This window comes from Electrophorus electricus, chromosome 24 (genome assembly GCF_041902795.1).
Source record: "Electrophorus electricus isolate QZ-2024a chromosome 24, ASM4190279v1, whole genome shotgun sequence".
Classification (NCBI taxonomy): Eukaryota; Metazoa; Chordata; class Actinopteri; order Gymnotiformes; family Gymnotidae; genus Electrophorus; species Electrophorus electricus.
This window is the reverse complement of record NC_137520.1, coordinates 4762091-4834179: the sequence shown is the minus strand read 5'-3', so window position 1 is coordinate 4834179 and position 72089 is coordinate 4762091.

Genomic DNA, 72089 nt, shown 5'->3' with positions numbered 1-72089 from the left:
ACAGAGTTTCAAAGTAAAGATTCTTCTTATAATGCATTCCCTTTTAGTCTAAAACACAATCTCTTGCCCTGAAACAGTGTTTAAGTTGAATACAAAGCTGTTTCATAGTGTGAAAAAGGTAAAGAACAGAGTTTCAAAGTAAAGATTCTTCTTATAATGCATTCCCTTTTAGTCTAAAACACAATCTCTTGCCCTGAAACAGTGTTTAAGTTGAATACAAAGCTGTTTCATAGTGTGAAAAAGGTAAAGAACAGAGTTTCAAAGTAAAGATTCTTCTTATAATGCATTCCCTTTTAGTGTAAAACACAATCTCTTGCCCTGAAACAGTGTTTAAGTTGAATACAAAGCTGTTTCATAGTGTGAAAAAGGAAAAGAACAGTTTCAAAGTAAAGATTCTTCTTATAATGCATTCCCTTTTAGTCTAAAACACAATCTCTTGCCCTGAAACAGTGTTTAAGTTGAATACAAAGCTGTTTCATAGTGTGAAAAAGGTAAAGAACACAGTTTCAAAGTAAAGATTCTTCTTATAATGCATTCCCTTTTAGTCTAAAACACAATCTCTTGCCCTGAAACAGTGTTTAAGTTGAATACAAAGCTGTTTCATAGTGTGAAAAAGGTAAAGAACAGAGTTTCAAAGTAAAGATTCTTCTTATAATGCATTCCCTTTTAGTCTAAAACACAATCTCTTGCCCTGAAACAGTGTTTAAGTTGAATACAAAGCTGTTTCATAGTGTGAAAAAGGTAAAGAACAGAGTTTCAAAGTAAAGATTCCTCTTATAATGCATTCCCTTTTAGTCTAAAACACAATCTCTTGCCCTGAAACAGTGTTTAAGTTGAATACAAAGCTGTTTCATAGTGTGAAAAAGGTAAAGAACAGAGTTTCAAAGTAAAGATTCTTCTTATAATGCATTCCCTTTTAGTGTAAAACACAATCTCTTGCCCTGAAACAGTGTTTAAGTTGAATACAAAGCTGTTTCATAGTGTGAAAAAGGTAAAGAACAGTTTCAAAGTAAAGATTCTTCTTATAATGCATTCCCTTTTAGTCTAAAACACAATCTCTTGCCCTGAAACAGTGTTTAAGTTGAATACAAAGCTGTTTCATAGTGTGAAAAAGGTAAAGAACAGAGTTTCAAAGTAAAGATTCTTCTTATAATGCATTCCCTTTTAGTGTAAAACACAATCTCTTGCCCTGAAACAGTGTTTAAGTTGAATACAAAGCTGTTTCATAGTGTGAAAAAGGTAAAGAACAGTTTCAAAGTAAAGATTCTTCTTATAATGCATTCCCTTTTAGTCTAAAACACAATCTCTTGCTCTGAAACAGTGTATAAGCTGATTAGAATGCATAGAAGCCCTGTTTCTTTGTGGTTAGAGGTGTACAAACAGAGTTGCAATTACTTTAAATTGTCATATAACAAACACCTTGTTTCTCCCCTGTATAAACTCTTTTCACTTGAAATATGTGTTTTCTTAGGATATTGTAAGTTATTCAGTTTAGTCGAATACAATATGTCTTGCTCTGAAACGGTGTATAAGCTGATTACAATGCATAGAAGCCCTGTTTCTTTGTGGTTAGAGGTGTACAAACAGAGTTGCAATTACTTTAAATGGTTAAGTTGTTCAGTTTGGTTAAAAACAATATTTCTTGCTATGAAACTATGTATAAGCCAATTATAGTGCGTGGAAACGTTGCCTCCTTGTGGTTAGAGGTGTAAAAACAGAGTTGCAATTACTTTCGTCTCATTAGAACCATGTTAAAACAACTTGTTTCTCCCCTGTATAAACTCTTTTCACTTGAAATATGTGTTTTCTTAGGATATTGTAAGTTGTTCAGTTTGGTTAAAAACAATATTTCTTGCTCTGAAACGCTGTATAAGCCGATTACAATGCATAGAAACCCTGTTTCGTTGTGGAGAGACGTGTTCAAACAGAGTTGCAATTACTTTAAATTGTCATATTACAAACACCTTGTTTCTCCCCTGTATAAACTCTTTTGACTTGAAATATGTGTTTTCTTAACACATTGTAAGTGTTTCAATTTGGTTAAAAACAAGATGTCTTGCTCTGAAACAGTGTTTAAGGTGAATACAAAGCTGTTTCATAGTGTGAAAAAGGTAAAGAACAGTTTCAAAGTAAAGATTCTTCTTATAATGCATTCCCTTTTAGTCTAAAACACAATCTCTTGCCCTGAAACAGTGTTTAAGTTGAATACAAAGCTGTTTCATAGTGTGAAAAAGGTAAAGATCAGTTTCAAAGTAAAGATTCTTCTTATAATGCATTCCCTTTTAGTCTAAAACACAATCTCTTGCCCTGAAACAGTGTTTAAGTTGAATACAAAGCTGTTTCATAGTGTGAAAAAGGTAAAGAACAGAGTTTCAAAGTAAAGATTCTTCTTATAATGCATTCCCTTTTAGTCTAAAACACAATCTTTTGCCCTGAAACAGTGTTTAAGGTGAATACAAAGCTGTTTCATAGTGTGAAAAAGGTAAAGAACAGAGTTTCAAAGTAAAGATTCTTCTTATAATGCATTCCCTTTTAGTCTAAAACACAATCTCTTGCCCTGAAACAGTGTTTAAGGTGAATACAAAGCTGTTTCATAGTGTGAAAAAGGTAAAGAACAGAGTTTCAAAGTAAAGATTCTTCTTATAATGCATTCCCTTTTAGTTTAAAACACAATCTCTTGCCCTGAAACAGTGTTTAAGGTGAATACAAAGCTGTTTCATAGTGTGAAAAAGGTAAAGAACAGAGTTTCAAAGTAAAGATTCTTCTTATAATGCATTCCCTTTTAGTCTAAAACACAATCTCTTGCCCTGAAACAGTGTTTAAGGTGAATACAAAGCTGTTTCATATTGTGAAAAAGGTAAAGAACAGAGTTTCAAAGTAAAGATTCTTCTTATAATGCATTCCCTTTTAGTCTAAAACACAATCTCTTGCCCTGAAACAGTGTTTAAGGTGAATACAAAGCTGTTTCATAGTGTGAAAAAGGTAAAGAACAGAGTTTCAAAGTAAAGATTCTTCTTATAATGCATTCCCTTTTAGTCTAAAACACAATCTCTTGCCCTGAAACAGTGTATAAGCTGATTAGAATGCATAGAAGCCCTGTTTCTTTGTGGTTAGAGGTGTACAAACAGAGTTGCAATTACTTTAAATTGTCATATAACAAACACCTTGTTTCTCCCCTGTATAAACTCTTTTCACTTGAAATATGTGTTTTCTTAGGATATTGTAAGTTATTCAGTTTAGTCGAATACAATATGTCTTGCTCTGAAACGGTGTATAAGCTGATTACAATGCATAGAAGCCCTGTTTCTTTGTGGTTAGAGGTGTACAAACAGAGTTGCAATTACTTTAAATGGTTAAGTTGTTCAGTTTGGTTAAAAACAATATTTCTTGCTCTGAAACTATGTATAAGCCAATTATAGTGCGTGGAAACGTTGCCTCCTTGTGGTTAGAGGTGTAAAAACAGAGTTGCAATTACTTTCGTCTCATTAGAACCATGTTAAAACAACTTGTTTCTCCCCTGTATAAACTCTTTTCACTTGAAATATGTGTTTTCTTAGGATATTGTAAGTTGTTCAGTTTGGTTAAAAACAATATTTCTTGCTCTGAAACGCTGTATAAGCCGATGACAATGCATAGAAACCCTGTTTCGTTGTGGAGAGACGTGTTCAAACAGAGTTGCAATTACTTTAAATTGTCATATTACAAACACCTTGTTTCTCCCCTGTATAAACTCTTTTGACTTGAAATATGTGTTTTCTTAACACATTGTAAGTGTTTCAATTTGGTTAAAAACAAGATGTCTTGCTCTGAAACAGTGTTTAAGGTGAATACAAAGCTGTTTCATAGTGTGAAAAAGGTAAAGAACAGAGTTTCAAAGTAAAGATTCTTCTTATAATGCATTCCCTTTTAGTCTAAAACACAATCTCTTGCCCTGAAACAGTGTTTAAGGTGAATACAAAGCTGTTTCATAGTGTGAAAAAGGTAAAGAACAGAGTTTCAAAGTAAAGATTCTTCTTATAATGCATTCCCTTTTAGTCTAAAACACAATCTCTTGCCCTGAAACAGTGTTTAAGTTGAATACAAAGCTGTTTCATAGTGTGAAAAAGGTAAAGAACAGAGTTTCAAAGTAAAGATTCTTCTTATAATGCATTCCCTTTTAGTCTAAAACACAATCTCTTGCCCTGAAACAGTGTTTAAGTTGAATACAAAGCTGTTTCATAGTGTGAAAAAGGTAAAGAACAGAGTTTCAAAGTAAAGATTCTTCTTATAATGCATTCCCTTTTAGTGTAAAACACAATCTCTTGCCCTGAAACAGTGTTTAAGTTGAATACAAAGCTGTTTCATAGTGTGAAAAAGGAAAAGAACAGTTTCAAAGTAAAGATTCTTCTTATAATGCATTCCCTTTTAGTCTAAAACACAATCTCTTGCCCTGAAACAGTGTTTAAGTTGAATACAAAGCTGTTTCATAGTGTGAAAAAGGTAAAGAACACAGTTTCAAAGTAAAGATTCTTCTTATAATGCATTCCCTTTTAGTCTAAAACACAATCTCTTGCCCTGAAACAGTGTTTAAGTTGAATACAAAGCTGTTTCATAGTGTGAAAAAGGTAAAGAACAGAGTTTCAAAGTAAAGATTCTTCTTATAATGCATTCCCTTTTAGTCTAAAACACAATCTCTTGCCCTGAAACAGTGTTTAAGTTGAATACAAAGCTGTTTCATAGTGTGAAAAAGGTAAAGAACAGAGTTTCAAAGTAAAGATTCCTCTTATAATGCATTCCCTTTTAGTCTAAAACACAATCTCTTGCCCTGAAACAGTGTTTAAGTTGAATACAAAGCTGTTTCATAGTGTGAAAAAGGTAAAGAACAGAGTTTCAAAGTAAAGATTCTTCTTATAATGCATTCCCTTTTAGTGTAAAACACAATCTCTTGCCCTGAAACAGTGTTTAAGTTGAATACAAAGCTGTTTCATAGTGTGAAAAAGGTAAAGAACAGTTTCAAAGTAAAGATTCTTCTTATAATGCATTCCCTTTTAGTCTAAAACACAATCTCTTGCCCTGAAACAGTGTTTAAGTTGAATACAAAGCTGTTTCATAGTATGAAAAAGGTAAAGAACAGAGTTTCAAAGTAAAGATTCTTCTTATAATGCATTCCCTTTTAGTGTAAAACACAATCTCTTGCCCTGAAACAGTGTTTAAGTTGAATACAAAGCTGTTTCATAGTGTGAAAAAGGTAAAGAACAGTTTCAAAGTAAAGATTCTTCTTATAATGCATTCCCTTTTAGTCTAAAACACAATCTCTTGCTCTGAAACAGTGTATAAGCTGATTAGAATGCATAGAAGCCCTGTTTCTTTGTGGTTAGAGGTGTACAAACAGAGTTGCAATTACTTTAAATTGTCATATAACAAACACCTTGTTTCTCCCCTGTATAAACTCTTTTCACTTGAAATATGTGTTTTCTTAGGATATTGTAAGTTATTCAGTTTAGTCGAATACAATATGTCTTGCTCTGAAACGGTGTATAAGCTGATTACAATGCATAGAAGCCCTGTTTCTTTGTGGTTAGAGGTGTACAAACAGAGTTGCAATTACTTTAAATGGTTAAGTTGTTCAGTTTGGTTAAAAACAATATTTCTTGCTCTGAAACTATGTATAAGCCAATTATAGTGCGTGGAAACGTTGCCTCCTTGTGGTTAGAGGTGTAAAAACAGAGTTGCAATTACTTTCGTCTCATTAGAACCATGTTAAAACAACTTGTTTCTCCCCTGTATAAACTCTTTTCACTTGAAATATGTGTTTTCTTAGGATATTGTAAGTTGTTCAGTTTGGTTAAAAACAATATTTCTTGCTCTGAAACGCTGTATAAGCCGATTACAATGCATAGAAACCCTGTTTCGTTGTGGAGAGACGTGTTCAAACAGAGTTGCAATTACTTTAAATTGTCATATTACAAACACCTTGTTTCTCCCCTGTATAAACTCTTTTGACTTGAAATATGTGTTTTCTTAACACATTGTAAGTGTTTCAATTTGGTTAAAAACAAGATGTCTTGCTCTGAAACAGTGTTTAAGGTGAATACAAAGCTGTTTCATAGTGTGAAAAAGGTAAAGAACAGTTTCAAAGTAAAGATTCTTCTTATAATGCATTCCCTTTTAGTCTAAAACACAATCTCTTGCCCTGAAACAGTGTTTAAGTTGAATACAAAGCTGTTTCATAGTGTGAAAAAGGTAAAGAACAGTTTCAAAGTAAAGATTCTTCTTATAATGCATTCCCTTTTAGTCTAAAACACAATCTCTTGCCCTGAAACAGTGTTTAAGTTGAATACAAAGCTGTTTCATAGTGTGAAAAAGGTAAAGAACAGAGTTTCAAAGTAAAGATTCTTCTTATAATGCATTCCCTTTTAGTCTAAAACACAATCTCTTGCCCTGAAACAGTGTTTAAGTTGAATACAAAGCTGTTTCATAGTGTGAAAAAGGTAAAGAACAGAGTTTCAAAGTAAAGATTCTTCTTATAATGCATTCCCTTTTAGTCTAAAACACAATCTCTTGCCCTGAAACAGTGTTTAAGTTGAATACAAAGCTGTTTCATAGTGTGAAAACGGTAAAGAACAGTTTCAAAGTAAAGATTCTTCTTATAATGCATTCCCTTTTAGTCTAAAACACAATCTCTTGCCCTGAAACAGTGTTTAAGTTGAATACAAAGCTGTTTCATAGTGTGAAAAAGGTAAAGAACAGAGTTTCAAAGTAAAGATTCTTCTTATAATGCATTCCCTTTTAGTCTAAAACACAATCTTTTGCCCTGAAACAGTGTTTAAGGTGAATACAAAGCTGTTTCATAGTGTGAAAAAGGTAAAGAACAGAGTTTCAAAGTAAAGATTCTTCTTATAATGCATTCCCTTTTAGTCTAAAACACAATCTCTTGCCCTGAAACAGCGTTTAAGGTGAATACAAAGCTGTTTCATAGTGTGAAAAAGGTAAAGAACAGAGTTTCAAAGTAAAGATTCTTCTTATAATGCATTCCCTTTTAGTCTAAACCACAATCTCTTGCCCTGAAACAGTGTTTAAGGTGAATACAAAGCTGTTTCATAGTGTGAAAAAGGTAAAGAACAGAGTTTCAAAGTAAAGATTCTTCTTATAATGCATTCCCTTTTAGTGTAAAACACAATCTCTTGCCCTGAAACAGTGTTTAAGTTGAATACAAAGCTGTTTCATAGTGTGAAAAAGGTAAAGAAGAGTTTCAAAGTAAAGATTCTTCTTATAATGCATTCCCTTTTAGTCTAAAACACAATCTCTTGCCCTGAAACAGTGTTTAAGTTGAATACAAAGCTGTTTCATAGTGTGAAAAAGGTAAAGAACAGAGTTTCAAAGTAAAGATTCTTCTTATAATGCATTCCCTTTTAGTCTAAAACACAATCTCTTGCCCTGAAACAGTGTTTAAGGTGAATACAAAGCTGTTTCATAGTGTGAAAAAGGTAAAGAACAGAGTTTCAAAGTAAAGATTCTTCTTATAATGCATTCCCTTTTAGTCTAAAACACAATCTCTTGCCCTGAAACAGTGTTTAAGTTGAATACAAAGCTGTTTCATAGTGTGAAAAAGGTAAAGAACAGAGTTTCAAAGTAAAGATTCTTCTTATAATGCATTCCCTTTTAGTCTAAAACACAATCTCTTGCCCTGAAACAGTGTTTAAGTTGAATACAAAGCTGTTTCATAGTGTGAAAAAGGTAAAGAACAGAGTTTCAAAGTAAAGATTCTTCTTATAATGCATTCCCTTTTAGTGTAAAACACAATCTCTTGCCCTGAAACAGTGTTTAAGTTGAATACAAAGCTGTTTCATAGTGTGAAAAAGGAAAAGAACAGTTTCAAAGTAAAGATTCTTCTTATAATGCATTCCCTTTTAGTCTAAAACACAATCTCTTGCCCTGAAACAGTGTTTAAGTTGAATACAAAGCTGTTTCATAGTGTGAAAAAGGTAAAGAACACAGTTTCAAAGTAAAGATTCTTCTTATAATGCATTCCCTTTTAGTCTAAAACACAATCTCTTGCCCTGAAACAGTGTTTAAGTTGAATACAAAGCTGTTTCATAGTGTGAAAAAGGTAAAGAACAGAGTTTCAAAGTAAAGATTCTTCTTATAATGCATTCCCTTTTAGTCTAAAACACAATCTCTTGCCCTGAAACAGTGTTTAAGTTGAATACAAAGCTGTTTCATAGTGTGAAAAAGGTAAAGAACAGAGTTTCAAAGTAAAGATTCCTCTTATAATGCATTCCCTTTTAGTCTAAAACACAATCTCTTGCCCTGAAACAGTGTTTAAGTTGAATACAAAGCTGTTTCATAGTGTGAAAAAGGTAAAGAACAGAGTTTCAAAGTAAAGATTCTTCTTATAATGCATTCCCTTTTAGTGTAAAACACAATCTCTTGCCCTGAAACAGTGTTTAAGTTGAATACAAAGCTGTTTCATAGTGTGAAAAAGGTAAAGAACAGTTTCAAAGTAAAGATTCTTCTTATAATGCATTCCCTTTTAGTCTAAAACACAATCTCTTGCCCTGAAACAGTGTTTAAGTTGAATACAAAGCTGTTTCATAGTGTGAAAAAGGTAAAGAACAGAGTTTCAAAGTAAAGATTCTTCTTATAATGCATTCCCTTTTAGTGTAAAACACAATCTCTTGCCCTGAAACAGTGTTTAAGTTGAATACAAAGCTGTTTCATAGTGTGAAAAAGGTAAAGAACAGTTTCAAAGTAAAGATTCTTCTTATAATGCATTCCCTTTTAGTCTAAAACACAATCTCTTGCTCTGAAACAGTGTATAAGCTGATTAGAATGCATAGAAGCCCTGTTTCTTTGTGGTTAGAGGTGTACAAACAGAGTTGCAATTACTTTAAATTGTCATATAACAAACACCTTGTTTCTCCCCTGTATAAACTCTTTTCACTTGAAATATGTGTTTTCTTAGGATATTGTAAGTTATTCAGTTTAGTCGAATACAATATGTCTTGCTCTGAAACGGTGTATAAGCTGATTACAATGCATAGAAGCCCTGTTTCTTTGTGGTTAGAGGTGTACAAACAGAGTTGCAATTACTTTAAATGGTTAAGTTGTTCAGTTTGGTTAAAAACAATATTTCTTGCTCTGAAACTATGTATAAGCCAATTATAGTGCGTGGAAACGTTGCCTCCTTGTGGTTAGACGTGTAAAAACAGAGTTGCAATTACTTTCGTCTCATTAGAACCATGTTAAAACAACTTGTTTCTCCCCTGTATAAACTCTTTTCACTTGAAATATGTGTTTTCTTAGGATATTGTAAGTTGTTCAGTTTGGTTAAAAACAATATTTCTTGCTCTGAAACGCTGTATAAGCCGATGACAATGCATAGAAACCCTGTTTCGTTGTGGAGAGACGTGTTCAAACAGAGTTGCAATTACTTTAAATTGTCATATTACAAACACCTTGTTTCTCCCCTGTATAAACTCTTTTGACTTGAAATATGTGTTTTCTTAACACATTGTAAGTGTTTCAATTTGGTTAAAAACAAGATGTCTTGCTCTGAAACAGTGTTTAAGGTGAATACAAAGCTGTTTCATAGTGTGAAAAAGGTAAAGAACAGAGTTTCAAAGTAAAGATTCTTCTTATAATGCATTCCCTTTTAGTCTAAAACACAATCTCTTGCCCTGAAACAGTGTTTAAGGTGAATACAAAGCTGTTTCATAGTGTGAAAACGGTAAAGAACAGAGTTTCAAAGTAAAGATTCTTCTTATAATGCATTCCCTTTTAGTCTAAAACACAATCTCTTGCCCTGAAACAGTGTTTAAGTTGAATACAAAGCTGTTTCATAGTGTGAAAAAGGTAAAGAACAGAGTTTCAAAGTAAAGATTCTTCTTATAATGCATTCCCTTTTAGTCTAAAACACAATCTCTTGCCCTGAAACAGTGTTTAAGTTGAATACAAAGCTGTTTCATAGTGTGAAAAAGGTAAAGAACAGTTTCAAAGTAAAGATTCTTCTTATAATGCATTCCCTTTTAGTCTAAAACACAATCTCTTGCCCTGAAACAGTGTTTAAGTTGAATACAAAGCTGTTTCATAGTGTGAAAAAGGTAAAGAACAGAGTTTCAAAGTAAAGATTCTTCTTATAATGCATTCCCTTTTAGTGTAAAACACAATCTCTTGCCCTGAAACAGTGTTTAAGTTGAATACAAAGCTGTTTCATAGTGTGAAAAAGGTAAAGAACAGTTTCAAAGTAAAGATTCTTCTTATAATGCATTCCCTTTTAGTCTAAAACACAATCTCTTGCCCTGAAACAGTGTTTAAGTTGAATACAAAGCTGTTTCATAGTGTGAAAAAGGTAAAGAACAGAGTTTCAAAGTAAAGATTCTTCTTATAATGCATTCCCTTTTAGTCTAAAACACAATCTTTTGCCCTGAAACAGTGTTTAAGGTGAATACAAAGCTGTTTCATAGTGTGAAAAAGGTAAAGAACAGAGTTTCAAAGTAAAGATTCTTCTTATAATGCATTCCCTTTTAGTCTAAAACACAATCTCTTGCCCTGAAACAGTGTTTAAGGTGAATACAAAGCTGTTTCATAGTGTGAAAAAGGTAAAGAACAGAGTTTCAAAGTAAAGATTCTTCTTATAATGCATTCCCTTTTAGTCTAAACCACAATCTCTTGCCCTGAAACAGTGTTTAAGGTGAATACAAAGCTGTTTCATAGTGTGAAAAAGGTAAAGAACAGAGTTTCAAAGTAAAGATTCTTCTTATAATGCATTCCCTTTTAGTCTAAACCACAATCTCTTGCCCTGAAACAGTGTTTAAGGTGAATACAAAGCTGTTTCATAGTGTGAAAAAGGTAAAGAACAGAGTTTCAAAGTAAAGATTCTTCTTATAATGCATTCCCTTTTAGTCTAAAACACAATCTCTTGCTCTGAAACAGTGTATAAGCTGATTAGAATGCATAGAAGCCCTGTTTCTTTGTGGTTAGAGGTGTACAAACAGAGTTGCAATTACTTTAAATTGTCATATAACAAACACCTTGTTTCTCCCCTGTATAAACTCTTTTCACTTGAAATATGTGTTTTCTTAGGATATTGTAAGTTATTCAGTTTAGTCGAATACAATATGTCTTGCTCTGAAACGGTGTATAAGCTGATTACAATGCATAGAAGCCCTGTTTCTTTGTGGTTAGAGGTGTACAAACAGAGTTGCAATTACTTTAAATGGTTAAGTTGTTCAGTTTGGTTAAAAACAATATTTCTTGCTCTGAAACTATGTATAAGCCAATTATAGTGCGTGGAAACGTTGCCTCCTTGTGGTTAGAGGTGTAAAAACAGAGTTGCAATTACTTTCGTCTCATTAGAACCATGTTAAAACAACTTGTTTCTCCCCTGTATAAACTCTTTTCACTTGAAATATGTGTTTTCTTAGGATATTGTAAGTTGTTCAGTTTGGTTAAAAACAATATTTCTTGCTCTGAAACGCTGTATAAGCCGATGACAATGCATAGAAACCCTGTTTCGTTGTGGAGAGACGTGTTCAAACAGAGTTGCAATTACTTTAAATTGTCATATTACAAACACCTTGTTTCTCCCCTGTATAAACTCTTTTGACTTGAAATATGTGTTTTCTTAACACATTGTAAGTGTTTCAATTTGGTTAAAAACAAGATGTCTTGCTCTGAAACAGTGTTTAAGGTGAATACAAAGCTGTTTCATAGTGTGAAAAAGGTAAAGAACAGAGTTTCAAAGTAAAGATTCTTCTTATAATGCATTCCCTTTTAGTCTAAAACACAATCTCTTGCCCTGAAACAGTGTTTAAGGTGAATACAAAGCTGTTTCATAGTGTGAAAACGGTAAAGAACAGAGTTTCAAAGTAAAGATTCTTCTTATAATGCATTCCCTTTTAGTCTAAAACACAATCTCTTGCCCTGAAACAGTGTTTAAGTTGAATACAAAGCTGTTTCATAGTGTGAAAAAGGTAAAGAACAGAGTTTCAAAGTAAAGATTCTTCTTATAATGCATTCCCTTTTAGTCTAAAACACAATCTCTTGCCCTGAAACAGTGTTTAAGTTGAATACAAAGCTGTTTCATAGTGTGAAAAAGGTAAAGAACAGTTTCAAAGTAAAGATTCTTCTTATAATGCATTCCCTTTTAGTCTAAAACACAATCTCTTGCCCTGAAACAGTGTTTAAGTTGAATACAAAGCTGTTTCATAGTGTGAAAAAGGTAAAGAACAGAGTTTCAAAGTAAAGATTCTTCTTATAATGCATTCCCTTTTAGTCTAAAACACAATCTCTTGCCCTGAAACAGTGTTTAAGTTGAATACAAAGCTGTTTCATAGTGTGAAAAAGGTAAAGAACAGAGTTTCAAAGTAAAGATTCTTCTTATAATGCATTCCCTTTTAGTCTAAAACACAATCTCTTGCCCTGAAACAGTGTTTAAGTTGAATACAAAGCTGTTTCATAGTGTGAAAAAGGTAAAGAACAGTTTCAAAGTAAAGATTCTTCTTATAATGCATTCCCTTTTAGTCTAAAACACAATCTCTTGCCCTGAAACAGTGTTTAAGTTGAATACAAAGCTGTTTCATAGTGTGAAAAAGGTAAAGAACAGAGTTTCAAAGTAAAGATTCTTCTTATAATGCATTCCCTTTTAGTGTAAAACACAATCTCTTGCCCTGAAACAGTGTTTAAGTTGAATACAAAGCTGTTTCATAGTGTGAAAAAGGTAAAGAACAGTTTCAAAGTAAAGATTCTTCTTATAATGCATTCCCTTTTAGTCTAAAACACAATCTCTTGCCCTGAAACAGTGTTTAAGTTGAATACAAAGCTGTTTCATAGTGTGAAAAAGGTAAAGAACAGAGTTTCAAAGTAAAGATTCTTCTTATAATGCATTCCCTTTTAGTCTAAAACACAATCTTTTGCCCTGAAACAGTGTTTAAGGTGAATACAAAGCTGTTTCATAGTGTGAAAAAGGTAAAGACAGAGTTTCAAAGTAAAGATTCTTCTTATAATGCATTCCCTTTTAGTCTAAAACACAATCTCTTGCCCTGAAACAGTGTTTAAGGTGAATACAAAGCTGTTTCATAGTGTGAAAAAGGTAAAGAACAGAGTTTCAAAGTAAAGATTCTTCTTATAATGCATTCCCTTTTAGTCTAAACCACAATCTCTTGCCCTGAAACAGTGTTTAAGGTGAATACAAAGCTGTTTCATAGTGTGAAAAAGGTAAAGAACAGAGTTTCAAAGTAAAGATTCTTCTTATAATGCATTCCCTTTTAATCTAAACCACAATCTCTTGCCCTGAAACAGTGTTTAAGGTGAATACAAAGCTGTTTCATAGTGTGAAAAAGGTAAAGAACAGAGTTTCAAAGTAAAGATTCTTCTTATAATGCATTCCCTTTTAGTCTAAAACACAATCTCTTGCTCTGAAACAGTGTATAAGCTGATTAGAATGCATAGAAGCCCTGTTTCTTTGTGGTTAGAGGTGTACAAACAGAGTTGCAATTACTTTAAATTGTCATATAACAAACACCTTGTTTCTCCCCTGTATAAACTCTTTTCACTTGAAATATGTGTTTTCTTAGGATATTGTAAGTTATTCAGTTTAGTCGAATACAATATGTCTTGCTCTGAAACGGTGTATAAGCTGATTACAATGCATAGAAGCCCTGTTTCTTTGTGGTTAGAGGTGTACAAACAGAGTTGCAATTACTTTAAATGGTTAAGTTGTTCAGTTTGGTTAAAAACAATATTTCTTGCTCTGAAACTATGTATAAGCCAATTATAGTGCGTGGAAACGTTGCCTCCTTGTGGTTAGAGGTGTAAAAACAGAGTTGCAATTACTTTCGTCTCATTAGAACCATGTTAAAACAACTTGTTTCTCCCCTGTATAAACTCTTTTCACTTGAAATATGTGTTTTCTTAGGATATTGTAAGTTGTTCAGTTTGGTTAAAAACAATATTTCTTGCTCTGAAACGCTGTATAAGCCGATGACAATGCATAGAAACCCTGTTTCGTTGTGGAGAGACGTGTTCAAACAGAGTTGCAATTACTTTAAATTGTCATATTACAAACACCTTGTTTCTCCCCTGTATAAACTCTTTTGACTTGAAATATGTGTTTTCTTAACACATTGTAAGTGTTTCAATTTGGTTAAAAACAAGATGTCTTGCTCTGAAACAGTGTTTAAGGTGAATACAAAGCTGTTTCATAGTGTGAAAAAGGTAAAGAACAGAGTTTCAAAGTAAAGATTCTTCTTATAATGCATTCCCTTTTAGTCTAAAACACAATCTCTTGCCCTGAAACAGTGTTTAAGGTGAATACAAAGCTGTTTCATAGTGTGAAAAAGGTAAAGAACAGAGTTTCAAAGTAAAGATTCTTCTTATAATGCATTCCCTTTTAGTCTAAAACACAATCTCTTGCCCTGAAACAGTGTTTAAGTTGAATACAAAGCTGTTTCATAGTGTGAAAAAGGTAAAGAACAGAGTTTCAAAGTAAAGATTCTTCTTATAATGCATTCCCTTTTAGTCTAAAACACAATCTCTTGCCCTGAAACAGTGTTTAAGTTGAATACAAAGCTGTTTCATAGTGTGAAAAAGGTAAAGAACAGTTTCAAAGTAAAGATTCTTCTTATAATGCATTCCCTTTTAGTCTAAAACACAATCTTTTGCCCTGAAACAGTGTTTAAGGTGAATACAAAGCTGTTTCATAGTGTGAAAAAGGTGAAGAACAGAGTTTCAAAGTAAAGATTCTTCTTATAATGCATTCCCTTTTAGTCTAAAACACAATCTCTTGCCCTGAAACAGCGTTTAAGGTGAATACAAAGCTGTTTCATAGTGTGAAAAAGGTAAAGAACAGAGTTTCAAAGTAAAGATTCTTCTTATAATGCATTCCCTTTTAGTCTAAAACACAATCTCTTGCCCTGAAACAGTGTTTAAGGTGAATACAAAGCTGTTTCATAGTGTGAAAAAGGTAAAGAACAGAGTTTCAAAGTAAAGATTCTTCTTATAATGCATTCCCTTTTAGTCTAAAACACAATCTCTTGCCCTGAAACAGTGTTTAAGTTGAATACAAAGCTGTTTCATAGTGTGAAAAAGGTAAAGAACAGAGTTTCAAAGTAAAGATTCTTCTTATAATGCATTCCCTTTTAGTGTAAAACACAATCTCTTGCCCTGAAACAGTGTTTAAGTTGAATACAAAGCTGTTTCATAGTGTGAAAAAGGAAAAGAACAGTTTCAAAGTAAAGATTCTTCTTATAATGCATTCCCTTTTAGTCTAAAACACAATCTCTTGCCCTGAAACAGTGTTTAAGTTGAATACAAAGCTGTTTCATAGTGTGAAAAAGGTAAAGAACACAGTTTCAAAGTAAAGATTCTTCTTATAATGCATTCCCTTTTAGTCTAAAACACAATCTCTTGCCCTGAAACAGTGTTTAAGTTGAATACAAAGCTGTTTCATAGTGTGAAAATGTAAAGAACAGAGTTTCAAAGTAAAGATTCTTCTTATAATGCATTCCCTTTTAGTCTAAAACACAATCTCTTGCCCTGAAACAGTGTTTAAGTTGAATACAAAGCTGTTTCATAGTGTGAAAAAGGTAAAGAACAGAGTTTCAAAGTAAAGATTCCTCTTATAATGCATTCCCTTTTAGTCTAAAACACAATCTCTTGCCCTGAAACAGTGTTTAAGTTGAATACAAAGCTGTTTCATAGTGTGAAAAAGGTAAAGAACAGAGTTTCAAAGTAAAGATTCTTCTTATAATGCATTCCCTTTTAGTGTAAAACACAATCTCTTGCCCTGAAACAGTGTTTAAGTTGAATACAAAGCTGTTTCATAGTGTGAAAAAGGTAAAGAACAGTTTCAAAGTAAAGATTCTTCTTATAATGCATTCCCTTTTAGTCTAAAACACAATCTCTTGCCCTGAAACAGTGTTTAAGTTGAATACAAAGCTGTTTCATAGTGTGAAAAAGGTAAAGAACAGAGTTTCAAAGTAAAGATTCTTCTTATAATGCATTCCCTTTTAGTGTAAAACACAATCTCTTGCCCTGAAACAGTGTTTAAGTTGAATACAAAGCTGTTTCATAGTGTGAAAAAGGTAAAGAACAGTTTCAAAGTAAAGATTCTTCTTATAATGCATTCCCTTTTAGTCTAAAACACAATCTCTTGCTCTGAAACAGTGTATAAGCTGATTAGAATGCATAGAAGCCCTGTTTCTTTGTGGTTAGAGGTGTACAAACAGAGTTGCAATTACTTTAAATTGTCATATAACAAACACCTTGTTTCTCCCCTGTATAAACTCTTTTCACTTGAAATATGTGTTTTCTTAGGATATTGTAAGTTATTCAGTTTAGTCGAATACAATATGTCTTGCTCTGAAACGGTGTATAAGCTGATTACAATGCATAGAAGCCCTGTTTCTTTGTGGTTAGAGGTGTACAAACAGAGTTGCAATTACTTTAAATGGTTAAGTTGTTCAGTTTGGTTAAAAACAATATTTCTTGCTCTGAAACTATGTATAAGCCAATTATAGTGCGTGGAAACGTTGCCTCCTTGTGGTTAGAGGTGTAAAAACAGAGTTGCAATTACTTTCGTCTCATTAGAACCATGTTAAAACAACTTGTTTCTCCCCTGTATAAACTCTTTTCACTTGAAATATGTGTTTTCTTAGGATATTGTAAGTTGTTCAGTTTGGTTAAAAACAATATTTCTTGCTCTGAAACGCTGTATAAGCCGATGACAATGCATAGAAACCCTGTTTCGTTGTGGAGAGACGTGTTCAAACAGAGTTGCAATTACTTTAAATTGTCATATTACAAACACCTTGTTTCTCCCCTGTATAAACTCTTTTGACTTGAAATATGTGTTTTCTTAACACATTGTAAGTGTTTCAATTTGGTTAAAAACAAGATGTCTTGCTCTGAAACAGTGTTTAAGGTGAATACAAAGCTGTTTCATAGTGTGAAAAAGGTAAAGAACAGAGTTTCAAAGTAAAGATTCTTCTTATAATGCATTCCCTTTTAGTCTAAACCACAATCTCTTGCCCTGAAACAGTGTTTAAGGTGAATACAAAGCTGTTTCATAGTGTGAAAAAGGTAAAGAACAGAGTTTCAAAGTAAAGATTCTTCTTATAATGCATTCCCTTTTAGTCTAAACCACAATCTCTTGCCCTGAAACAGTGTTTAAGGTGAATACAAAGCTGTTTCATAGTGTGAAAAAGGTAAAGAACAGAGTTTCAAAGTAAAGATTCTTCTTATAATGCATTCCCTTTTAGTCTAAAACACAATCTCTTGCTCTGAAACAGTGTATAAGCTGATTAGAATGCATAGAAGCCCTGTTTCTTTGTGGTTAGAGGTGTACAAACAGAGTTGCAATTACTTTAAATTGTCATATAACAAACACCTTGTTTCTCCCCTGTATAAACTCTTTTCACTTGAAATATGTGTTTTCTTAGGATATTGTAAGTTATTCAGTTTAGTCGAATACAATATGTCTTGCTCTGAAACGGTGTATAAGCTGATTACAATGCATAGAAGCCCTGTTTCTTTGTGGTTAGAGGTGTACAAACAGAGTTGCAATTACTTTAAATGGTTAAGTTGTTCAGTTTGGTTAAAAACAATATTTCTTGCTCTGAAACTATGTATAAGCCAATTATAGTGCGTGGAAACGTTGCCTCCTTGTGGTTAGAGGTGTAAAAACAGAGTTGCAATTACTTTCGTCTCATTAGAACCATGTTAAAACAACTTGTTTCTCCCCTGTATAAACTCTTTTCACTTGAAATATGTGTTTTCTTAGGATATTGTAAGTTGTTCAGTTTGGTTAAAAACAATATTTCTTGCTCTGAAACGCTGTATAAGCCGATGACAATGCATAGAAACCCTGTTTCGTTGTGGAGAGACGTGTTCAAACAGAGTTGCAATTACTTTAAATTGTCATATTACAAACACCTTGTTTCTCCCCTGTATAAACTCTTTTAACTTGAAATATGTGTTTTCTTAACACATTGTAAGTGTTTCAATTTGGTTAAAAACAAGATGTCTTGCTCTGAAACAGTGTTTAAGGTGAATACAAAGCTGTTTCATAGTGTGAAAAAGGTAAAGAACAGAGTTTCAAAGTAAAGATTCTTCTTATAATGCATTCCCTTTTAGTCTAAAACACAATCTCTTGCCCTGAAACAGTGTTTAAGTTGAATACAAAGCTGTTTCATAGTGTGAAAAAGGTAAAGAACAGAGTTTCAAAGTAAAGATTCTTCTTATAATGCATTCCCTTTTAGTCTAAAACACAATCTCTTGCCCTGAAACAGTGTTTAAGGTGAATACAAAGCTGTTTCATAGTGTGAAAAAGGTAAAGAACAGAGTTTCAAAGTAAAGATTCTTCTTATAATGCATTCCCTTTTAGTCTAAAACACAATCTCTTGCCCTGAAACAGTGTTTAAGTTGAATACAAAGCTGTTTCATAGTGTGAAAAAGGTAAAGAACAGAGTTTCAAAGTAAAGATTCTTCTTATAATGCATTCCCTTTTAGTCTAAAACACAATCTCTTGCCCTGAAACAGTGTTTAAGTTGAATACAAAGCTGTTTCATAGTGTGAAAAAGGTAAAGAACAGTTTCAAAGTAAAGATTCTTCTTATAATGCATTCCCTTTTAGTCTAAAACACAATCTTTTGCCCTGAAACAGTGTTTAAGGTGAATACAAAGCTGTTTCATAGTGTGAAAAAGGTGAAGAACAGAGTTTCAAAGTAAAGATTCTTCTTATAATGCATTCCCTTTTAGTCTAAAACACAATCTCTTGCCCTGAAACAGCGTTTAAGGTGAATACAAAGCTGTTTCATAGTGTGAAAAAGGTAAAGAAAAGAGTTTCAAAGTAAAGATTCTTCTTATAATGCATTCCCTTTTAGTCTAAAACACAATCTCTTGCCCTGAAACAGTGTTTAAGGTGAATACAAAGCTGTTTCATAGTGTGAAAAAGGTAAAGAACAGAGTTTCAAAGTAAAGATTCTTCTTATAATGCATTCCCTTTTAGTCTAAAACACAATCTCTTGCCCTGAAACAGTGTTTAAGTTGAATACAAAGCTGTTTCATAGTGTGAAAAAGGTAAAGAACAGAGTTTCAAAGTAAAGATTCTTCTTATAATGCATTCCCTTTTAGTGTAAAACACAATCTCTTGCCCTGAAACAGTGTTTAAGTTGAATACAAAGCTGTTTCATAGTGTGAAAAAGGAAAAGAACAGTTTCAAAGTAAAGATTCTTCTTATAATGCATTCCCTTTTAGTCTAAAACACAATCTCTTGCCCTGAAACAGTGTTTAAGTTGAATACAAAGCTGTTTCATAGTGTGAAAAAGGTAAAGAACACAGTTTCAAAGTAAAGATTCTTCTTATAATGCATTCCCTTTTAGTCTAAAACACAATCTCTTGCCCTGAAACAGTGTTTAAGTTGAATACAAAGCTGTTTCATAGTGTGAAAAAGGTAAAGAACAGAGTTTCAAAGTAAAGATTCTTCTTATAATGCATTCCCTTTTAGTCTAAAACACAATCTCTTCCCTGAAACAGTGTTTAATTTGAATACAAAGCTGTTTCATAGTGTGAAAAAGGTAAAGAACAGAGTTTCAAAGTAAAGATTCCTCTTATAATGCATTCCCTTTTAGTCTAAAACACAATCTCTTGCCCTGAAACAGTGTTTAAGTTGAATACAAAGCTGTTTCATAGTGTGAAAAAGGTAAAGAACAGAGTTTCAAAGTAAAGATTCTTCTTATAATGCATTCCCTTTTAGTGTAAAACACAATCTCTTGCCCTGAAACAGTGTTTAAGTTGAATACAAAGCTGTTTCATAGTGTGAAAAAGGTAAAGAACAGTTTCAAAGTAAAGATTCTTCTTATAATGCATTCCCTTTTAGTCTAAAACACAATCTCTTGCCCTGAAACAGTGTTTAAGTTGAATACAAAGCTGTTTCATAGTGTGAAAAAGGTAAAGAACAGAGTTTCAAAGTAAAGATTCCTCTTATAATGCATTCCCTTTTAGTCTAAAACACAATCTCTTGCCCTGAAACAGTGTTTAAGTTGAATACAAAGCTGTTTCATAGTGTGAAAAAGGTAAAGAACAGAGTTTCAAAGTAAAGATTCTTCTTATAATGCATTCCCTTTTAGTGTAAAACACAATCTCTTGCCCTGAAACAGTGTTTAAGTTGAATACAAAGCTGTTTCATAGTGTGAAAAAGGTAAAGAACAGTTTCAAAGTAAAGATTCTTCTTATAATGCATTCCCTTTTAGTCTAAACCACAATCTCTTGCCCTGAAACAGTGTTTAAGGTGAATACAAAGCTGTTTCATAGTGTGAAAAAGGTAAAGAACAGAGTTTCAAAGTAAAGATTCTTCTTATAATGCATTCCCTTTTAGTCTAAACCACAATCTCTTGCCCTGAAACAGTGTTTAAGGTGAATACAAAGCTGTTTCATAGTGTGAAAAAGGTAAAGAACAGAGTTTCAAAGTAAAGATTCTTCTTATAATGCATTCCCTTTTAGTCTAAAACACAATCTCTTGCTCTGAAACAGTGTATAAGCTGATTAGAATGCATAGAAGCCCTGTTTCTTTGTGGTTAGAGGTGTACAAACAGAGTTGCAATTACTTTAAATTGTCATATAACAAACACCTTGTTTCTCCCCTGTATAAACTCTTTTCACTTGAAATATGTGTTTTCTTAGGATATTGTAAGTTATTCAGTTTAGTCGAATACAATATGTCTTGCTCTGAAACGGTGTATAAGCTGATTACAATGCATAGAAGCCCTGTTTCTTTGTGGTTAGAGGTGTACAAACAGAGTTGCAATTACTTTAAATGGTTAAGTTGTTCAGTTTGGTTAAAAACAATATTTCTTGCTCTGAAACTATGTATAAGCCAATTATAGTGCGTGGAAACGTTGCCTCCTTGTGGTTAGAGGTGTAAAAACAGAGTTGCAATTACTTTCGTCTCATTAGAACCATGTTAAAACAACTTGTTTCTCCCCTGTATAAACTCTTTTCACTTGAAATATGTGTTTTCTTAGGATATTGTAAGTTGTTCAGTTTGGTTAAAAACAATATTTCTTGCTCTGAAACGCTGTATAAGCCGATGACAATGCATAGAAACCCTGTTTCGTTGTGGAGAGACGTGTTCAAACAGAGTTGCAATTACTTTAAATTGTCATATTACAAACACCTTGTTTCTCCCCTGTATAAACTCTTTTGACTTGAAATATGTGTTTTCTTAACACATTGTAAGTGTTTCAATTTGGTTAAAAACAAGATGTCTTGCTCTGAAACAGTGTTTAAGGTGAATACAAAGCTGTTTCATAGTGTGAAAAAGGTAAAGAACAGAGTTTCAAAGTAAAGATTCTTCTTATAATGCATTCCCTTTTAGTCTAAAACACAATCTCTTGCCCTGAAACAGTGTTTAAGTTGAATACAAAGCTGTTTCATAGTGTGAAAAAGGTAAAGAACAGAGTTTCAAAGTAAAGATTCTTCTTATAATGCATTCCCTTTTAGTCTAAAACACAATCTCTTGCCCTGAAACAGTGTTTAAGGTGAATACAAAGCTGTTTCATAGTGTGAAAAAGGTAAAGAACAGAGTTTCAAAGTAAAGATTCTTCTTATAATGCATTCCCTTTTAGTCTAAAACACAATCTCTTGCCCTGAAACAGTGTTTAAGTTGAATACAAAGCTGTTTCATAGTGTGAAAAAGGTAAAGAACAGAGTTTCAAAGTAAAGATTCTTCTTATAATGCATTCCCTTTTAGTCTAAAACACAATCTCTTGCCCTGAAACAGTGTTTAAGTTGAATACAAAGCTGTTTCATAGTGTGAAAAAGGTAAAGAACAGTTTCAAAGTAAAGATTCTTCTTATAATGCATTCCCTTTTAGTCTAAAACACAATCTTTTGCCCTGAAACAGTGTTTAAGGTGAATACAAAGCTGTTTCATAGTGTGAAAAAGGTGAAGAACAGAGTTTCAAAGTAAAGATTCTTCTTATAATGCATTCCCTTTTAGTCTAAAACACAATCTCTTGCCCTGAAACAGCGTTTAAGGTGAATACAAAGCTGTTTCATAGTGTGAAAAAGGTAAAGAAAAGAGTTTCAAAGTAAAGATTCTTCTTATAATGCATTCCCTTTTAGTCTAAAACACAATCTCTTGCCCTGAAACAGTGTTTAAGGTGAATACAAAGCTGTTTCATAGTGTGAAAAAGGTAAAGAACAGAGTTTCAAAGTAAAGATTCTTCTTATAATGCATTCCCTTTTAGTCTAAAACACAATCTCTTGCCCTGAAACAGTGTTTAAGTTGAATACAAAGCTGTTTCATAGTGTGAAAAAGGTAAAGAACAGAGTTTCAAAGTAAAGATTCTTCTTATAATGCATTCCCTTTTAGTGTAAAACACAATCTCTTGCCCTGAAACAGTGTTTAAGTTGAATACAAAGCTGTTTCATAGTGTGAAAAAGGAAAAGAACAGTTTCAAAGTAAAGATTCTTCTTATAATGCATTCCCTTTTAGTCTAAAACACAATCTCTTGCCCTGAAACAGTGTTTAAGTTGAATACAAAGCTGTTTCATAGTGTGAAAAAGGTAAAGAACACAGTTTCAAAGTAAAGATTCTTCTTATAATGCATTCCCTTTTAGTCTAAAACACAATCTCTTGCCCTGAAACAGTGTTTAAGTTGAATACAAAGCTGTTTCATAGTGTGAAAAAGGTAAAGAACAGAGTTTCAAAGTAAAGATTCTTCTTATAATGCATTCCCTTTTAGTCTAAAACACAATCTCTTCCCTGAAACAGTGTTTAATTTGAATACAAAGCTGTTTCATAGTGTGAAAAAGGTAAAGAACAGAGTTTCAAAGTAAAGATTCCTCTTATAATGCATTCCCTTTTAGTCTAAAACACAATCTCTTGCCCTGAAACAGTGTTTAAGTTGAATACAAAGCTGTTTCATAGTGTGAAAAAGGTAAAGAACAGAGTTTCAAAGTAAAGATTCTTCTTATAATGCATTCCCTTTTAGTGTAAAACACAATCTCTTGCCCTGAAACAGTGTTTAAGTTGAATACAAAGCTGTTTCATAGTGTGAAAAAGGTAAAGAACAGTTTCAAAGTAAAGATTCTTCTTATAATGCATTCCCTTTTAGTCTAAAACACAATCTCTTGCCCTGAAACAGTGTTTAAGTTGAATACAAAGCTGTTTCATAGTGTGAAAAAGGTAAAGAACAGAGTTTCAAAGTAAAGATTCCTCTTATAATGCATTCCCTTTTAGTCTAAAACACAATCTCTTGCCCTGAAACAGTGTTTAAGTTGAATACAAAGCTGTTTCATAGTGTGAAAAAGGTAAAGAACAGAGTTTCAAAGTAAAGATTCTTCTTATAATGCATTCCCTTTTAGTGTAAAACACAATCTCTTGCCCTGAAACAGTGTTTAAGTTGAATACAAAGCTGTTTCATAGTGTGAAAAAGGTAAAGAACAGTTTCAAAGTAAAGATTCTTCTTATAATGCATTCCCTTTTAGTCTAAAACACAATCTCTTGCCCTGAAACAGTGTTTAAGTTGAATACAAAGCTGTTTCATAGTGTGAAAAAGGTAAAGAACAGAGTTTCAAAGTAAAGATTCTTCTTATAATGCATTCCCTTTTAGTGTAAAACACAATCTCTTGCCCTGAAACAGTGTTTAAGTTGAATACAAAGCTGTTTCATAGTGTGAAAAAGGTAAAGAACAGTTTCAAAGTAAAGATTCTTCTTATAATGCATTCCCTTTTAGTCTAAAACACAATCTCTTGCTCTGAAACAGTGTATAAGCTGATTAGAATGCATAGAAGCCCTGTTTCTTTGTGGTTAGAGGTGTACAAACAGAGTTGCAATTACTTTAAATTGTCATATAACAAACACCTTGTTTCTCCCCTGTATAAACTCTTTTCACTTGAAATATGTGTTTTCTTAGGATATTGTAAGTTATTCAGTTTAGTCGAATACAATATGTCTTGCTCTGAAACGGTGTATAAGCTGATTACAATGCATAGAAGCCCTGTTTCTTTGTGGTTAGAGGTGTACAAACAGAGTTGCAATTACTTTAAATGGTTAAGTTGTTCAGTTTGGTTAAAAACAATATTTCTTGCTCTGAAACTATGTATAAGCCAATTATAGTGCGTGGAAACGTTGCCTCCTTGTGGTTAGAGGTGTAAAAACAGAGTTGCAATTACTTTCGTCTCATTAGAACCATGTTAAAACAACTTGTTTCTCCCCTGTATAAACTCTTTTCACTTGAAATATGTGTTTTCTTAGGATATTGTAAGTTGTTCAGTTTGGTTAAAAACAATATTTCTTGCTCTGAAACGCTGTATAAGCCGATGACAATGCATAGAAACCCTGTTTCGTTGTGGAGAGACGTGTTCAAACAGAGTTGCAATTACTTTAAATTGTCATATTACAAACACCTTGTTTCTCCCCTGTATAAACTCTTTTGACTTGAAATATGTGTTTTCTTAACACATTGTAAGTGTTTCAATTTGGTTAAAAACAAGATGTCTTGCTCTGAAACAGTGTTTAAGGTGAATACAAAGCTGTTTCATAGTGTGAAAAAGGTAAAGAACAGAGTTTCAAAGTAAAGATTCTTCTTATAATGCATTCCCTTTTAGTCTAAACCACAATCTCTTGCCCTGAAACAGTGTTTAAGGTGAATACAAAGCTGTTTCATAGTGTGAAAAAGGTAAAGAACAGAGTTTCAAAGTAAAGATTCTTCTTATAATGCATTCCCTTTTAGTCTAAACCACAATCTCTTGCCCTGAAACAGTGTTTAAGGTGAATACAAAGCTGTTTCATAGTGTGAAAAAGGTAAAGAACAGAGTTTCAAAGTAAAGATTCTTCTTATAATGCATTCCCTTTTAGTCTAAAACACAATCTCTTGCTCTGAAACAGTGTATAAGCTGATTAGAATGCATAGAAGCCCTGTTTCTTTGTGGTTAGAGGTGTACAAACAGAGTTGCAATTACTTTAAATTGTCATATAACAAACACCTTGTTTCTCCCCTGTATAAACTCTTTTCACTTGAAATATGTGTTTTCTTAGGATATTGTAAGTTATTCAGTTTAGTCGAATACAATATGTCTTGCTCTGAAACGGTGTATAAGCTGATTACAATGCATAGAAGCCCTGTTTCTTTGTGGTTAGAGGTGTACAAACAGAGTTGCAATTACTTTAAATGGTTAAGTTGTTCAGTTTGGTTAAAAACAATATTTCTTGCTCTGAAACTATGTATAAGCCAATTATAGTGCGTGGAAACGTTGCCTCCTTGTGGTTAGAGGTGTAAAAACAGAGTTGCAATTACTTTCGTCTCATTAGAACCATGTTAAAACAACTTGTTTCTCCCCTGTATAAACTCTTTTCACTTGAAATATGTGTTTTCTTAGGATATTGTAAGTTGTTCAGTTTGGTTAAAAACAATATTTCTTGCTCTGAAACGCTGTATAAGCCGATGACAATGCATAGAAACCCTGTTTCGTTGTGGAGAGACGTGTTCAAACAGAGTTGCAATTACTTTAAATTGTCATATTACAAACACCTTGTTTCTCCCCTGTATAAACTCTTTTGACTTGAAATATGTGTTTTCTTAACACATTGTAAGTGTTTCAATTTGGTTAAAAACAAGATGTCTTGCTCTGAAACAGTGTTTAAGGTGAATACAAAGCTGTTTCATAGTGTGAAAAAGGTAAAGAACAGAGTTTCAAAGTAAAGATTCTTCTTATAATGCATTCCCTTTTAGTCTAAAACACAATCTCTTGCCCTGAAACAGTGTTTAAGTTGAATACAAAGCTGTTTCATAGTGTGAAAAAGGTAAAGAACAGAGTTTCAAAGTAAAGATTCTTCTTATAATGCATTCCCTTTTAGTCTAAAACACAATCTCTTGCCCTGAAACAGTGTTTAAGGTGAATACAAAGCTGTTTCATAGTGTGAAAAAGGTAAAGAACAGAGTTTCAAAGTAAAGATTCTTCTTATAATGCATTCCCTTTTAGTCTAAAACACAATCTCTTGCCCTGAAACAGTGTTTAAGTTGAATACAAAGCTGTTTCATAGTGTGAAAAAGGTAAAGAACAGAGTTTCAAAGTAAAGATTCTTCTTATAATGCATTCCCTTTTAGTCTAAAACACAATCTCTTGCCCTGAAACAGTGTTTAAGTTGAATACAAAGCTGTTTCATAGTGTGAAAAAGGTAAAGAACAGTTTCAAAGTAAAGATTCTTCTTATAATGCATTCCCTTTTAGTCTAAAACACAATCTTTTGCCCTGAAACAGTGTTTAAGGTGAATACAAAGCTGTTTCATAGTGTGAAAAAGGTGAAGAACAGAGTTTCAAAGTAAAGATTCTTCTTATAATGCATTCCCTTTTAGTCTAAAACACAATCTCTTGCCCTGAAACAGCGTTTAAGGTGAATACAAAGCTGTTTCATAGTGTGAAAAAGGTAAAGAAAAGAGTTTCAAAGTAAAGATTCTTCTTATAATGCATTCCCTTTTAGTCTAAAACACAATCTCTTGCCCTGAAACAGTGTTTAAGGTGAATACAAAGCTGTTTCATAGTGTGAAAAAGGTAAAGAACAGAGTTTCAAAGTAAAGATTCTTCTTATAATGCATTCCCTTTTAGTCTAAAACACAATCTCTTGCCCTGAAACAGTGTTTAAGTTGAATACAAAGCTGTTTCATAGTGTGAAAAAGGTAAAGAACAGAGTTTCAAAGTAAAGATTCTTCTTATAATGCATTCCCTTTTAGTGTAAAACACAATCTCTTGCCCTGAAACAGTGTTTAAGTTGAATACAAAGCTGTTTCATAGTGTGAAAAAGGAAAAGAACAGTTTCAAAGTAAAGATTCTTCTTATAATGCATTCCCTTTTAGTCTAAAACACAATCTCTTGCCCTGAAACAGTGTTTAAGTTGAATACAAAGCTGTTTCATAGTGTGAAAAAGGTAAAGAACACAGTTTCAAAGTAAAGATTCTTCTTATAATGCATTCCCTTTTAGTCTAAAACACAATCTCTTGCCCTGAAACAGTGTTTAAGTTGAATACAAAGCTGTTTCATAGTGTGAAAAAGGTAAAGAACAGAGTTTCAAAGTAAAGATTCTTCTTATAATGCATTCCCTTTTAGTCTAAAACACAATCTCTTCCCTGAAACAGTGTTTAATTTGAATACAAAGCTGTTTCATAGTGTGAAAAAGGTAAAGAACAGAGTTTCAAAGTAAAGATTCCTCTTATAATGCATTCCCTTTTAGTCTAAAACACAATCTCTTGCCCTGAAACAGTGTTTAAGTTGAATACAAAGCTGTTTCATAGTGTGAAAAAGGTAAAGAACAGAGTTTCAAAGTAAAGATTCTTCTTATAATGCATTCCCTTTTAGTGTAAAACACAATCTCTTGCCCTGAAACAGTGTTTAAGTTGAATACAAAGCTGTTTCATAGTGTGAAAAAGGTAAAGAACAGTTTCAAAGTAAAGATTCTTCTTATAATGCATTCCCTTTTAGTCTAAAACACAATCTCTTGCCCTGAAACAGTGTTTAAGTTGAATACAAAGCTGTTTCATAGTGTGAAAAAGGTAAAGAACAGAGTTTCAAAGTAAAGATTCTTCTTATAATGCATTCCCTTTTAGTGTAAAACACAATCTCTTGCCCTGAAACAGTGTTTAAGTTGAATACAAAGCTGTTTCATAGTGTGAAAAAGGTAAAGAACAGTTTCAAAGTAAAGATTCTTCTTATAATGCATTCCCTTTTAGTCTAAAACACAATCTCTTGCTCTGAAACAGTGTATAAGCTGATTAGAATGCATAGAAGCCCTGTTTCTTTGTGGTTAGAGGTGTACAAACAGAGTTGCAATTACTTTAAATTGTCATATAACAAACACCTTGTTTCTCCCCTGTATAAACTCTTTTCACTTGAAATATGTGTTTTCTTAGGATATTGTAAGTTATTCAGTTTAGTCGAATACAATATGTCTTGCTCTGAAACGGTGTATAAGCTGATTACAATGCATAGAAGCCCTGTTTCTTTGTGGTTAGAGGTGTACAAACAGAGTTGCAATTACTTTAAATGGTTAAGTTGTTCAGTTTGGTTAAAAACAATATTTCTTGCTCTGAAACTATGTATAAGCCAATTATAGTGCGTGGAAACGTTGCCTCCTTGTGGTTAGAGGTGTAAAAACAGAGTTGCAATTACTTTCGTCTCATTAGAACCATGTTAAAACAACTTGTTTCTCCCCTGTATAAACTCTTTTCACTTGAAATATGTGTTTTCTTAGGATATTGTAAGTTGTTCAGTTTGGTTAAAAACAATATTTCTTGCTCTGAAACGCTGTATAAGCCGATGACAATGCATAGAAACCCTGTTTCGTTGTGGAGAGACGTGTTCAAACAGAGTTGCAATTACTTTAAATTGTCATATTACAAACACCTTGTTTCTCCCCTGTATAAACTCTTTTGACTTGAAATATGTGTTTTCTTAACACATTGTAAGTGTTTCAATTTGGTTAAAAACAAGATGTCTTGCTCTGAAACAGTGTTTAAGGTGAATACAAAGCTGTTTCATAGTGTGAAAAAGGTAAAGAACAGAGTTTCAAAGTAAAGATTCTTCTTATAATGCATTCCCTTTTAGTCTAAAACACAATCTCTTGCCCTGAAACAGTGTTTAAGGTGAATACAAAGCTGTTTCATAGTGTGAAAACGGTAAAGAACAGAGTTTCAAAGTAAAGATTCTTCTTATAATGCATTCCCTTTTAGTCTAAAACACAATCTCTTGCCCTGAAACAGTGTTTAAGTTGAATACAAAGCTGTTTCATAGTGTGAAAAAGGTAAAGAACAGAGTTTCAAAGTAAAGATTCTTCTTATAATGCATTCCCTTTTAGTCTAAAACACAATCTCTTGCCCTGAAACAGTGTTTAAGTTGAATACAAAGCTGTTTCATAGTGTGAAAAAGGTAAAGAACAGTTTCAAAGTAAAGATTCTTCTTATAATGCATTCCCTTTTAGTCTAAAACACAATCTCTTGCCCTGAAACAGTGTTTAAGTTGAATACAAAGCTGTTTCATAGTGTGAAAAAGGTAAAGAACAGAGTTTCAAAGTAAAGATTCTTCTTATAATGCATTCCCTTTTAGTGTAAAACACAATCTCTTGCCCTGAAACAGTGTTTAAGTTGAATACAAAGCTGTTTCATAGTGTGAAAAAGGTAAAGAACAGTTTCAAAGTAAAGATTCTTCTTATAATGCATTCCCTTTTAGTCTAAAACACAATCTCTTGCCCTGAAACAGTGTTTAAGTTGAATACAAAGCTGTTTCATAGTGTGAAAAAGGTAAAGAACAGAGTTTCAAAGTAAAGATTCTTCTTATAATGCATTCCCTTTTAGTCTAAAACACAATCTTTTGCCCTGAAACAGTGTTTAAGGTGAATACAAAGCTGTTTCATAGTGTGAAAAAGGTAAAGAACAGAGTTTCAAAGTAAAGATTCTTCTTATAATGCATTCCCTTTTAGTCTAAAACACAATCTCTTGCCCTGAAACAGTGTTTAAGGTGAATACAAAGCTGTTTCATAGTGTGAAAAAGGTAAAGAACAGAGTTTCAAAGTAAAGATTCTTCTTATAATGCATTCCCTTTTAGTCTAAACCACAATCTCTTGCCCTGAAACAGTGTTTAAGGTGAATACAAAGCTGTTTCATAGTGTGAAAAAGGTAAAGAACAGAGTTTCAAAGTAAAGATTCTTCTTATAATGCATTCCCTTTTAATCTAAACCACAATCTCTTGCCCTGAAACAGTGTTTAAGGTGAATACAAAGCTGTTTCATAGTGTGAAAAAGGTAAAGAACAGAGTTTCAAAGTAAAGATTCTTCTTATAATGCATTCCCTTTTAGTCTAAAACACAATCTCTTGCTCTGAAACAGTGTATAAGCTGATTAGAATGCATAGAAGCCCTGTTTCTTTGTGGTTAGAGGTGTACAAACAGAGTTGCAATTACTTTAAATTGTCATATAACAAACACCTTGTTTCTCCCCTGTATAAACTCTTTTCACTTGAAATATGTGTTTTCTTAGGATATTGTAAGTTATTCAGTTTAGTCGAATACAATATGTCTTGCTCTGAAACGGTGTATAAGCTGATTACAATGCATAGAAGCCCTGTTTCTTTGTGGTTAGAGGTGTACAAACAGAGTTGCAATTACTTTAAATGGTTAAGTTGTTCAGTTTGGTTAAAAACAATATTTCTTGCTCTGAAACTATGTATAAGCCAATTATAGTGCGTGGAAACGTTGCCTCCTTGTGGTTAGAGGTGTAAAAACAGAGTTGCAATTACTTTCGTCTCATTAGAACCATGTTAAAACAACTTGTTTCTCCCCTGTATAAACTCTTTTCACTTGAAATATGTGTTTTCTTAGGATATTGTAAGTTGTTCAGTTTGGTTAAAAACAATATTTCTTGCTCTGAAACGCTGTATAAGCCGATGACAATGCATAGAAACCCTGTTTCGTTGTGGAGAGACGTGTTCAAACAGAGTTGCAATTACTTTAAATTGTCATATTACAAAGACCTTGTTTCTCCCCTGTATAAACTCTTTTGACTTGAAATATGTGTTTTCTTAACACATTGTAAGTGTTTCAATTTGGTTAAAAACAAGATGTCTTGCTCTGAAACAGTGTTTAAGGTGAATACAAAGCTGTTTCATAGTGTGAAAAAGGTAAAGAACAGCGTTTCAAAGTAAAGATTCTTCTTATAATGCATTCCCTTTTAGTCTAAAACACAATCTCTTGCCCTGAAACAGTGTTTAAGGTGAATACAAAGCTGTTTCATAGTGTGAAAAAGGTAAAGAACAGAGTTTCAAAGTAAAGATTCTTCTTATAATGCATTCCCTTTTAGTCTAAAACACAATCTCTTGCCCTGAAACAGTGTTTAAGTTGAATACAAAGCTGTTTCATAGTGTGAAAAAGGTAAAGAACAGAGTTTCAAAGTAAAGATTCTTCTTATAATGCATTCCCTTTTAGTCTAAAACACAATCTCTTGCCCTGAAACAGTGTTTAAGTTGAATACAAAGCTGTTTCATAGTGTGAAAAAGGTAAAGAACAGTTTCAAAGTAAAGATTCTTCTTATAATGCATTCCCTTTTAGTCTAAAACACAATCTCTTGCCCTGAAACAGTGTTTAAGTTGAATACAAAGCTGTTTCATAGTGTGAAAAAGGTAAAGAACAGAGTTTCAAAGTAAAGATTCTTCTTATAATGCATTCCCTTTTAGTGTAAAACACAATCTCTTGCCCTGAAACAGTGTTTAAGTTGAATACAAAGCTGTTTCATAGTGTGAAAAAGGTAAAGAACAGTTTCAAAGTAAAGATTCTTCTTATAATGCATTCCCTTTTAGTCTAAAACACAATCTCTTGCCCTGAAACAGTGTTTAAGTTGAATACAAAGCTGTTTCATAGTGTGAAAAAGGTAAAGAACAGAGTTTCAAAGTAAAGATTCTTCTTATAATGCATTCCCTTTTAGTCTAAAACACAATCTTTTGCCCTGAAACAGTGTTTAAGGTGAATACAAAGCTGTTTCATAGTGTGAAAAAGGTAAAGAACAGAGTTTCAAAGTAAAGATTCTTCTTATAATGCATTCCCTTTTAGTCTAAAACACAATCTCTTGCCCTGAAACAGTGTTTAAGGTGAATACAAAGCTGTTTCATAGTGTGAAAAAGGTAAAGAACAGAGTTTCAAAGTAAAGATTCTTCTTATAATGCATTCCCTTTTAGTCTAAACCACATTCTCTTGCCCTGAAACAGTGTTTAAGGTGAATACAAAGCTGTTTCATAGTGTGAAAAAGGTAAAGAACAGAGTTTCAAAGTAAAGATTCTTCTTATAATACATTCCCTTTTAGTCTAAACCACAATCTCTTGCCCTGAAACAGTGTTTAAGGTGAATACAAAGCTGTTTCATAGTGTGAAAAAGGTAAAGAACAGAGTTTCAAAGTAAAGATTCTTCGTATAATGCATTCCCTTTTAGTCTAAAACACAATCTCTTGCTCTGAAACAGTGTATAAGCTGATTACAATGCATAGAAGCCCTGTTTCTTTGTGGTTAGAGGTGTACAAACAGAGTTGCAATTACTTTAAATTGTCATATAACAAACACCTTGTTTCTCCCCTGTATAAACTCTTTTCACTTGAAATATGTGTTTTCTTAGGATATTGTAAGTTATTCAGTTTAGTCGAATACAATATGTCTTGCTCTGAAACGGTGTATAAGCTGATTACAATGCATAGAAGCCCTGTTTCTTTGTGGTTAGAGGTGTACAAACAGAGTTGCAATTACTTTAAATGGTTAAGTTGTTCAGTTTGGTTAAAAACAATATTTCTTGCTCTGAAACTATGTATAAGCCAATTATAGTGCGTGGAAACGTTGCCTCCTTGTGGTTAGAGGTGTAAAAACAGAGTTGCAATTACTTTCGTCTCATTAGAACCATGTTAAAACAACTTGTTTCTCCCCTGTATAAACTCTTTTCACTTGAAATATGTGTTTTCTTAGGATATTGTAAGTTGTTCAGTTTGGTTAAAAACAATATTTCTTGCTCTGAAACGCTGTATAAGCCGATTACAATGCATAGAAACCCTGTTTCATTGTGGAGAGACGTGTTCAAACAGAGTTGCAATTACTTTAAATTGTCATATTACAAACACCTTGTTTCTCCCCTGTATAAACTCTTTTGACTTGAAATATGTGTTTTCTTAACACATTGTAAGTGTTTCAATTTGGTTAAAAACAAGATGTCTTGCTCTGAAACAGTGTTTAAGGTGAATACAAAGCTGTTTCATAGTGTGAAAAAGGTAAAGAACAGAGTTTCAAAGTAAAGATTCTTCTTATAATGCATTCCCTTTTAGTCTAAAACACAATCTCTTGCCCTGAAACAGTGTTTAAGGTGAATACAAAGCTGTTTCATAGTGTGAAAAAGGTAAAGAACAGAGTTTCAAAGTAAAGATTCTTCTTATAATGCATTCCCTTTTAGTCTAAAACACAATCTCTTGCCCTGAAACAGTGTTTAAGTTGAATACAAAGCTGTTTCATAGTGTGAAAAAGGTAAAGAAGAGAGTTTCAAAGTAAAGATTCTTCTTATAATGCATTCCCTTTTAGTCTAAAACACAATCTCTTGCCCTGAAACAGTGTTTAAGTTGAATACAAAGCTGTTTCATAGTGTGTAAAAGGTAAAGAACAGAGTTTCAAAGTAAAGATTCTTCTTATAATGCATTCCCTTTTAGTCTAAAACACAATCTCTTGCTCTGAAACAGTGTATAAGCTGATTACAATGCATAGAAGCCCTGTTTCTTTGTGGTTAGAGGTGTACAAACAGAGTTGCAATTACTTTAAATTGTCATATAACAAACACCTTGTTTCTCCCCTGTATAAACTCTTTTCACTTGAAATATGTGTTTTCTTAGGATATTGTAAGTTATTCAGTTTAGTCGAATACAATATGTCTTGCTCTGAAACGGTGTATAAGCTGATTACAATGCATAGAAGCCCTGTTTCTTTGTGGTTAGAGGTGTACAAACAGAGTTGCAATTACTTTAAATGGTTAAGTTGTTCAGTTTGGTTAAAAACAATATTTCTTGCTCTGAAACTATGTATAAGCCAATTATAGTGCGTGGAAACGTTGCCTCCTTGTGGTTAGAGGTGTAAAAACAGAGTTGCAATTACTTTCGTCTCATTAGAACCATGTTAAAACAACTTGTTTCTCCCCTGTATAAACTCTTTTCACTTGAAATATGTGTTTTCTTAGGATATTGTAAGTTGTTCAGTTTGGTTAAAAACAATATTTCTTGCTCTGAAACGCTGTATAAGCCGATGACAATGCATAGAAACCCTGTTTCGTTGTGGAGAGACGTGTTCAAACAGAGTTGCAATTACTTTAAATTGTCATATTACAAACACCTTGTTTCTCCCCTGTATAAACTCTTTTGACTTGAAATATGTGTTTTCTTAACACATTGTAAGTGTTTCAATTTGGTTAAAAACAAGATGTCTTGCTCTGAAACAGTGTTTAAGGTGAATACAAAGCTGTTTCATAGTGTGAAAAAAGGTAAAGAACAGAGTTTCAAAGTAAAGATTCTTCTTATAATGCATTCCCTTTTAGTCTAAAACACAATCTCTTGCCCTGAAACAGTGTTTAAGGTGAATACAAAGCTGTTTCATAGTGTGAAAAAGGTAAAGAACAGAGTTTCAAAGTAAAGATTCTTCTTATAATGCATTCCCTTTTAGTCTAAAACACAATCTCTTGCCCTGAAACAGTGTTTAAGTTGAATACAAAGCTGTTTCATAGTGTGAAAAAGGTAAAGAACAGAGTTTCAAAGTAAAGATTCTTCTTATAATGCATTCCCTTTTAGTCTAAAACACAATCTCTTGCCCTGAAACAGTGTTTAAGGTGAATACAAAGCTGTTTCATAGTGTGAAAAAGGTAAAGAACAGAGTTTCAAAGTAAAGATTCTTCTTATAATGCATTCCCTTTTAGTCTAAAACACAATCTCTTGCCCTGAAACAGTGTTTAAGTTGAATACAAAGCTGTTTCATAGTGTGAAAAAGGTAAAGAACAGAGTTTCAAAGTAAAGATTCTTCTTATAATGCATTCCCTTTTAGTCTAAAACACAATCTCTTGCCCTGAAACAGTGTTTAAGTTGAATACAAAGCTGTTTCATAGTGTGAAAAAGGTAAAGAACAGAGTTTCAAAGTAAAGATTCTTCTTATAATGCATTCCCTTTTAGTCTAAAACAAAATCTCTTGCCCTGAAACAGTGTTTAAGTTGAATACAAAGCTGTTTCATAGTGTGAAAAAGGTAAAGAACAGAGTTTCAAAGTAAAGATTCTTCTTATAATGCATTCCCTTTTAGTCTAAAACACAATCTCTTGCCCTGAAACAGTGTTTAAGTTGAATACAAAGCTGTTTCATAGTGTGAAAAAGGTAAAGAATAGAGTTTCAAAGTAAAGATTCTTCTTATAATGCATTCCCTTTTAGTCTAAAACACAATCTCTTGCCCTGAAACAGTGTTTAAGTTGAATACAAAGCTGTTTCATAGTGTGAAAAAGGTAAAGAACAGAGTTTCAAAGTAAAGATTCTTCTTATAATGCATTCCCTTTTAGTCTAAAACACAATCTCTTGCCCTGAAACAGTGTTTAAGTTGAATACAAAGCTGTTTCATAGTGTGAAAAAGGTAAAGAACAGAGTTTCAAAGTAAAGATTCTTCTTATAATGCATTCCCTTTTAGTCTAAAACACAATCTCTTGCCCTGAAACAGTGTTTAAGGTGAATACAAAGCTGTTTCATAGTGTGAAAAAGGTAAAGAACAGAGTTTCAAAGTAAAGATTCTTCTTATAATGCATTCCCTTTTAGTCTAAAACACAATCTCTTGCTCTGAAACAGTGTATAAGCTGATTAGAATGCATAGAAGCCCTGTTTCTTTGTGGTTAGAGGTGTACAAACAGAGTTGCAATTACTTTAAATTATCATATAACAAACACCTTGTTTCTCCCCTGTATAAACTCTTTTCACTTGAAATATGTGTTTTCTTAGGATATTGTAAGTTATTCAGTTTAGTCGAATACAATATGTCTTGCTCTGAAACGGTGTATAAGCTGATTACAATGCATAGAAGCCCTGTTTCTTTGTGGTTAGAGGTGTACAAACAGAGTTGCAATTACTTTAAATGGTTAAGTTGTTCAGTTTGGTTAAAAACAATATTTCTTGCTCTGAAACTATGTATAAGCCAATTATAGTGCGTGGAAACGTTGCCTCCTTGTAGTTAGAGGTGTAAAAACAGAGTTGCAATTACTTTCGTCTCATTAGAACCATGTTAAAACAACTTGTTTCTCCCCTGTATAAACTCTTTTCACTTGAAATATGTGTTTTCTTAGGATATTGTAAGTTGTTCAGTTTGGTTAAAAACAATATTTCTTGCTCTGAAACGCTGTATAAGCCGATTACAATGCATAGAAACCCTGTTTCGTTGTGGAGAGACGTGTTCAAACAGAGTTGCAATTACTTTAAATTGTCATATTACAAACACCTTGTTTCTCCCCTGTATAAACTCTTTTGACTTGAAATATGTGTTTTCTTAACACATTGTAAGTGTTTCAATTTGGTTAAAAACAAGATGTCTTGCTCTGAAACAGTGTTTAAGGTGAATACAAAGCTGTTTCATAGTGTGAAAAAGGTAAAGAACAGAGTTTCAAAGTAAAGATTCTTCTTATAATGCATTCCCTTTTAGTCTAAAACACAATCTCTTGCCCTGAAACAGTGTTTAAGGTGAATACAAAGCTGTTTCATAGTGTGAAAAAGGTAAAGAACAGAGTTTCAAAGTAAAGATTCTTCTTATAATGCATTCCCTTTTAGTCTAAAACACAATCTCTTGCCCTGAAACAGTGTTTAAGTTGAATACAAAACTGTTTCATAGTGTGAAAAAGGTAAAGAACAGAGTTTCAAAGTAAAGATTCTTCTTATAATGCATTCCCTTTTAGTCTAAAACACAATCTCTTGCCCTGAAACAGTGTTTAAGTTGAATACAAAGCTGTTTCATAGTGTGTAAAAGGTAAAGAACAGAGTTTCAAAGTAAAGATTCTTCTTATAATGCATTCCCTTTTAGTCTAAAACACAATCTCTTGCTCTGAAACAGTGTATAAGCTGATTACAATGCATAGAAGCCCTGTTTCTTTGTCGTTAGAGGTGTACAAACAGAGTTGCAATTACTTTAAATTGTCATATAACAAACACCTTGTTTCTCCCCTGTATAAACTCTTTTCACTTGAAATATGTGTTTTCTTAGGATATTGTAAGTTATTCAGTTTAGTCGAATACATTATGTCTTGCTCTGAAACGGTGTATAAGCTGATTACAATGCATAGAAGCCCTGTTTCTTTGTGGTTAGAGGTGTACAAACAGAGTTGCAATTACTTTAAATGGTTAAGTTGTTCAGTTTGGTTAAAAACAATATTTCTTGCTCTGAAACTATGTATAAGCCAATTATAGTGCGTGGAAACGTTGCCTCCTTGTGGTTAGAGGTGTAAAAACAGAGTTGCAATTACTTTCGTCTCATTAGAACCATGTTAAAACAACATGTTTCTCCCCTGTATAAACTCTTTTCACTTGAAATATGTGTTTTCTTAGGATATTGTAAGTTGTTCAGTTTGGTTAAAAACAATATTTCTTGCTCTGAAACGCTGTATAAGCCTATTACAATGCATAGAAACCCTGTTTCGTTGTGGAGAGACGTGTTCAAACAGAGTTGCAATTACTTTAAATTGTCATATTACAAACACCTTGTTTCTCCCCTGTATAAACTCTTTTGACTTGAAATATGTGTTTTCTTAACACATTGTAAGTGTTTCAATTTGGTTAAAAACAAGATGTCTTGCTCTGAAACAGTGTTTAAGGTGAATACAAAGCTGTTTCATAGTGTGAAAAAGGTAAAGAACAGAGTTTCAAAGTAAAGATTCTTCTTATAATGCATTCCCTTTTAGTGTAAAACACAATCTCTTGCCCTGAAACAGTGTTTAAGTTGAATACAAAGCTGTTTCATAGTGTGAAAAAGGTAAAGAACAGAGTTTCAAAGTAAAGATTCTTCTTATAATGCATTCCCTTTTAGTCTAAAACACAATCTCTTGCCCTGAAACAGTGTTTAAGTTGAATACAAAGCTGTTTCATAGTGTGAAAAAGGTAAAGAACAGAGTTTCAAAGTAAAGATTCTTCTTATAATGCATTCCCTTTTAGTCTAAAACACAATCTCTTGCCCTGAAACAGTGTTTAAGTTGAATACAAAGCTGTTTCATAGTGTGAAAAAGGTAAAGAACAGAGTTTCAAAGTAAAGATTCTTCTTATAATGCATTCCCTTTTAGTCTAAAACACAATCTCTTGCCCTGAAACAGTGTTTAAGTTGAATACAAAGCTGTTTCATAGTGTGAAAAAGGTAAAGAACAGAGTTTCAAAGTAAAGATTCTTCTTATAATGCATTCCCTTTTAGTCTAAAACACAATCTCTTGCCCTGAAACAGTGTTTAAGTTGAATACAAAGCTGTTTCATAGTGTGTAAAAGGTAAAGAACAGAGTTTCAAAGTAAAGATTCTTCTTATAATGCATTCCCTTTTAGTCTAAAACACAAGCTCTTGCCCTGAAACAGTGTTTAAGGTGAATACAAAGCTGTTTCATAGGTGAAAAAGGTAAAGAACAGAGTTTCAAAGTAAAGATTCTTCTTATAATGCATTCCCTTTTAGTCTAAAACACAATCTCTTGCCCTGAAACAGTGTTTAAGTTGAATACAAAGCTGTTTCATAGTGTGAAAAAGGTAAAGAACAGAGTTTCAAAGTAAAGATTCTTCTTATAATGCATTCCCTTTTAGTCTAAAACACAATCTCTTGCCCTGAAACAGTGTTTATGTTGAATGCAAAGCTGTTTCATAGTGTGAAAAAGGTAAAGAACAGAGTTTCAAAGTAAAGATTCTTCTTATAATGCATTCCCTTTTAGTCTAAAACACAATCTCTTGCCCTGAAACAGTGTTTACGGTGAATACAAAGCTGTTTCATAGTGTGAAAAAGGTAAAGAACAGAGTTTCAAAGTAAAGATTCTTCTTATAATGCATTCCCTTTTAGTCTAAAACACAATCTCTTGCCCTGAAACAGTGTTTAAGGTGAATACAAAGCTGTTTCATAGTGTGAAAAAGGTAAAGAACAGAGTTTCAAAGTAAAGATTCTTCTTATAATGCATTCCCTTTTAGTCTAAAACACAATCTCTTGCCCTGAAACAGTGTTTAAGTTGAATACAAAGCTGTTTCATAGTGTGAAAAAGGTAAAGAACAGAGTTTCAAAGTAAAGATTCTTCTTATAATGCATTCCCTTTTATTGTAAAACACAATCTCTTGCCCTGAAACAGTGTTTAAGTTGAATACAAAGCTGTTTCATAGTGTGAAAAAGGTAAAGAACAGAGTTTCAAAGTAAAGATTCTTCTTATAATGCATTCCCTTTTAGTCTAAAACACAATCTCTTGCCCTGAAACAGTGTTTAAGGTGAATACAAAGCTGTTTCATAGTGTGAAAAAGGTAAAGAACAGAGTTTCAAAGTAAAGATTCTTCTTATAATGCATTCCCTTTTAGTCTAAAACACAATCTCTTGCCCTGAAACAGTGTTTAAGTTGAATACAAAGCTGTTTCATAGTGTGAAAAAGGTAAAGAAGAGAGTTTCAAAGTAAAGATTCTTCTTATAATGCATTCCCTTTTAGTCTAAAACACAATCTCTTGCCCTGAAACAGTGTTTAAGTTGAATACAAAGCTGTTTCATAGTGTGTAAAAGGTAAAGAACAGAGTTTCAAAGTAAAGATTCTTCTTATAATGCATTCCCTTTTAGTCTAAAACACAATCTCTTGCTCTGAAACAGTGTATAAGCTGATTACAATGCATAGAAGCCCTGTTTCTTTGTGGTTAGAGGTGTACAAACAGACTTGCAATTACTTTAAATTGTCATATAACAAACACCTTGTTTCTCCCCTGTATAAACTCTTTTCACTTGAAATATGTGTTTTCTTAGGATATTGTAAGTTATTCAGTTTAGTCGAATACAATATGTCTTGCTCTGAAACGGTGTATAAGCTGATTACAATGCATAGAAGCCCTGTTTCTTTGTGGTTAGAGGTGTACAAACAGAGTTGCAATTACTTTAAATGGTTAAGTTGTTCAGTTTGGTTAAAAACAATATTTCTTGCTCTGAAACTATGTATAAGCCAATTATAGTGCGTGGAAACGTTGCCTCCTTGTGGTTAGAGGTGTAAAAACAGAGTTGCAATTACTTTCGTCTCATTAGAACCATGTTAAAACAACTTGTTTCTCCCCTGTATAAACTCTTTTCACTTGAAATATGTGTTTTCTTAGGATATTGTAAGTTGTTCAGTTTGGTTAAAAACAATATTTCTTGCTCTGAAACGCTGTATAAGCCGATGACAATGCATAGAAACCCTGTTTCGTTGTGGAGAGACGTGTTCAAACAGAGTTGCAATTACTTTAAATTGTCATATTACAAACACCTTGTTTCTCCCCTGTATAAACTCTTTTGACTTGAAATATGTGTTTTCTTAACACATTGTAAGTGTTTCAATTTGGTTAAAAACAAGATGTCTTGCTCTGAAACAGTGTTTAAGGTGAATACAAAGCTGTTTCATAGTGTGAAAAAAGGTAAAGAACAGAGTTTCAAAGTAAAGATTCTTCTTATAATGCATTCCCTTTTAGTCTAAAACACAATCTCTTGCCCTGAAACAGTGTTTAAGGTGAATACAAAGCTGTTTCATAGTGTGAAAAAGGTAAAGAACAGAGTTTCAAAGTAAAGATTCTTCTTATAATGCATTCCCTTTTAGTCTAAAACACAATCTCTTGCCCTGAAACAGTGTTTAAGTTGAATACAAAGCTGTTTCATAGTGTGAAAAAGGTAAAGAACAGAGTTTCAAAGTAAAGATTCTTCTTATAATGCATTCCCTTTTAGTCTAAAACACAATCTCTTGCCCTGAAACAGTGTTTAAGTTGAATACAAAGCTGTTTCATAGTGTGAAAAAGGTAAAGAACAGAGTTTCAAAGTAAAGATTCTTCTTATAATGCATTCCCTTTTAGTCTAAAACACAATCTCTTGCCCTGAAACAGTGTTTAAGTTGAATACAAAGCTGTTTCATAGTGTGAAAAAGGTAAAGAACAGAGTTTCAAAGTAAAGATTCTTCTTACAATGCATTCCCTTTTAGTCTAAAACACAATCTCTTGCCCTGAAACAGTGTTTAAGTTGAATACAAAGCTGTTTCATAGTGTGAAAAAGGTAAAGAATAGAGTTTCAAAGTAAAGATTCTTCTTATAATGCATTCCCTTTTAGTCTAAAACACAATCTCTTGCCCTGAAACAGTGTTTAAGTTGAATACAAAGCTGTTTCATAGTGTGAAAAAGGTAAAGAACAGAGTTTCAAAGTAAAGATTCTTCTTATAATGCATTCCCTTTTAGTCTAAAACACAATCTCTTGCCCTGAAACAGTGTTTAAGGTGAATACAAAGCTGTTTCATAGTGTGAAAAAGGTAAAGAACAGAGTTTCAAAGTAAAGATTCTTCTTATAATGCATTCCCTTTTAGTGTAAAACACAATCTCTTGCCCTGAAACAGTGTTTAAGTTGAATACAAAGCTGTTTCATAGTGTGAAAAAGGTAAAGAACAGAGTTTCAAAGTAAAGATTCTTCTTATAATGCATTCCCTTTTAGTCTAAAACACAAGCTCTTGCCCTGAAACAGTGTTTAAGGTGAATACAAAGCTGTTTCATAGGTGAAAAAGGTAAAGAACAGAGTTTCAAAGTAAAGATTCTTCTTATAATGCATTCCCTTTTAGTCTAAAACACAATCTCTTGCCCTGAAACAGTGTTTAAGTTGAATACAAAGCTGTTTCATAGTGTGAAAAAGGTAAAGAACAGAGTTTCAAAGTAAAGATTCTTCTTATAATGCATTCCCTTTTAGTCTAAAACACAATCTCTTGCCCTGAAACAGTGTTTATGTTGAATGCAAAGCTGTTTCATAGTGTGAAAAAGGTAAAGAACAGAGTTTCAAAGTAAAGATTCTTCTTATAATGCATTCCCTTTTAGTCTAAAACACAATCTCTTGCTCTGAAACAGTGTTTACGGTGAATACAAAGCTGTTTCATAGTGTGAAAAAGGTAAAGAACAGAGTTTCAAAGTAAAGATTCTTCTTATAATGCATTCCCTTTTAGTCTAAAACACAATCTCTTGCCCTGAAACAGTGTTTAAGTTGAATACAAAGCTGTTTCATAGTGTGAAAAAGGTAAAGAACAGAGTTTCAAAGTAAAGATTCTTCTTATAATGCATTCCCTTTTAGTCTAAAACACAATCTCTTGCTCTGAAACAGTGTATAAGCTGATTACAATGCATAGAAGCCCTGTTTCTTTGTGGTTAGAGGTGTACAAACAGAGTTGCAATTACTTTAAATTGTCATATAACAAACACCTTCTTTCTCCCCTGTATAAACTCTTTTCACTTGAAATATGTGTTTTCTTAGGATATTGTAAGTTATTCAGTTTAGTCGAATACAATATGTCTTGCTCTGAAACGGTGTATAAGCTGATTACAATGCATAGAAGCCCTGTTTCTTTGTGGTTAGAGGTGTACAAACAGAGTTGCAATTACTTTAAATGGTTAAGTTGTTCAGTTTGGTTAAAAACAATATTTCTTGCTCTGAAACTATGTATAAGCCAATTATAGTGCGTGGAAACGTTGCCTCCTTGTGGTTAGAGGTGTAAAAACAGAGTTGCAATTACTTTCGTCTCATTAGAACCATGTTAAAACAACTTGTTTCTCCCCTGTATAAACTCTTTTCACTTGAAATATGTGTTTTCTTAGGATATTGTAAGTTGTTCAGTTTGGTTAAAAACAATATTTCTTGCTCTGAAACGCTGTATAAGCCGATTACAATGCATAGAAACCCTGTTTCGTTGTGGAGAGACGTGTTCAAACAGAGTTGCAATTACTTTAAATTGTCATATTACAAACACCTTGTTTCTCCCCTGTATAAACTCTTTTGACTTGAAATATGTGTTTTCTTAACACATTGTAAGTGTTTCAATTTGGTTAAAAACAAGATGTCTTGCTCTGAAACAGTGTTTAAGGTGAATACAAAGCTGTTTCATAGTGTGAAAAAGGTAAAGAACAGAGTTTCAAAGTAAAGATTCTTCTTATAATGCATTCCCTTTTAGTCTAAAACACAATCTCTTGCCCTGAAACAGTGTTTAAGGTGAATACAAAGCTGTTTCATAGTGTGAAAAAGGTAAAGAACAGAGTTTCAAAGTAAAGATTCTTCTTATAATGCATTCCCTTTTAGTCTAAAACACAATCTCTTGCCCTGAAACAGTGTTTAAGTTGAATACAAAACTGTTTCATAGTGTGAAAAAGGTAAAGAACAGAGTTTCAAAGTAAAGATTCTTCTTATAATGCATTCCCTTTTAGTCTAAAACACAATCTCTTGCCCTGAAACAGTGTTTAAGTTGAATACAAAGCTGTTTCATAGTGTGTAAAAGGTAAAGAACAGAGTTTCAAAGTAAAGATTCTTCTTATAATGCATTCCCTTTTAGTCTAAAACACAATCTCTTGCTCTGAAACAGTGTATAAGCTGATTACAATGCATAGAAGCCCTGTTTCTTTGTCGTTAGAGGTGTACAAACAGAGTTGCAATTACTTTAAATTGTCATATAACAAACACCTTGTTTCTCCCCTGTATAAACTCTTTTCACTTGAAATATGTGTTTTCTTAGGATATTGTAAGTTATTCAGTTTAGTCGAATACATTATGTCTTGCTCTGAAACGGTGTATAAGCTGATTACAATGCATAGAAGCCCTGTTTCTTTGTGGTTAGAGGTGTACAAACAGAGTTGCAATTACTTTAAATGGTTAAGTTGTTCAGTTTGGTTAAAAACAATATTTCTTGCTCTGAAACTATGTATAAGCCAATTATAGTGCGTGGAAACGTTGCCTCCTTGTGGTTAGAGGTGTAAAAACAGAGTTGCAATTACTTTCGTCTCATTAGAACCATGTTAAAACAACATGTTTCTCCCCTGTATAAACTCTTTTCACTTGAAATATGTGTTTTCTTAGGATATTGTAAGTTGTTCAGTTTGGTTAAAAACAATATTTCTTGCTCTGAAACGCTGTATAAGCCGATTACAATGCATAGAAACCCTGTTTCGTTGTGGAGAGACGTGTTCAAACAGAGTTGCAATTACTTTAAATTGTCATATTACAAACACCTTGTTTCTCCCCTGTATAAACTCTTTTGACTTGAAATATGTGTTTTCTTAACACATTGTAAGTGTTTCAATTTGGTTAAAAACAAGATGTCTTGCTCTGAAACAGTGTTTAAGGTGAATACAAAGCTGTTTCATAGTGTGAAAAAGGTAAAGAACAGAGTTTCAAAGTAAAGATTCTTCTTATAATGCATTCCCTTTTAGTGTAAAACACAATCTCTTGCCCTGAAACAGTGTTTAAGTTGAATACAAAGCTGTTTCATAGTGTGAAAAAGGTAAAGAACAGAGTTTCAAAGTAAAGATTCTTCTTATAATGCATTCCCTTTTAGTCTAAAACACAATCTCTTGCCCTGAAACAGTGTTTAAGTTGAATACAAAGCTGTTTCATAGTGTGAAAAAGGTAAAGAACAGAGTTTCAAAGTAAAGATTCTTCTTATAATGCATTCCCTTTTAGTCTAAAACACAATCTCTTGCCCTGAAACAGTGTTTAAGTTGAATACAAAGCTGTTTCATAGTGTGAAAAAGGTAAAGAACAGAGTTTCAAAGTAAAGATTCTTCTTATAATGCATTCCCTTTTAGTCTAAAACAAAATCTCTTGCCCTGAAACAGTGTTTAAGTTGAATACAAAGCTGTTTCATAGTGTGAAAAAGGTAAAGAACAGAGTTTCAAAGTAAAGATTCTTCTTATAATGCATTCCCTTTTAGTCTAAAACACAATCTCTTGCCCTGAAACAGTGTTTAAGTTGAATACAAAGCTGTTTCATAGTGTGTAAAAGGTAAAGAACAGAGTTTCAAAGTAAAGATTCTTCTTATAATGCATTCCCTTTTAGTCTAAAACACAAGCTCTTGCCCTGAAACAGTGTTTAAGGTGAATACAAAGCTGTTTCATAGTGTGAAAAAGGTAAAGAACAGAGTTTCAAAGTAAAGATTCTTCTTATAATGCATTCCCTTTTAGTCTAAAACACAATCTCTTGCCCTGAAACAGTGTTTAAGTTGAATACAAAGCTGTTTCATAGTGTGAAAAAGGTAAAGAACAGAGTTTCAAAGTAAAGATTCTTCTTATAATGCATTCCCTTTTAGTCTAAAACACAATCTCTTGCCCTGAAACAGTGTTTATGTTGAATGCAAAGCTGTTTCATAGTGTGAAAAAGGTAAAGAACAGAGTTTCAAAGTAAAGATTCTTCTTATAATGCATTCCCTTTTAATCTAAAACACAATCTCTTGCCCTGAAACAGTGTTTACGGTGAATACAAAGCTGTTTCATAGTGTGAAAAAGGTAAAGAACAGAGTTTCAAAGTAAAGATTCTTCTTATAATGCATTCCCTTTTAGTGTAAAACACAATCTCTTGCCCTGAAACAGTGTTTAAGTTGAATACAAAGCTGTTTCATAGTGTGAAAAAGGTAAAGAACAGAGTTTCAAAGTAAAGATTCTTCTTATAATGCATTCCCTTTTAGTCTAAAACACAAGCTCTTGCCCTGAAACAGTGTTTAAGGTGAATACAAAGCTGTTTCATAGGTGAAAAAGGTAAAGAACAGAGTTTCAAAGTAAAGATTCTTCTTATAATGCATTCCCTTTTAGTCTAAAACACAATCTCTTGCCCTGAAACAGTGTTTATGTTGAATGCAAAGCTGTTTCATAGTGTGAAAAAGGTAAAGAACAGAGTTTCAAAGTAAAGATTCTTCTTATAATGCATTCCCTTTTAGTCTAAAACACAATCTCTTGCTCTGAAACAGTGTTTACGGTGAATACAAAGCTGTTTCATAGTGTGAAAAAGGTAAAGAACAGAGTTTCAAAGTAAAGATTCTTCTTATAATGCATTCCCTTTTAGTCTAAAACACAATCTCTTGCCCTGAAACAGTGTTTAAGTTGAATACAAAGCTGTTTCATAGTGTGAAAAAGGTAAAGAACAGAGTTTCAAAGTAAAGATTCTTCTTATAATGCATTCCCTTTTAGTCTAAAACACAATCTCTTGCTCTGAAACAGTGTATAAGCTGATTACAATGCATAGAAGCCCTGTTTCTTTGTGGTTAGAGGTGTACAAACAGAGTTGCAATTACTTTAAATTGTCATATAACAAACACCTTCTTTCTCCCCTGTATAAACTCTTTTCACTTGAAATATGTGTTTTCTTAGGATATTGTAAGTTATTCAGTTTAGTCGAATACAATATGTCTTGCTCTGAAACGGTGTATAAGCTGATTACAATGCATAGAAGCCCTGTTTCTTTGTGGTTAGAGGTGTACAAACAGAGTTGCAATTACTTTAAATGGTTAAGTTGTTCAGTTTGGTTAAAAACAATATTTCTTGCTCTGAAACTATGTATAAGCCAATTATAGTGCGTGGAAACGTTGCCTCCTTGTGGTTAGAGGTGTAAAAACAGAGTTGCAATTACTTTCGTCTCATTAGAACCATGTTAAAACAACTTGTTTCTCCCCTGTATAAACTCTTTTCACTTGAAATATGTGTTTTCTTAGGATATTGTAAGTTGTTCAGTTTGGTTAAAAACAATATTTCTTGCTCTGAAACGCTGTATAAGCCGATTACAATGCATAGAAACCCTGTTTCGTTGTGGAGAGACGTGTTCAAACAGAGTTGCAATTACTTTAAATTGTCATATTACAAACACCTTGTTTCTCCCCTGTATAAACTCTTTTGACTTGAAATATGTGTTTTCTTAACACATTGTAAGTGTTTCAATTTGGTTAAAAACAAGATGTCTTGCTCTGAAACAGTGTTTAAGGTGAATACAAAGCTGTTTCATAGTGTGAAAAAGGTAAAGAACAGAGTTTCAAAGTAAAGATTCTTCTTATAATGCATTCCCTTTTAGTCTAAAACACAATCTCTTGCCCTGAAACAGTGTTTAAGGTGAATACAAAGCTGTTTCATAGTGTGAAAAAGGTAAAGAACAGAGTTTCAAAGTAAAGATTCTTCTTATAATGCATTCCCTTTTAGTCTAAAACACAATCTCTTGCCCTGAAACAGTGTTTAAGTTGAATACAAAACTGTTTCATAGTGTGAAAAAGGTAAAGAACAGAGTTTCAAAGTAAAGATTCTTCTTATAATGCATTCCCTTTTAGTCTAAAACACAATCTCTTGCTCTGAAACAGTGTATAAGCTGATTACAATGCATAGAAGCCCTGTTTCTTTGTCGTTAGAGGTGTACAAACAGAGTTGCAATTACTTTAAATTGTCATATAACAAACACCTTGTTTCTCCCCTGTATAAACTCTTTTCACTTGAAATATGTGTTTTCTTAGGATATTGTAAGTTATTCAGTTTAGTCGAATACATTATGTCTTGCTCTGAAACGGTGTATAAGCTGATTACAATGCATAGAAGCCCTGTTTCTTTGTGGTTAGAGGTGTACAAACAGAGTTGCAATTACTTTAAATGGTTAAGTTGTTCAGTTTGGTTAAAAACAATATTTCTTGCTCTGAAACTATGTATAAGCCAATTATAGTGCGTGGAAACGTTGCCTCCTTGTGGTTAGAGGTGTAAAAACAGAGTTGCAATTACTTTCGTCTCATTAGAACCATGTTAAAACAACATGTTTCTCCCCTGTATAAACTCTTTTCACTTGAAATATGTGTTTTCTTAGGATATTGTAAGTTGTTCAGTTTGGTTAAAAACAATATTTCTTGCTCTGAAACGCTGTATAAGCCGATTACAATGCATAGAAACCCTGTTTCGTTGTGGAGAGATGTGTTCAAACAGAGTTGCAATTACTTTAAATTGTCATATTACAAACACCTTGTTTCTCCCCTGTATAAACTCTTTTGACTTGAAATATGTGTTTTCTTAACACATTGTAAGTGTTTCAATTTGGTTAAAAACAAGATGTCTTGCTCTGAAACAGTGTTTAAGGTGAATACAAAGCTGTTTCATAGTGTGAAAAAGGTAAAGAACAGAGTTTCAAAGTAAAGATTCTTCTTATAATGCATTCCCTTTTAGTGTAAAACACAATCTCTTGCCCTGAAACAGTGTTTAAGTTGAATACAAAGCTGTTTCATAGTGTGAAAAAGGTAAAGAACAGAGTTTCAAAGTAAAGATTCTTCTTATAATGCATTCCCTTTTAGTCTAAAACACAATCTCTTGCCCTGAAACAGTGTTTAAGTTGAATACAAAGCTGTTTCATAGTGTGAAAAAGGTAAAGAACAGAGTTTCAAAGTAAAGATTCTTCTTATAATGCATTCCCTTTTAGTCTAAAACACAATCTATTGCCCTGAAACAGTGTTTAAGTTGAATACAAAGCTGTTTCATAGTGTGAAAAAGGTAAAGAACAGAGTTTCAAAGTAAAGATTCTTCTTATAATGCATTCCCTTTTAGTCTAAAACAAAATCTCTTGCCCTGAAACAGTGTTTAAGTTGAATACAAAGCTGTTTCATAGTGTGAAAAAGGTAAAGAACAGAGTTTCAAAGTAAAGATTCTTCTTATAATGCATTCCCTTTTAGTCTAAAACACAATCTCTTGCCCTGAAACAGTGTTTAAGTTGAATACAAAGCTGTTTCATAGTGTGTAAAAGGTAAAGAACAGAGTTTCAAAGTAAAGATTCTTCTTATAATGCATTCCCTTTTAGTCTAAAACACAAGCTCTTGCCCTGAAACAGTGTTTAAGGTGAATACAAAGCTGTTTCATAGGTGAAAAAGGTAAAGAACAGAGTTTCAAAGTAAAGATTCTTCTTATAATGCATTCCCTTTTAGTCTAAAACACAATCTCTTGCCCTGAAACAGTGTTTAAGTTGAATACAAAGCTGTTTCATAGTGTGAAAAAGGTAAAGAACAGAGTTTCAAAGTAAAGATTCTTCTTATAATGCATTCCCTTTTAGTCTAAAACACAATCTCTTGCCCTGAAACAGTGTTTATGTTGAATGCAAAGCTGTTTCATAGTGTGAAAAAGGTAAAGAACAGAGTTTCAAAGTAAAGATTCTTCTTATAATGCATTCCCTTTTAGTCTAAAACACAATCTCTTGCCCTGAAACAGTGTTTACGGTGAATACAAAGCTGTTTCATAGTGTGAAAAAGGTAAAGAACAGAGTTTCAAAGTAAAGATTCTTCTTATAATGCATTCCCTTTTAGTGTAAAACACAATCTCTTGCCCTGAAACAGTGTTTAAGTTGAATACAAAGCTGTTTCATAGTGTGAAAAAGGTAAAGAACAGAGTTTCAAAGTAAAGATTCTTCTTATAATGCATTCCCTTTTAGTCTAAAACACAAGCTCTTGCCCTGAAACAGTGTTTAAGGTGAATACAAAGCTGTTTCATAGGTGAAAAAGGTAAAGAACAGAGTTTCAAAGTAAAGATTCTTCTTATAATGCATTCCCTTTTAGTCTAAAACACAATCTCTTGCCCTGAAACAGTGTTTATGTTGAATGCAAAGCTGTTTCATAGTGTGAAAAAGGTAAAGAACAGAGTTTCAAAGTAAAGATTCTTCTTATAATGCATTCCCTTTTAGTCTAAAACACAATCTCTTGCTCTGAAACAGTGTTTACGGTGAATACAAAGCTGTTTCATAGTGTGAAAAAGGTAAAGAACAGAGTTTCAAAGTAAAGATTCTTCTTATAATGCATTCCCTTTTAGTCTAAAACACAATCTCTTGCCCTGAAACAGTGTTTAAGTTGAATACAAAGCTGTTTCATAGTGTGAAAAAGGTAAAGAACAGAGTTTCAAAGTAAAGATTCTTCTTATAATGCATTCCCTTTTAGTCTAAAACACAATCTCTTGCTCTGAAACAGTGTATAAGCTGATTACAATGCATAGAAGCCCTGTTTCTTTGTGGTTAGAGGTGTACAAACAGAGTTGCAATTACTTTAAATTGTCATATAACAAACACCTTCTTTCTCCCCTGTATAAACTCTTTTCACTTGAAATATGTGTTTTCTTAGGATATTGTAAGTTATTCAGTTTAGTCGAATACAATATGTCTTGCTCTGAAACGGTGTATAAGCTGATTACAATGCATAGAAGCCCTGTTTCTTTGTGGTTAGAGGTGTACAAACAGAGTTGCAATTACTTTAAATGGTTAAGTTGTTCAGTTTGGTTAAAAACAATATTTCTTGCTCTGAAACTATGTATAAGCCAATTATAGTGCGTGGAAACGTTGCCTCCTTGTGGTTAGAGGTGTAAAAACAGAGTTGCAATTACTTTCGTCTCATTAGAACCATGTTAAAACAACTTGTTTCTCCCCTGTATAAACTCTTTTCACTTGAAATATGTGTTTTCTTAGGATATTGTAAGTTGTTCAGTTTGGTTAAAAACAATATTTCTTGCTCTGAAACGCTGTATAAGCCGATTACAATGCATAGAAACCCTGTTTCGTTGTGGAGAGACGTGTTCAAACAGAGTTGCAATTACTTTAAATTGTCATATTACAAACACCTTGTTTCTCCCCTGTATAAACTCTTTTGACTTGAAATATGTGTTTTCTTAACACATTGTAAGTGTTTCAATTTGGTTAAAAACAAGATGTCTTGCTCTGAAACAGTGTTTAAGGTGAATACAAAGCTGTTTCATAGTGTGAAAAAGGTAAAGAACAGAGTTTCAAAGTAAAGATTCTTCTTATAATGCATTCCCTTTTAGTCTAAAACACAATCTCTTGCCCTGAAACAGTGTTTAAGGTGAATACAAAGCTGTTTCATAGTGTGAAAAAGGTAAAGAACAGAGTTTCAAAGTAAAGATTCTTCTTATAATGCATTCCCTTTTAGTCTAAAACACAATCTCTTGCCCTGAAACAGTGTTTAAGTTGAATACAAAACTGTTTCATAGTGTGAAAAAGGTAAAGAACAGAGTTTCAAAGTAAAGATTCTTCTTATAATGCATTCCCTTTTAGTCTAAAACACAATCTCTTGCCCTGAAACAGTGTTTAAGTTGAATACAAAGCTGTTTCATAGTGTGTAAAAGGTAAAGAACAGAGTTTCAAAGTAAAGATTCTTCTTATAATGCATTCCCTTTTAGTCTAAAACACAATCTCTTGCTCTGAAACAGTGTATAAGCTGATTACAATGCATAGAAGCCCTGTTTCTTTGTCGTTAGAGGTGTACAAACAGAGTTGCAATTACTTTAAATTGTCATATAACAAACACCTTGTTTCTCCCCTGTATAAACTCTTTTCACTTGAAATATGTGTTTTCTTAGGATATTGTAAGTTATTCAGTTTAGTCGAATACATTATGTCTTGCTCTGAAACGGTGTATAAGCTGATTACAATGCATAGAAGCCCTGTTTCTTTGTGGTTAGAGGTGTACAAACAGAGTTGCAATTACTTTAAATGGTTAAGTTGTTCAGTTTGGTTAAAAACAATATTTCTTGCTCTGAAACTATGTATAAGCCAATTATAGTGCGTGGAAACGTTGCCTCCTTGTGGTTAGAGGTGTAAAAACAGAGTTGCAATTACTTTCGTCTCATTAGAACCATGTTAAAACAACATGTTTCTCCCCTGTATAAACTCTTTTCACTTGAAATATGTGTTTTCTTAGGATATTGTAAGTTGTTCAGTTTGGTTAAAAACAATATTTCTTGCTCTGAAACGCTGTATAAGCCGATTACAATGCATAGAAACCCTGTTTCGTTGTGGAGAGACGTGTTCAAACAGAGTTGCAATTACTTTAAATTGTCATATTACAAACACCTTGTTTCTCCCCTGTATAAACTCTTTTGACTTGAAATATGTGTTTTCTTAACACATTGTAAGTGTTTCAATTTGGTTAAAAACAAGATGTCTTGCTCTGAAACAGTGTTTAAGGTGAATACAAAGCTGTTTCATAGTGTGAAAAAGGTAAAGAACAGAGTTTCAAAGTAAAGATTCTTCTTATAATGCATTCCCTTTTAGTGTAAAACACAATCTCTTGCCCTGAAACAGTGTTTAAGTTGAATACAAAGCTGTTTCATAGTGTGAAAAAGGTAAAGAACAGAGTTTCAAAGTAAAGATTCTTCTTATAATGCATTCCCTTTTAGTCTAAAACACAATCTCTTGCCCTGAAACAGTGTTTAAGTTGAATACAAAGCTGTTTCATAGTGTGAAAAAGGTAAAGAACAGAGTTTCAAAGTAAAGATTCTTCTTATAATGCATTCCCTTTTAGTCTAAAACACAATCTCTTGCCCTGAAACAGTGTTTAAGTTGAATACAAAGCTGTTTCATAGTGTGAAAAAGGTAAAGAACAGAGTTTCAAAGTAAAGATTCTTCTTATAATGCAATCCCTTTTAGTCTAAAACAAAATCTCTTGCCCTGAAACAGTGTTTAAGTTGAATACAAAGCTGTTTCATAGTGTGAAAAAGGTAAAGAACAGAGTTTCAAAGTAAAGATTCTTCTTATAATGCATTCCCTTTTAGTCTAAAACACAATCTCTTGCCCTGAAACAGTGTTTAAGTTGAATACAAAGCTGTTTCATAGTGTGTAAAAGGTAAAGAACAGAGTTTCAAAGTAAAGATTCTTCTTATAATGCATTCCCTTTTAGTCTAAAACACAAGCTCTTGCCCTGAAACAGTGTTTAAGGTGAATACAAAGCTGTTTCATAGGTGAAAAAGGTAAAGAACAGAGTTTCAAAGTAAAGATTCTTCTTATAATGCATTCCCTTTTAGTCTAAAACACAATCTCTTGCCCTGAAACAGTGTTTAAGTTGAATACAAAGCTGTTTCATAGTGTGAAAAAGGTAAAGAACAGAGTTTCAAAGTAAAGATTCTTCTTATAATGCATTCCCTTTTAGTCTAAAACACAATCTCTTGCCCTGAAACAGTGTTTATGTTGAATGCAAAGCTGTTTCATAGTGTGAAAAAGGTAAAGAACAGAGTTTCAAAGTAAAGATTCTTCTTATAATGCATTCCCTTTTAGTCTAAAACACAATCTCTTGCCCTGAAACAGTGTTTACGGTGAATACAAAGCTGTTTCATAGTGTGAAAAGGTAAAGAACAGAGTTTCAAAGTAAAGATTCTTCTTATAATGCATTCCCTTTTAGTCTAAAACACACTCTCTTGCCCTGAAACAGTGTTTAAGGTGAATACAAAGCTGTTTCATAGTGTGAAAAAGGTAAAGAACAGAGTTTCAAAGTAAAGATTCTTCTTATAATGCATTCCCTTTTAGTCTAAAACACAATCTCTTGCCCTGAAACAGTGTTTAAGGTGAATACAAAGCTGTTTCATAGTGTGAAAAAGGTAAAGAACAGAGTTTCAAAGTAAAGATTCTTCTTATAATGCATTCCCTTTTAGTGTAAAACACAATCTCTTGCCCTGAAACAGTGTTTAAGTTGAATACAAAGCTGTTTCATAGTGTGAAAAAGGTAAAGAACAGAGTTTCAAAGTAAAGATTCTTCTTATAATGCATTCCCTTTTAGTCTAAAACACAATCTCTTGCCCTGAAACAGTGTTTAAGGTGAATACAAAGCTGTTTCATAGTGTGAAAAAGGTAAAGAACAGAGTTTCAAAGTAAAGATTCTTCTTATAATGCATTCCCTTTTAGTCTAAAACACAATCTCTTGCCCTGAAACAGTGTTTAAGTTGAATACAAAGCTGTTTCATAGTGTGAAAAAGGTAAAGAAGAGAGTTTCAAAGTAAAGATTCTTCTTATAATGCATTCCCTTTTAGTCTAAAACACAATCTCTTGCCCTGAAACAGTGTTTAAGTTGAATACAAAGCTGTTTCATAGTGTGTAAAAGGTAAAGAACAGAGTTTCAAAGTAAAGATTCTTCTTATAATGCATTCCCTTTTAGTCTAAAACACAATCTCTTGCTCTGAAACAGTGTATAAGCTGATTACAATGCATAGAAGCCCTGTTTCTTTGTGGTTAGAGGTGTACAAACAGAGTTGCAATTACTTTAAATTGTCATATAACAAACACCTTGTTTCTCCCCTGTATAAACTCTTTTCACTTGAAATATTTGTTTTCTTAGGATATTGTAAGTTATTCAGTTTAGTCGAATACAATATGTCTTGCTCTGAAACGGTGTATAAGCTGATTACAATGCATAGAAGCCCTGTTTCTTTGTGGTTAGAGGTGTACAAACAGAGTTGCAATTACTTTAAATGGTTAAGTTGTTCAGTTTGGTTAAAAACAATATTTCTTGCTCTGAAACTATGTATAAGCCAATTATAGTGCGTGGAAACGTTGCCTCCTTGTGGTTAGAGGTGTAAAAACAGAGTTGCAATTACTTTCGTCTCATTAGAACCATGTTAAAACAACTTGTTTCTCCCCTGTATAAACTCTTTTCACTTGAAATATGTGTTTTCTTAGGATATTGTAAGTTGTTCAGTTTGGTTAAAAACAATATTTCTTGCTCTGAAACGCTGTATAAGCCGATGACAATGCATAGAAACCCTGTTTCGTTGTGGAGAGACGTGTTCAAACAGAGTTGCAATTACTTTAAATTGTCATATTACAAACACCTTGTTTCTCCCCTGTATAAACTCTTTTGACTTGAAATATGTGTTTTCTTAACACATTGTAAGTGTTTCAATTTGGTTAAAAACAAGATGTCTTGCTCTGAAACAGTGTTTAAGGTGAATACAAAGCTGTTTCATAGTGTGAAAAAAGGTAAAGAACAGAGTTTCAAAGTAAAGATTCTTCTTATAATGCATTCCCTTTTAGTCTAAAACACAATCTCTTGCCCTGAAACAGTGTTTAAGGTGAATACAAAGCTGTTTCATAGTGTGAAAAAGGTAAAGAACAGAGTTTCAAAGTAAAGATTCTTCTTATAATGCATTCCCTTTTAGTCTAAAACACAATCTCTTGCCCTGAAACAGTGTTTAAGGTGAATACAAAGCTGTTTCATAGTGTGAAAAAGGTAAAGAACAGAGTTTCAAAGTAAAGATTCTTCTTATAATGCATTCCCTTTTAGTGTAAAACACAATCTCTTGCCCTGAAACAGTGTTTAAGTTGAATACAAAGCTGTTTCATAGTGTGAAAAAGGTAAAGAACAGAGTTTCAAAGTAAAGATTCTTCTTATAATGCATTCCCTTTTAGTCTAAAACACAATCTCTTGCCCTGAAACAGTGTTTAAGGTGAATACAAAGCTGTTTCATAGTGTGAAAAAGGTAAAGAACAGAGTTTCAAAGTAAAGATTCTTCTTATAATGCATTCCCTTTTAGTCTAAAACACAATCTCTTGCCCTGAAACAGTGTTTAAGTTGAATACAAAGCTGTTTCATAGTGTGAAAAAGGTAAAGAAGAGAGTTTCAAAGTAAAGATTCTTCTTATAATGCATTCCCTTTTAGTCTAAAACACAATCTCTTGCCCTGAAACAGTGTTTAAGTTGAATACAAAGCTGTTTCATAGTGTGTAAAAGGTAAAGAACAGAGTTTCAAAGTAAAGATTCTTCTTATAATGCATTCCCTTTTAGTCTAAAACACAATCTCTTGCTCTGAAACAGTGTATAAGCTGATTACAATGCATAGAAGCCCTGTTTCTTTGTGGTTAGAGGTGTACAAACAGAGTTGCAATTACTTTAAATTGTCATATAACAAACACCTTGTTTCTCCCCTGTATAAACTCTTTTCACTTGAAATATGTGTTTTCTTAGGATATTGTAAGTTATTCAGTTTAGTCGAATACAATATGTCTTGCTCTGAAACGGTGTATAAGCTGATTACAATGCATAGAAGCCCTGTTTCTTTGTGGTTAGAGGTGTACAAACAGAGTTGCAATTACTTTAAATGGTTAAGTTGTTCAGTTTGGTTAAAAACAATATTTCTTGCTCTGAAACTATGTATAAGCCAATTATAGTGCGTGGAAACGTTGCCTCCTTGTGGTTAGAGGTGTAAAAACAGAGTTGCAATTACTTTCGTCTCATTAGAACCATGTTAAAACAACTTGTTTCTCCCCTGTATAAACTCTTTTCACTTGAAATATGTGTTTTCTTAGGATATTGTAAGTTGTTCAGTTTGGTTAAAAACAATATTTCTTGCTCTGAAACGCTGTATAAGCCGATGACAATGCATAGAAACCCTGTTTCGTTGTGGAGAGACGTGTTCAAACAGAGTTGCAATTACTTTAAATTGTCATATTACAAACACCTTGTTTCTCCCCTGTATAAACTCTTTTGACTTGAAATATGTGTTTTCTTAACACATTGTAAGTGTTTCAATTTTGTTAAAAACAAGATGTCTTGCTCTGAAACAGTGTTTAAGGTGAATACAAAGCTGTTTCATAGTGTGAAAAAAGGTAAAGAACAGAGTTTCAAAGTAAAGATTCTTCTTATAATGCATTCCCTTTTAGTCTAAAACACAATCTCTTGCCCTGAAACAGTGTTTAAGGTGAATACAAAGCTGTTTCATAGTGTGAAAAAGGTAAAGAACAGAGTTTCAAAGTAAAGATTCTTCTTATAATGCATTCCCTTTTAGTCTAAAACACAATCTCTTGCCCTGAAACAGTGTTTAAGTTGAATACAAAGCTGTTTCATAGTGTGAAAAAGGTAAAGAACAGAGTTTCAAAGTAAAGATTCTTCTTATAATGCATTCCCTTTTAGTCTAAAACACAATCTCTTGCCCTGAAACAGTGTTTAAGTTGAATACAAAGCTGTTTCATAGTGTGAAAAAGGTAAAGAACAGAGTTTCAAAGTAAAGATTCTTCTTATAATGCATTCCCTTTTAGTCTAAAACACAATCTCTTGCCCTGAAACAGTGTTTAAGTTGAATACAAAGCTGTTTCATAGTGTGAAAAAGGTAAAGAACAGAGTTTCAAAGTAAAGATTCTTCTTACAATGCATTCCCTTTTAGTCTAAAACACAATCTCTTGCCCTGAAACAGTGTTTAAGTTGAATACAAAGCTGTTTCATAGTGTGAAAAAGGTAAAGAATAGAGTTTCAAAGTAAAGATTCTTCTTATAATGCATTCCCTTTTAGTCTAAAACACAATCTCTTGCCCTGAAACAGTGTTTAAGTTGAATACAAAGCTGTTTCATAGTGTGAAAAAGGTAAAGAACAGAGTTTCAAAGTAAAGATTCTTCTTATAATGCATTCCCTTTTAGTCTAAAACACAATCTCTTGCCCTGAAACAGTGTTTAAGTTGAATACAAAGCTGTTTCATAGTGTGAAAAAGGTAAAGAACAGAGTTTCAAAGTAAAGATTCTTCTTATAATGCATTCCCTTTTAGTCTAAAACACAATCTCTTGCCCTGAAACAGTGTTTAAGTTGAATACAAAGCTGTTTCATAGTGTGAAAAAGGTAAAGAACAGAGTTTCAAAGTAAAGATTCTTCTTATAATGCATTCCCTTTTAGTCTAAAACACAATCTCTTGCCCTGAAACAGTGTTTAAGGTGAATACAAAGCTGTTTCATAGTGTGAAAAAGGTAAAGAACAGAGTTTCAAAGTAAAGATTCTTCTTATAATGCATTCCCTTTTAGTCTAAAACACAATCTCTTGCCCTGAAACAGTGTTTAAGTTGAATACAAAGCTGTTTCATAGTGTGAAAAAGGTAAAGAACAGAGTTTCAAAGTAAAGATTCTTCTTATAATGCATTCCCTTTTAGTCTAAAACACAAGCTCTTGCCCTGAAACAGTGTTTAAGGTGAATACAAAGCTGTTTCATAGGTGAAAAAGGTAAAGAACAGAGTTTCAAAGTAAAGATTCTTCTTATAATGCATTCCCTTTTAGTCTAAAACACAATCTCTTGCCCTGAAACAGTGTTTAAGTTGAATACAAAGCTGTTTCATAGTGTGAAAAAGGTAAAGAACAGAGTTTCAAAGTAAAGATTCTTCTTATAATGCATTCCCTTTTAGTCTAAAACACAATCTCTTGCCCTGAAACAGTGTTTATGTTGAATGCAAAGCTGTTTCATAGTGTGAAAAAGGTAAAGAACAGAGTTTCAAAGTAAAGATTCTTCTTATAATGCATTCCCTTTTAGTGTAAAACACAATCTCTTGCCCTGAAACAGTGTTTAAGTTGAATACAAAGCTGTTTCATAGTGTGAAAAAGGTAAAGAACAGTTTCAAAGTAAAGATTCTTCTTATAATGCATTCCCTTTTAGTCTAAAACACAATCTCTTGCCCTGAAACAGTGTTTAAGTTGAATACAAAGCTGTTTCATAGTGTGAAAAAGGTAAAGAACAGAGTTTCAAAGTAAAGATTCTTCTTATAATGCATTCCCTTTTAGTCTAAAACACAATCTTTTGCCCTGAAACAGTGTTTAAGGTGAATACAAAGCTGTTTCATAGTGTGAAAAAGGTAAAGAACAGAGTTTCAAAGTAAAGATTCTTCTTATAATGCATTCCCTTTTAGTCTAAAACACAATCTCTTGCCCTGAAACAGTGTTTAAGGTGAATACAAAGCTGTTTCATAGTGTGAAAAAGGTAAAGAACAGAGTTTCAAAGTAAAGATTCTTCTTATAATGCATTCCCTTTTAGTCTAAACCACATTCTCTTGCCCTGAAACAGTGTTTAAGGTGAATACAAAGCTGTTTCATAGTGTGAAAAAGGTAAAGAACAGAGTTTCAAAGTAAAGATTCTTCTTATAATACATTCCCTTTTAGTCTAAACCACAATCTCTTGCCCTGAAACAGTGTTTAAGGTGAATACAAAGCTGTTTCATAGTGTGAAAAAGGTAAAGAACAGAGTTTCAAAGTAAAGATTCTTCGTATAATGCATTCCCTTTTAGTCTAAAACACAATCTCTTGCCCTGAAACAGTGTTTAAGTTGAATACAAAGCTGTTTCATAGTGTGAAAAAGGTAAAGAACAGAGTTTCAAAGTAAAGATTCTTCTTATAATGCATTCCCTTTTAGTCTAAAACACAATCTCTTGCTCTGAAACAGTGTATAAGCTGATTAGAATGCATAGAAGCCCTGTTTCTTTGTGGTTAGAGGTGTACAAACAGAGTTGCAATTACTTTAAATTGTCATATAACAAACACCTTGTTTCTCCCCTGTATAAACTCTTTTCACTTGAAATATGTGTTTTCTTAGGATATTGTAAGTTATTCAGTTTAGTCGAATACAATATGTCTTACTCTGAAACGGTGTATAAGCTGATTACAATGCATAGAAGCCCTGTTTCTTTGTGGTTAGAGGTGTACAAACAGAGTTGCAATTACTTTAAATGGTTAAGTTGTTCAGTTTGGTTAAAAACAATATTTCTTGCTCTGAAACTATGTATAAGCCAATTATAGTGCGTGGAAACGTTGCCTCCTTGTGGTTAGAGGTGTAAAAACAGAGTTGCAATTACTTTCGTCTCATTAGAACCATGTTAAAACAACTTGTTTCTCCCCTGTATAAACTCTTTTCACTTGAAATATGTGTTTTCTTAGGATATTGTAAGTTGTTCAGTTTGGTTAAAAACAATATTTCTTGCTCTGAAACGCTGTATAAGCCGATGACAATGCATAGAAACCCTGTTTCGTTGTGGAGAGACGTGTTCAAACAGAGTTGCAATTACTTTAAATTGTCATATTACAAACACCTTGTTTCTCCCCTGTATAAACTCTTTTGACTTGAAATATGTGTTTTCTTAACACATTGTAAGTGTTTCAATTTGGTTAAAAACAAGATGTCTTGCTCTGAAACAGTGTTTAAGGTGAATACAAAGCTGTTTCATAGTGTGAAAAAGGTAAAGAACAGAGTTTCAAAGTAAAGATTCTTCTTATAATGCATTCCCTTTTAGTCTAAAACACAATCTCTTGCCCTGAAACAGTGTTTAAGGTGAATACAAAGCTGTTTCATAGTGTGAAAAAGGTAAAGAACAGAGTTTCAAAGTAAAGATTCTTCTTATAATGCATTCCCTTTTAGTCTAAAACACAATCTCTTGCCCTGAAACAGTGTTTAAGTTGAATACAAAGCTGTTTCATAGTGTGAAAAAGGTAAAGAAGAGAGTTTCAAAGTAAAGATTCTTCTTATAATGCATTCCCTTTTAGTCTAAAACACAATCTCTTGCCCTGAAACAGTGTTTAAGTTGAATACAAAGCTGTTTCATAGTGTGTAAAAGGTAAAGAACAGAGTTTCAAAGTAAAGATTCTTCTTATAATGCATTCCCTTTTAGTCTAAAACACAATCTCTTGCTCTGAAACAGTGTATAAGCTGATTACAATGCATAGAAGCCCTGTTTCTTTGTGGTTAGAGGTGTACAAACAGAGTTGCAATTACTTTAAATTGTCATATAACAAACACCTTGTTTCTCCCCTGTATAAACTCTTTTCACTTGAAATATTTGTTTTCTTAGGATATTGTAAGTTATTCAGTTTAGTCGAATACAATATGTCTTGCTCTGAAACGGTGTATAAGCTGATTACAATGCATAGAAGCCCTGTTTCTTTGTGGTTAGAGGTGTACAAACAGAGTTGCAATTACTTTAAATGGTTAAGTTGTTCAGTTTGGTTAAAAACAATATTTCTTGCTCTGAAACTATGTATAAGCCAATTATAGTGCGTGGAAACGTTGCCTCCTTGTGGTTAGAGGTGTAAAAACAGAGTTGCAATTACTTTCGTCTCATTAGAACCATGTTAAAACAACTTGTTTCTCCCCTGTATAAACTCTTTTCACTTGAAATATGTGTTTTCTTAGGATATTGTAAGTTGTTCAGTTTGGTTAAAAACAATATTTCTTGCTCTGAAACGCTGTATAAGCCGATGACAATGCATAGAAACCCTGTTTCGTTGTGGAGAGACGTGTTCAAACAGAGTTGCAATTACTTTAAATTGTCATATTACAAACACCTTGTTTCTCCCCTGTATAAACTCTTTTGACTTGAAATATGTGTTTTCTTAACACATTGTAAGTGTTTCAATTTGGTTAAAAACAAGATGTCTTGCTCTGAAACAGTGTTTAAGGTGAATACAAAGCTGTTTCATAGTGTGAAAAAAGGTAAAGAACAGAGTTTCAAAGTAAAGATTCTTCTTATAATGCATTCCCTTTTAGTCTAAAACACAATCTCTTGCCCTGAAACAGTGTTTAAGGTGAATACAAAGCTGTTTCATAGTGTGAAAAAGGTAAAGAACAGAGTTTCAAAGTAAAGATTCTTCTTATAATGCATTCCCTTTTAGTCTAAAACACAATCTCTTGCCCTGAAACAGTGTTTAAGGTGAATACAAAGCTGTTTCATAGTGTGAAAAAGGTAAAGAACAGAGTTTCAAAGTAAAGATTCTTCTTATAATGCATTCCCTTTTAGTGTAAAACACAATCTCTTGCCCTGAAACAGTGTTTAAGTTGAATACAAAGCTGTTTCATAGTGTGAAAAAGGTAAAGAACAGAGTTTCAAAGTAAAGATTCTTCTTATAATGCATTCCCTTTTAGTCTAAAACACAATCTCTTGCCCTGAAACAGTGTTTAAGGTGAATACAAAGCTGTTTCATAGTGTGAAAAAGGTAAAGAACAGAGTTTCAAAGTAAAGATTCTTCTTATAATGCATTCCCTTTTAGTCTAAAACACAATCTCTTGCCCTGAAACAGTGTTTAAGTTGAATACAAAGCTGTTTCATAGTGTGAAAAAGGTAAAGAAGAGAGTTTCAAAGTAAAGATTCTTCTTATAATGCATTCCCTTTTAGTCTAAAACACAATCTCTTGCCCTGAAACAGTGTTTAAGTTGAATACAAAGCTGTTTCATAGTGTGTAAAAGGTAAAGAACAGAGTTTCAAAGTAAAGATTCTTCTTATAATGCATTCCCTTTTAGTCTAAAACACAATCTCTTGCTCTGAAACAGTGTATAAGCTGATTACAATGCATAGAAGCCCTGTTTCTTTGTGGTTAGAGGTGTACAAACAGAGTTGCAATTACTTTAAATTGTCATATAACAAACACCTTGTTTCTCCCCTGTATAAACTCTTTTCACTTGAAATATGTGTTTTCTTAGGATATTGTAAGTTATTCAGTTTAGTCGAATACAATATGTCTTGCTCTGAAACGGTGTATAAGCTGATTACAATGCATAGAAGCCCTGTTTCTTTGTGGTTAGAGGTGTACAAACAGAGTTGCAATTACTTTAAATGGTTAAGTTGTTCAGTTTGGTTAAAAACAATATTTCTTGCTCTGAAACTATGTATAAGCCAATTATAGTGCGTGGAAACGTTGCCTCCTTGTGGTTAGAGGTGTAAAAACAGAGTTGCAATTACTTTCGTCTCATTAGAACCATGTTAAAACAACTTGTTTCTCCCCTGTATAAACTCTTTTCACTTGAAATATGTGTTTTCTTAGGATATTGTAAGTTGTTCAGTTTGGTTAAAAACAATATTTCTTGCTCTGAAACGCTGTATAAGCCGATGACAATGCATAGAAACCCTGTTTCGTTGTGGAGAGACGTGTTCAAACAGAGTTGCAATTACTTTAAATTGTCATATTACAAACACCTTGTTTCTCCCCTGTATAAACTCTTTTGACTTGAAATATGTGTTTTCTTAACACATTGTAAGTGTTTCAATTTTGTTAAAAACAAGATGTCTTGCTCTGAAACAGTGTTTAAGGTGAATACAAAGCTGTTTCATAGTGTGAAAAAAGGTAAAGAACAGAGTTTCAAAGTAAAGATTCTTCTTATAATGCATTCCCTTTTAGTCTAAAACACAATCTCTTGCCCTGAAACAGTGTTTAAGGTCAATACAAAGCTGTTTCATAGTGTGAAAAAGGTAAAGAACAGAGTTTCAAAGTAAAGATTCTTCTTATAATGCATTCCCTTTTAGTCTAAAACACAATCTCTTGCCCTGAAACAGTGTTTAAGTTGAATACAAAGCTGTTTCATAGTGTGAAAAAGGTAAAGAACAGAGTTTCAAAGTAAAGATTCTTCTTATAATGCATTCCCTTTTAGTCTAAAACACAAGCTCTTGCCCTGAAACAGTGTTTAAGGTGAATACAAAGCTGTTTCATAGGTGAAAAAGGTAAAGAACAGAGTTTCAAAGTAAAGATTCTTCTTATAATGCATTCCCTTTTAGTGTAAAACACAATCTCTTGCCCTGAAACAGTGTTTAAGTTGAATACAAAGCTGTTTCATAGTGTGAAAAAGGTAAAGAACAGTTTCAAAGTAAAGATTCTTCTTATAATGCATTCCCTTTTAGTCTAAAACACAATCTCTTGCCCTGAAACAGTGTTTAAGTTGAATACAAAGCTGTTTCATAGTGTGAAAAAGGTAAAGAACAGAGTTTCAAAGTAAAGATTCTTCTTATAATGCATTCCCTTTTAGTCTAAAACACAATCTTTTGCCCTGAAACAGTGTTTAAGGTGAATACAAAGCTGTTTCATAGTGTGAAAAAGGTAAAGAACAGAGTTTCAAAGTAAAGATTCTTCTTATAATGCATTCCCTTTTAGTCTAAAACACAATCTCTTGCCCTGAAACAGTGTTTAAGGTGAATACAAAGCTGTTTCATAGTGTGAAAAAGGTAAAGAACAGAGTTTCAAAGTAAAGATTCTTCTTATAATGCATTCCCTTTTAGTCTAAACCACATTCTCTTGCCCTGAAACAGTGTTTAAGGTGAATACAAAGCTGTTTCATAGTGTGAAAAAGGTAAAGAACAGAGTTTCAAAGTAAAGATTCTTCTTATAATACATTCCCTTTTAGTCTAAACCACAATCTCTTGCCCTGAAACAGTGTTTAAGGTGAATACAAAGCTGTTTCATAGTGTGAAAAAGGTAAAGAACAGAGTTTCAAAGTAAAGATTCTTCGTATAATGCATTCCCTTTTAGTCTAAAACACAATCTCTTGCCCTGAAACAGTGTTTAAGTTGAATACAAAGCTGTTTCATAGTGTGAAAAAGGTAAAGAACAGAGTTTCAAAGTAAAGATTCTTCTTATAATGCATTCCCTTTTAGTCTAAAACACAATCTCTTGCTCTGAAACAGTGTATAAGCTGATTAGAATGCATAGAAGCCCTGCTTCTTTGTGGTTAGAGGTGTACAAACAGAGTTGCAATTACTTTAAATTGTCATATAACAAACACCTTGTTTCTCCCCTGTATAAACTCTTTTCACTTGAAATATGTGTTTTCTTAGGATATTGTAAGTTATTCAGTTTAGTCGAATACAATATGTCTTACTCTGAAACGGTGTATAAGCTGATTACAATGCATAGAAGCCCTGTTTCTTTGTGGTTAGAGGTGTACAAACAGAGTTGCAATTACTTTAAATGGTTAAGTTGTTCAGTTTGGTTAAAAACAATATTTCTTGCTCTGAAACTATGTATAAGCCAATTATAGTGCGTGGAAACGTTGCCTCCTTGTGGTTAGAGGTGTAAAAACAGAGTTGCAATTACTTTCGTCTCATTAGAACCATGTTAAAACAACTTGTTTCTCCCCTGTATAAACTCTTTTCACTTGAAATATGTGTTTTCTTAGGATATTGTAAGTTGTTCAGTTTGGTTAAAAACAATATTTCTTGCTCTGAAACGCTGTATAAGCCGATGACAATGCATAGAAACCCTGTTTCGTTGTGGAGAGACGTGTTCAAACAGAGTTGCAATTACTTTAAATTGTCATATTACAAACACCTTGTTTCTCCCCTGTATAAACTCTTTTGACTTGAAATATGTGTTTTCTTAACACATTGTAAGTGTTTCAATTTGGTTAAAAACAAGATGTCTTGCTCTGAAACAGTGTTTAAGGTGAATACAAAGCTGTTTCATAGTGTGAAAAAGGTAAAGAACAGAGTTTCAAAGTAAAGATTCTTCTTATAATGCATTCCCTTTTAGTCTAAAACACAATCTCTTGCCCTGAAACAGTGTTTAAGGTGAATACAAAGCTGTTTCATAGTGTGAAAAAGGTAAAGAACAGAGTTTCAAAGTAAAGATTCTTCTTATAATGCATTCCCTTTTAGTCTAAAACACAATCTCTTGCCCTGAAACAGTGTTTAAGGTGAATACAAAGCTGTTTCATAGTGTGAAAAAGGTAAAGAACAGAGTTTCAAAGTAAAGATTCTTCTTATAATGCATTCCCTTTTAGTCTAAAACACAATCTCTTGCCCTGAAACAGTGTTTAAGTTGAATACAAAGCTGTTTCATAGTGTGAAAAAGGTAAAGAACAGAGTTTCAAAGTAAAGATTCTTCTTATAATGCATTCCCTTTTAGTCTAAAACACAATCTCTTGCCCTGAAACAGTGTTTAAGTTGAATACAAAGCTGTTTCATAGTGTGAAAAAGGTAAAGAACAGAGTTTCAAAGTAAAGATTCTTCTTATAATGCATTCCCTTTTAGTGTAAAACACAATCTCTTGCCCTGAAACAGTGTTTAAGTTGAATACAAAGCTGTTTCATAGTGTGAAAAAGGAAAAGAACAGTTTCAAAGTAAAGATTCTTCTTATAATGCATTCCCTTTTAGTCTAAAACACAATCTCTTGCCCTGAAACAGTGTTTAAGTTGAATACAAAGCTGTTTCATAGTGTGAAAAAGGTAAAGAACACAGTTTCAAAGTAAAGATTCTTCTTATAATGCATTCCCTTTTAGTCTAAAACACAATCTCTTGCCCTGAAACAGTGTTTAAGTTGAATACAAAGCTGTTTCATAGTGTGAAAAAGGTAAAGAACAGAGTTTCAAAGTAAAGATTCTTCTTATAATGCATTCCCTTTTAGTCTAAAACACAATCTCTTGCCCTGAAACAGTGTTTAAGTTGAATACAAAGCTGTTTCATAGTGTGAAAAAGGTAAAGAACAGAGTTTCAAAGTAAAGATTCCTCTTATAATGCATTCCCTTTTAGTCTAAAACACAATCTCTTGCCCTGAAACAGTGTTTAAGTTGAATACAAAGCTGTTTCATAGTGTGAAAAAGGTAAAGAACAGAGTTTCAAAGTAAAGATTCTTCTTATAATGCATTCCCTTTTAGTCTAAAACACAATCTCTTGCCCTGAAACAGTGTTTAAGTTGAATACAAAGCTGTTTCATAGTGTGAAAAAGGTAAAGAACAGAGTTTCAAAGTAAAGATTCCTCTTATAATGCATTCCCTTTTAGTCTAAAACACAATCTCTTGCCCTGAAACAGTGTTTAAGTTGAATACAAAGCTGTTTCATAGTGTGAAAAAGGTAAAGAACAGAGTTTCAAAGTAAAGATTCTTCTTATAATGCATTCCCTTTTAGTGTAAAACACAATCTCTTGCCCTGAAACAGTGTTTAAGTTGAATACAAAGCTGTTTCATAGTGTGAAAAAGGTAAAGAACAGTTTCAAAGTAAAGATTCTTCTTATAATGCATTCCCTTTTAGTCTAAAACACAATCTCTTGCCCTGAAACAGTGTTTAAGTTGAATACAAAGCTGTTTCATAGTGTGAAAAAGGTAAAGAACAGAGTTTCAAAGTAAAGATTCTTCTTATAATGCATTCCCTTTTAGTCTAAAACACAATCTCTTGCTCTGAAACAGTGTATAAGCTGATTAGAATGCATAGAAGCCCTGTTTCTTTGTGGTTAGAGGTGTACAAACAGAGTTGCAATTACTTTAAATTGTCATATAACAAACACCTTGTTTCTCCCCTGTATAAACTCTTTTCACTTGAAATATGTGTTTTCTTAGGATATTGTAAGTTATTCAGTTTAGTCGAATACAATATGTCTTGCTCTGAAACGGTGTATAAGCTGATTACAATGCATAGAAGCCCTGTTTCTTTGTGGTTAGAGGTGTACAAACAGAGTTGCAATTACTTTAAATGGTTAAGTTGTTCAGTTTGGTTAAAAACAATATTTCTTGCTCTGAAACTATGTATAAGCCAATTATAGTGCGTGGAAACGTTGCCTCCTTGTGGTTAGAGGTGTAAAAACAGAGTTGCAATTACTTTCGTCTCATTAGAACCATGTTAAAACAACTTGTTTCTCCCCTGTATAAACTCTTTTCACTTGAAATATGTGTTTTCTTAGGATATTGTAAGTTGTTCAGTTTGGTTAAAAACAATATTTCTTGCTCTGAAACGCTGTATAAGCCGATGACAATGCATAGAAACCCTGTTTCGTTGTGGAGAGACGTGTTCAAACAGAGTTGCAATTACTTTAAATTGTCATATTACAAACACCTTGTTTCTCCCCTGTATAAACTCTTTTGACTTGAAATATGTGTTTTCTTAACACATTGTAAGTGTTTCAATTTGGTTAAAAACAAGATGTCTTGCTCTGAAACAGTGTTTAAGGTGAATACAAAGGTGTTTCATAGTGTGAAAAAGGTAACGAACAGAGTTTCAAAGTAAAGATTCTTCTTATAATGCATTCCCTTTTAGTCTAAAACACAATCTATTGCCCTGAAACAGTGTTTAAGGTGAATACAAAGCTGTTTCATAGTGTGAAAAAGGTAAAGAACAGAGTTTCAAAGTAAAGATTCTTCTTATAATGCATTCCCTTTTAGTCTAAAACACAATCTCTTGCCCTGAAACAGTGTTTAAGTTGAATACAAAGCTGTTTCATAGTGTGAAAAAGGTAAAGAACAGAGTTTCAAAGTAAAGATTCTTCTTATAATGCATTCCCTTTTAGTCTAAAACACAATCTCTTGCCCTGAAACAGTGTTTAAGTTGAATACAAAGCTGTTTCATAGTGTGAAAAAGGTAAAGAACAGTTTCAAAGTAAAGATTCTTCTTATAATGCATTCCCTTTTAGTCTAAAACACAATCTCTTGCCCTGAAACAGTGTTTAAGTTGAATACAAAGCTGTTTCATAGTGTGAAAAAGGTAAAGAACAGAGTTTCAAAGTAAAGATTCTTCTTATAATGCATTCCCTTTTAGTGTAAAACACAATCTCTTGCCCTGAAACAGTGTTTAAGTTGAATACAAAGCTGTTTCATAGTGTGAAAAAGGTAAAGAACAGTTTCAAAGTAAAGATTCTTCTTATAATGCATTCCCTTTTAGTCTAAAACACAATCTCTTGCCCTGAAACAGTGTTTAAGTTGAATACAAAGCTGTTTCATAGTGTGAATAAGGTAAAGAACAGAGTTTCAAAGTAAAGATTCTTCTTATAATGCATTCCCTTTTAGTCTAAAACACAATCTTTTGCCCTGAAACAGTGTTTAAGGTGAGTACAAAGCTGTTTCATAGTGTGAAAAAGGTAAAGAACAGAGTTTCAAAGTAAAGATTCCTCTTATAATGCATTCCCTTTTAGTCTAAAACACAATCTCTTGCCCTGAAACAGTGTTTAAGTTGAATACAAAGCTGTTTCATAGTGTGAAAAAGGTAAAGAACAGAGTTTCAAAGTAAAGATTCTTCTTATAATGCATTCCCTTTTAGTGTAAAACACAATCTCTTGCCCTGAAACAGTGTTTAAGTTGAATACAAAGCTGTTTCATAGTGTGAAAAAGGTAAAGAACAGTTTCAAAGTAAAGATTCTTCTTATAATGCATTCCCTTTTAGTCTAAAACACAATCTCTTACCCTGAAACAGTGTTTAAGTTGAATACAAAGCTGTTTCATAGTGTGAAAAAGGTAAAGAACAGAGTTTCAAAGTAAAGATTCTTCTTATAATGCATTCCCTTTTAGTCTAAAACACAATCTTTTGCCCTGAAACAGTGTTTAAGGTGAATACAAAGCTGTTTCATAGTGTGAAAAAGGTAAAGAACAGAGTTTCAAAGTAAAGATTCTTCTTATAATGCATTCCCTTTTAGTCTAAAACACAATCTCTTGCCCTGAAACAGTGTTTAAGGTGAATACAAAGCTGTTTCATAGTGTGAAAAAGGTAAAGAACAGAGTTTCAAAGTAAAGATTCTTCTTATAATGCATTCCCTTTTAGTTTAAAACACAATCTCTTGCCCTGAAACAGTGTTTAAGGTGAATACAAAGCTGTTTCATAGTGTGAAAAAGGTAAAGAACAGAGTTTCAAAGTAAAGATTCTTCTTATAATGCATTCCCTTTTAGTCTAAAACACAATCTCTTGCCCTGAAACAGTGTTTAAGGTGAATACAAAGCTGTTTCATAGTGTGAAAAAGGTAAAGAACAGAGTTTCAAAGTAAAGATTCTTCTTATAATGCATTCCCTTTTAGTCTAAAACACAATCTCTTGCCCTGAAAGAGTGTTTAAGGTGAATACAAAGCTGTTTCATAGTGTGAAAAAGGTAAAGAACAGAGTTTCAAAGTAAAGATTCTTCTTATAATGCATTCCCTTTTAGTCTAAAACACAATCTCTTGCCCTGAAACAGTGTATAAGCTGATTAGAATGCATAGAAGCCCTGTTTCTTTGTGGTTAGAGGTGTACAAACAGAGTTGCAATTACTTTAAATTGTCATATAACAAACACCTTGTTTCTCCCCTGTATAAACTCTTTTCACTTGAAATATGTGTTTTCTTAGGATATTGTAAGTTATTCAGTTTAGTCGAATACAATATGTCTTGCTCTGAAACGGTGTATAAGCTGATTACAATGCATAGAAGCCCTGTTTCTTTGTGGTTAGAGGTGTACAAACAGAGTTGCAATTACTTTAAATGGTTAAGTTGTTCAGTTTGGTTAAAAACAATATTTCTTGCTCTGAAACTATGTATAAGCCAATTATAGTGCGTGGAAACGTTGCCTCCTTGTGGTTAGAGGTGTAAAAACAGAGTTGCAATTACTTTCGTCTCATTAGAACCATGTTAAAACAACTTGTTTCTCCCCTGTATAAACTCTTTTCACTTGAAATATGTGTTTTCTTAGGATATTGTAAGTTGTTCAGTTTGGTTAAAAACAATATTTCTTGCTCTGAAACGCTGTATAAGCCGATGACAATGCATAGAAACCCTGTTTCGTTGTGGAGAGACGTGTTCAAACAGAGTTGCAATTACTTTAAATTGTCATATTACAAACACCTTGTTTCTCCCCTGTATAAACTCTTTTGACTTGAAATATGTGTTTTCTTAACACATTGTAAGTGTTTCAATTTGGTTAAAAACAAGATGTCTTGCTCTGAAACAGTGTTTAAGGTGAATACAAAGCTGTTTCATAGTGTGAAAAAGGTAAAGAACAGAGTTTCAAAGTAAAGATTCTTCTTATAATGCATTCCCTTTTAGTCTAAAACACAATCTCTTGCCCTGAAACAGTGTTTAAGGTGAATACAAAGCTGTTTCATAGTGTGAAAAAGGTAAAGAACAGAGTTTCAAAGTAAAGATTCTTCTTATAATGCATTCCCTTTTAGTCTAAAACACAATCTCTTGCCCTGAAACAGTGTTTAAGTTGAATACAAAGCTGTTTCATAGTGTGAAAAAGGTAAAGAACAGAGTTTCAAAGTAAAGATTCTTCTTATAATGCATTCCCTTTTAGTGTAAAACACAATCTCTTGCCCTGAAACAGTGTTTAAGTTGAATACAAAGCTGTTTCATAGTGTGAAAAAGGTAAAGAACAGAGTTTCAAAGTAAAGATTCTTCTTATAATGCATTCCCTTTTAGTCTAAAACACAATCTCTTGCCCTGAAACAGTGTTTAAGTTGAATACAAAGCTGTTTCATAGTGTGAAAAAGGTAAAGAACAGAGTTTCAAAGTAAAGATTCTTCTTATAATGCATTCCCTTTTAGTCTAAAACACAATCTCTTGCCCTGAAACAGTGTTTAAGGTGAATACAAAGCTGTTTCATAGTGTGAAAAAGGTAAAGAACAGAGTTTCAAAGTAAAGATTCTTCTTATAATGCATTCCCTTTTAGTCTAAAACACAATCTCTTGCCCTGAAACAGTGTTTAAGTTGAATACAAAGCTGTTTCATAGTGTGAAAAAGGTAAAGAACAGAGTTTCAAAGTAAAGATTCTTCTTATAATGCATTCCCTTTTAGTCTAAAACACAATCTCTTGCCCTGAAACAGTGTTTAAGTTGAATACAAAGCTGTTTCATAGTGTGAAAAAGGTAAAGAACAGAGTTTCAAAGTAAAGATTCTTCTTATAATGCATTCCCTTTTAGTCTAAAACACAATCTCTTGCCCTGAAACAGTGTTTAAGTTGAATACAAAGCTGTTTCATAGTGTGAAAAAGGTAAAGAACAGAGTTTCAAAGTAAAGATTCTTCTTATAATGCATTCCCTTTTAGTCTAAAACACAATCTCTTGCCCTGAAACAGTGTTTAAGTTGAATACAAAGCTGTTTCATAGTGTGAAAAAGGTAAAGAATAGAGTTTCAAAGTAAAGATTCTTCTTATAATGCATTCCCTTTTAGTCTAAAACACAATCTCTTGCCCTGAAACAGTGTTTAAGGTGAATACAAAGCTGTTTCATAGTGTGAAAAAGGTAAAGAACAGAGTTTCAAAGTAAAGATTCTTCTTATAATGCATTCCCTTTTAGTCTAAAACACAATCTCTTGCCCTGAAACAGTGTTTAAGGTGAATACAAAGCTGTTTCATAGTGTGAAAAAGGTAAAGAACAGAGTTTCAAAGTAAAGATTCTTCTTATAATGCATTCCCTTTTAGTCTAAAACACAATCTCTTGCCCTGAAACAGTGTTTAAGTTGAATACAAAGCTGTTTCATAGTGTGAAAAAGGTAAAGAACAGAGTTTCAAAGTAAAGATTCTTCTTATAATGCATTCCCTTTTAGTCTAAAACACAATCTCTTGCCCTGAAACAGTGTTTAAGTTGAATACAAAGCTGTTTCATAGTGTGAAAAAGGTAAAGAACAGAGTTTCAAAGTAAAGATTCTTCTTATAATGCATTCCCTTTTAGTCTAAAACACAATCTCTTGCCCTGAAACAGTGTTTAAGTTGAATACAAAGCTGTTTCATAGTGTGAAAAAGGTAAAGAACAGAGTTTCAAAGTAAAGATTCTTCTTATAATGCATTCCCTTTTAGTCTAAAACACAATCTCTTGCCCTGAAACAGTGTTTAAGTTGAATACAAAGCTGTTTCATAGTGTGAAAAAGGTAAAGAATAGAGTTTCAAAGTAAAGATTCTTCTTATAATGCATTCCCTTTTAGTCTAAAACACAATCTCTTGCCCTGAAACAGTGTTTAAGGTGAATACAAAGCTGTTTCATAGTGTGAAAAAGGTAAAGAACAGAGTTTCAAAGTAAAGATTCTTCTTATAATGCATTCCCTTTTAGTCTAAAACACAATCTCTTGCCCTGAAACAGTGTTTAAGGTGAATACAAAGCTGTTTCATAGTGTGAAAAAGGTAAAGAACAGAGTTTCAAAGTAAAGATTCTTCTTATAATGCATTCCCTTTTAGTCTAAAACACAATCTCTTGCCCTGAAACAGTGTTTAAGTTGAATACAAAGCTGTTTCATAGTGTGAAAAAGGTAAAGAACAGAGTTTCAAAGTAAAGATTCTTCTTATAATGCATTCCCTTTTAGTCTAAAACACAATCTCTTGCCCTGAAACAGTGTTTAAGTTGAATACAAAGCTGTTTCATAGTGTGAAAAAGGTAAAGAACAGAGTTTCAAAGTAAAGATTCTTCTTATAATGCATTCCCTTTTAGTGTAAAACACAATCTCTTGCCCTGAAACAGTGTTTAAGTTGAATACAAAGCTGTTTCATAGTGTGAAAAAGGAAAAGAACAGTTTCAAAGTAAAGATTCTTCTTATAATGCATTCCCTTTTAGTCTAAAACACAATCTCTTGCCCTGAAACAGTGTTTAAGTTGAATACAAAGCTGTT